The sequence below is a fragment of the Eucalyptus grandis genome, chromosome 11, assembly GCF_016545825.1.
Source record: "Eucalyptus grandis isolate ANBG69807.140 chromosome 11, ASM1654582v1, whole genome shotgun sequence".
NCBI lineage: Eukaryota > Viridiplantae > Streptophyta > Magnoliopsida > Myrtales > Myrtaceae > Eucalyptus > Eucalyptus grandis.
This window is the reverse complement of record NC_052622.1, coordinates 31,438,765-31,506,019: the sequence shown is the minus strand read 5'-3', so window position 1 is coordinate 31,506,019 and position 67,255 is coordinate 31,438,765. Positions and strand designations below refer to the sequence as shown.

The 67,255-nt window shown below is 39.1% G+C and overlaps 2 protein-coding genes and 2 long non-coding RNA genes across 4 annotated transcripts; 3 read left to right on the top strand and 1 right to left on the bottom strand.

The window, feature by feature from the left end:
• The first annotated feature begins 31,020 nt into the window (after positions 1–31,020).
• LOC120289405 lies at positions 31,021–32,507 on the top strand. The gene is made up of 6 exons (XR_005547368.1): positions 31,021–31,196; positions 31,279–31,373; positions 31,572–31,665; positions 32,046–32,199; positions 32,285–32,373; positions 32,471–32,507. It is a non-coding gene; the product is annotated as an uncharacterized LOC120289405 (long non-coding RNA).
• A 1,876-nt stretch (positions 32,508–34,383) lies between these two features.
• LOC108956134 lies at positions 34,384–36,247 on the top strand. The gene is made up of 6 exons (XR_005547364.1): positions 34,384–34,472; positions 35,036–35,167; positions 35,290–35,437; positions 35,541–35,686; positions 35,816–35,930; positions 36,061–36,247. It is a non-coding gene; the product is annotated as an uncharacterized LOC108956134 (long non-coding RNA).
• A 5,505-nt stretch (positions 36,248–41,752) lies between these two features.
• On the top strand, positions 41,753–53,323 carry LOC104427682 (probable glycosyltransferase At5g03795). The gene is given in 6 exon segments (XM_039305267.1): positions 41,753–42,172; positions 43,004–43,019; positions 51,388–51,505; positions 52,181–52,529; positions 52,654–52,797; positions 52,799–53,323. Coding segments are annotated over 6 exon segments (1,572 nt in total).
• A 3,688-nt stretch (positions 53,324–57,011) lies between these two features.
• On the bottom strand, positions 57,012–57,485 carry LOC104425926. The gene has a single exon (XM_039305266.1). It carries the CDS (start codon positions 57,483–57,485, stop codon positions 57,012–57,014), a length of 474 nt encoding a protein of 157 aa, XP_039161200.1.
• Positions 57,486–67,255: the final 9,770 nt, after the last annotated feature.

Below are 67,255 nucleotides of genomic sequence, written 5' to 3'. Positions count from 1 at the left end.
ATAGAGGAATGCAGTCTTAACATCTAACTGCTTCAGATATAAATTCTTAGCTGCAACAATACTCAATATTAACCTGGTAATAGTCAATTTCACAACTGGAAAAAAGATCTTTGTGCAATCAATTTCTTCATTTTGTTGAAAACCTTTTACTATTAGCCTTGTTTTGTACCTATTGTTGCCATCGGGTTCTTTTTTGAACCGATACACCCACTTGTTTTGCAATACTTTCTTCCCATTTGGTAATTGTGTGAACACCTAAGTTATGTTTTTCTCGAGTGAATCTAACTTATCATGCATTGCTAACTCCCACTTAGCTAAATCTTTAACCTACACTGCTTCCAAAAAAATTCTGGTTCTCTAGCGTCAATCAAAAGCAAATAATGCAATGACGGAGAACATCTTTGTACAGGTTTAAGTGTTTTACTAAATTTTCTCAAAGTGGGTTCAAGCGTATGTAATTCATGTTCTGGTATTTTACCAAAGTTGATAGTAACAATTTTAGGAATCTCAACTAAAAAGCTCTTAGAAACCTCTTCTAATCCAATCTTTGTATTCTCCACCGTTTGTTTCTTCACACTAGATTCTGCTATTCATTGATTGTTATACAATATGTTTTCATTGAATGTAAAATCATCAGTTCTTATTATTTTTCTATTTTGTTCATCTCAAAATTGATAACCAAAATAATCAGAACCATATCCAATGAAAAAACATTTTTTAGCTGTTGCATCAAACTTATCTTTATTTTTAGAATCTATGTGAACATACGAAACACAACCAAAACTTTTAGATGCTAGAGATTTACCTTCTTTCCACTCCGTTCTTCTTCTAGTAGCTTAAAATCAAGTGAAACTGAAGGTTCTCTATTAATCAAATATGTTGCTTTGTTAATTGTATCCGCCCAAAACATCTTGGGTAATCCTACATGCGCACTCATTCAGGATTTCTATTCATCCTTTCAGCAACTCCATTTTGCTGCGGTTTATTGGGAACAGTTCTTGTCATTATGATTCCATTATCTGCACAAATTGCTTGAACTCCTTGCTATTGTTAGGGAAATCCCTTATGATGTTTTGAAGATGATAAAATAAATCAAAGGCTACTAATGGGTTTAATGGTTGAGAATAGACTATGTAGATGATAGAATATGTAAAGGATATTATTAAAGTCTATACTTGAAAGAACTAGAAGATAGACTCTATGTTGAAATTGAACTTATTCAGATTATGTCTAGACCTTAAGGCTAAATATATTCAGAAGCAGAATATCTTCAGACTTACATGCAGATTGTAAAGTATATTTCAGATAGAAAACACTCAAACTCTACTTCAGACAGAAGACACTCAAACTTTACTTTAGACAAAACATTCTTAGACTTTCCATCAAGAACGAGACATATGTCCAAAACGTGACAAGGTCCAGAATGAGACACAAGTTCAGAACGTAGCAGATTCAGAACGAAACATGTTTAGAACGAGACAACTTGACAGAACATAACACAGGCCCAAGCATATAACGGCTAGTGATCTGGTTTGGATTCTACATCAAGATAGAATTGATTGACTCAATCTAATTGATTAACAATTGGATATTGAAAACAAGAACTTTCTAAACGAAGAAACTCTACTTATCGAAATCAAGATTCTGTTCGTATGGGCGATCATAATCAACTTGGGATTCTGCTTCTGTCACTCAATAGCCAGTAAATCTTATTGATACATATCTCTCCAATAGGTAGATTGAAAGACAATCTTCTAGATAATATCCAACAGTTAGTTTAGAAGTGGAGGAGTATTTAAGGAGACCAAGGACCGAAGAGCAAGTAAGAGACGGAGCGTAAAATCTATAATTCCAAAGTTTGAGCGAATTTCGATCATACACTTTTGTGAGCTTAAATGTTTGTGATCGTGAGAGAAATACCAAAAGAGTGACTTAGTGAGATCGTGTAATATATCACTAAGTGTTTGCACTCAAAGTTGTAATATCTTGTTAATCATATAATGGAATCCAGCCAGAAGGCTGTTAGTATAAAAGAGTGGATGTAGACTAGATCTAAGCCGAACCACTATAAATTTCGTCTGCAACATTATCTTCTCTTAACTCTTCTTATTTAAGTATGTTGTATACTTATAGGTTATTTCAGATTGTTGTTCCATCGCATAACAGATTTTTAACATCTACTAAAAGTCTGGTAGCTCGTTTAATCATACTCTAATCCTTTTTCAAACTCTGCTCGCAACTTATTTTATTCTGCATTTATTTGTCAAGGTTTATTTTAAACACCTATTCACCCCCTCTAGGTGATAGTAGTAGCATTTTCAATTGATATCAAAGCCAAGTGCTTGTTGTGAGTGCTAGTATGAACAAAATAAAGGAGTTAGGGAAGAGAATAAGAACACAAGATTTATAGTGGTTCGGCTTAATCCAAGCCTACGTCCACTCTCCCACGCTAACAGCCTTCTTGGCTGGATTCCACTATGCAATCAACAAGAGATTACAACTTCGAGTGCAAACACTTAGTAGTAGATCACACTATCTCACTAAGTCACTCTTTTGGTATTTCTCTCACGATTACAAACGTTTAAGCTCTCAAGAGACAAGTATATGATCGAAAGTCGCTCAGACTTTGGAATTATAAATTCTACGCTCCGTCTCTTACTTGCTCATCGGTCCATGATCTCCTTAAATACTCCTCCACTTCCAAACTACCCGTTGGACAGTATCCCGGAGAATCGTCTTCCAATATACCCATTGGACAGCTCTGTATCTAGAAGATTTGGTAGCCGTTGAGTGACAAGGTAAAATCCCAAATTGATTCCGATCGCCCATACAAACGGAATCTTGGTTTCCATAAGTAAAGCTTCTTCGTATAGAAAGATCTTGTCTTCAAGATCCAATTGTCAATCAAATAGATTGAATCAATCAAATCAATCTTGATGTGGAATCCAAACCAGATCACTAGCCGTTATATGATTGGGCTTGAGTTACGATTCATCGAATCTGGATATAAAGTCTGAGAGCAATAGACTTTACAATCTGAGTCTGTAGACTTTACAATCTGGGTCTGAACATATCTGCTTCTGAACAGATTTAGCTTTAAGGTATGTACCCAGTTCAGCTTCAGCATAGAGTCTGTCTTCTGGTTCATCATTCACGTTCAGTCTGGAATTTGTTAGAGTGAGCAGACTTCTGATGTAGAACAGACTTTGACACTAAAATCTGGCAGTCTTCAGACTTTGACACGGCAGTCTTCAGACTTTGACACAGAAGTCTGGAAATCTTCAGAATATACTCTAGACATATGTTACGTTCAATCTTCTGGTCGTCTTCTGACTTTGATAATATCCTTTACATGTTCTATTATCTGCATGGTCTATTACTCAACCATTAAACATGTTAGTAGCCTTTGATTTATTTTGTCATCTTCAAAACATCATAAGGGATTTCCCTAACAATCTCCCCCTTTTTGATGATGGCAAAACAATCTCTAAATATGCAGATTTGTAAACACGCTTTTATTAATTTAAATCAAAGGATATCAGAAGATAACAAATAGATTGAGCATAATAATATATAGAAAATAATCGCAGCTCAATATTATGCAATAAATAATGTCAACCAATCAGCACATATACATATTCATATCTTCTCCCCCTTTTTGTCATAATCAAAAAGCGATAATAATGGAGTCACGTAGAGAATGATAATAAATATGTCTTGCATAATTTCTAAAAATCAGCTTTTATAAAGTAAATCGAATATTGAAGATATGCAATATAGCTCACTTCGATCATATATATCAGCAAATATTCAATAAAAATCACGGATGCATCATGAAATTCACGTGCCCTTTTTGTCATAATAAAATGATAATATCAATAAGAGATTTGTTAATGACAAAAGGTAATAAAAGATACACTAACAGGATTTTTTAGAATAAATTCTGACACATTTACCTTTCCTTCCATCCATAATAAGATCACGATCAATCCAAAAAGATTTTTCCATAATTGATCAAGGCTCCCCCTCAATTTGAGATGATCACGATTATTTCCTTTTTCTTGGATTTGTTTTCTCCCCCTGTGATCATGACAATATTTGCGAATAGAAATAATTGTTGCTTGTGCACGTTGAACGGAATATTTTTCCAGTATTTCCTTTGTAGCAACAACATCTGCAACGATCACTTGCATTTTGAAATTTGAGGCAAAAAATTATTTTCTTCAATCAAGCTCATCTCGAATTCAACCTGCATCAACTTAACAAACTTTTTGCACAAATAAGCTGTAATAATATCCACGTGAAATATAATACCCTTTTCTTCAAATAGATAAATTGAATAGCATATATAAAATTATCAGATATTAAAATTCAGAACTATTCAACCTTCCGTACGACACATAAAGGATTTCCTCAACAATTTGCAAAAATTTTGCATAAGGAATGGAATCTTTGAACCTCCAGAAGATAGAATAGAATCTTCATTGTTTTCTGATCGAGTTTTCCAAAATCCATATGGAAGATTTTATTGATACCTGCAAATTCTTGTATAATAGATAATCATCTTTGCAAAAATGTCACGTAATATTTTCCTTCGATTTGCGGATCAAACTTGCTAGATAGAATATATATTCTAAGAATATAGCAAGAATATCCATAAATATGCAATCATATCTTTCAAGATCAAAGATATTTCCTTGAGCATAAATTTCAGATATGCATTTTGCAAAAGGAAAATAGATATTTCTGTCACGTGCCAAAATTGCAATACATTATATTTATGACAGAAGATATTTGCAATATAATAAACAATCATCCAAAATCATGATAAATGCACGTAGAAATTTGTAAGGCGGGATGAAAAAATTTCTCTTACCCGGGTATATGTTTCAAATATACCATTGATTAAAAAAAATCATTACCAATTGTTGCAGGAGATATTTTCTGATTGCACCAAAATTTGCGTAGAATCGCAATCATCCTTCCCTTAAAGAATTTCCTGCAATCAACTCATTTCCCTTTTTGGTATCCATCAATTTGGATCCTTCCATGACGTTAGAGCAAAATATATAATCTCCAAATATTCTTTCTTAATTCATCATAACAAAGTATTCAAAGAAAGAATATTATGCACAATAATATCTTGCATCATAAATTAATATCACGTAAAACAGATTTTTATTTGGCAAAATATGATAAAATCTGAGAGTATAAAATCAAACCAAATAAATTCATTTGTCTTTAAGCATGATATCAAAAATGATCACACGTATCAAATTAAATTTCGAATCACAAAAACAAATCATGCGATTCTTTCTTCAATAAAACAAAATATGATCATTATAAAATCTGAATCAATCAATGATATATCGAATTTCAAGCATAATGAGAATTATGTGCCCAAAAACATTCCTTACCAACTTCTTCTTTTCTTTTATTTCCTCGATTTCCTCATCGGATTCTGAGTCTGTGTCTAAGTCAGACTCTGATTCTGAGTCTCAGTGTCCAGTCGACTCAGATTCTGAATGTGCCATCAAGCATAAATTTTCTTGCTCATCATCTTCTTTTTTTTGTTCTTTTCTGGCCATTCTGCTTGTATTTTCTTCCATCGAATTTCCTTCCTTTTCTACTCAACTTTTTGAATTTCTTGACCATAAAGGCAAGTTCTTCATCGTCCATGTCATTTTTTGAGTCTGTTTCATCAAAAACAGCATTAGATATTAAAGCAATGGACTTCTTACCTTCGGGATCTTCATCGTTAAGTTGCTCCACTTCATAGGATTGAAGAGTGCCGATCAATTCATCAACAGTGAGTGGCATAATCCTTTGAGTCTCCCGGATTGAGGTCTTGACATGGTTCCAATCTTTTGAGAGACCTCGCAAGAGTTTGTTGACCTTCATTGGGGAAGAAATTGGATGACCTTGATATGCCAAACCGTTTACAATTTCTGTAAAACGATTAAACATATCTCCAATCGACTCTCCTTGCTTCATCTTGAAGAATTCATATTTGCCGAGCAAGAAGTTTACTTTTGTCTATTTTACACGATCGGTCCCTTCATATGTAACATGAAGTCTATCCCAAACTTCTTTTGCTGTTTCACATGAAGAGATTATGTTATATTCAATAAGAGACAAAGTGCAATATAAAGAATAAATAGCTTTTGCATCAAGCGCTTCTCTTTTGGACAACTCCGTCCGAGACATAAGAGCGGGGGGTTTGGTTTCTTTGTCTTTGCCATTCTTATTTGATGTAGACGCAGCAATGGGGTTGATTCCTCTTTCCACAACATCCCATTGTAAGAGATCTCTGGATCTTAGGAATGCTTTCATTTTATTCTTCCATACGTCGTATTCCTTTCCATCAAAATATGGTGGCCTTGTGTTGCTTTTCCCTTCCATAAGTCCTGGTGCCAACATACTAGCCATAAAGAATCTTTAACTCAAAAGTAAAAACACTTTTATAAACCGAGCACTTGGCTCTGATACCAATTGTGAGTGCTAGTATGAACAAAATAAAGGAGTTAGGGAAGAGAATAAGAACACAAGATTTATAGTGGTTCGGCTTAATCCAAGCCTACGTCCACTCTCCCACGCTAATAGCCTTCTTGGCTGGATTCCACTATGCAATCAACAAGAGATTACAACTTCGAGTGCAAACACTTAGTAGTAGATCACACTATCTCACTAAGTCACTCTTTTGGTATTTCTCTCACGATTACAAACGTTTAAGCTCTCAAGAGACAAGTATATGATCGAAAGTCGCTCGACTTTGGAATTATAAATTCTACGCTCCGTCTCTTACTTGCTCATCGGTCCATGATCTCCTTAAATACTCCTCCACTTCCAAACTACCCGTTGGACAGTATCCCGGAGAATCGTCTTCCAATATACCCATTGGACAGCTCTGTATCTAGAAGATTTGGTAGCCGTTGAGTGACAAAGGTAAAATCCCAAATTGATTCCGATCGCCCATACAAACGGAATCTTGGTTTCCATAAGTAAAGCTTCTTCGTATAGAAAGATCTTGTCTTCAAGATCCAATTGTCAATCAAATAGATTGAATCAATCAAATCAATCTTGATGTGGAATCCAAACCAGATCACTAGCCGTTATATGATTGGGCTTGAGTTACGATTCATCGAATCGGATGTAAAGTCTCGAGAGCAATAGACTTTACAATCTGAGTGCAGTAGACTTTACAATGGGTCTGAACATATCTGCTTCTGAACAGATTTAGCTTTAAGGTATGTACCCAGTTCAGCTTCGGCATAGAGTCTGTCTTCTGGTTCATCATTCACGTTCAGTCTGGAATTTGTCAGAGTGAGCAGACTTCTGATGTAGAACAGACTTTGACACTAAAGTCGGCAGTCTTCGAACTTTGACACGGCAGTCTTCAGACTTTGACACGAAGTCTGGAAATCTTCAGAATATACTCTAGACATATGTTACGTTCGGTCTTCCGGTCGTCTTCGACTTTGATAATATCCTTTACATGTTCTATTATCTGCATGGTCTATTACTCAACCATTAAACATGTTAGTAGCCTTTGATTTATTTTGTCATCTTCAAAACATCATAAGGGATTTCCCTAACACTTGTTTTATTAAAGTTTTTCTTCTTTTTAGCTAAAGATCTTCTATGGCTAGTATCTTGACACCATGGCTGGTTGAAGGGCAAAGCAACACCAGGCCACCCAATTTTGATGGAAAGGAATACAACATTTGAAAAAACAAAATGAAGGTATTCCTAAGATCTAGAGATCTCTTGCAATGGGATGTTGTGGAAAATGAAATCAATCCCACAACTACGTCTGCATCAAATAAGAATGGCAAAGACAAAGAAACGAAACCCCCTACTCTTATGCCTCAGAAGGAGATATCCAAAAGAGAAGCTCTTGATGTAAAATCTATTTATTCTTTATATTGTGTCTTGTCTCATACTGAGTATAATAGAATCTCTTCATCTAAAATAGCTAAAAAAGTTTGGGATAGACTTCTTGTTACTTATGAAGGGATTGGTCGTGTAAAAGAGACAAAAGTGAACTTCCCGCTTAGCCAATATGGATCCTGCAAGATGAAGTCAAAAGAGTCAATTGGAGATATGTTCAGCCGTTTTACAGAAATTTGTAAATGGTTTGACGTCTCAAGGTCATCCAATTTCTACCCCAATGAAGGTCAACAAACTTTTGCGAGGTCTCTCAAAAGAGTGGAACCATGTTAAGACCTCAATCCGGGAGACTCAGAGGATTATACCACTTTATGTTGATGACCTCATTAGAACTCTTCAATCCTATGAAGTGGAACAAATTAATGATGGAGATCCCGAAGGTAAGAAGTCAATTGCACTTAAATCTAACGCTAATTCTAATGATACAAACTCGGAAAATGACATGGACGACCAAGAACTTGCTTTTATGATCAAGAAATTCAAAAGGTTGAGTAGAAAAAGAAGGAAATTCAATGGAAGAAGACAATACAAGCAGAATGGGCAGAAAAGAACAATGAAAGAAAATGATGAGTAAGGAAATATATGCTTGATGGCACATTTAGACTCAGACTCAAATTCGGAATCAGAATCAGACTTATAATCAAAATCAGACTTAGACACAAATTGAGAATTTGACAAGGAAATCGAGGTAAATCATTTAGACATTCCTATTAAAGTTTCTAAGTATACAAATGAGTTTTGTTTAAATCTCAAATCTTCTCTTAAAAAGATCTCCAAACTAAAAAGGAAAATTCATGGCTTAGGCAACATGATCTTTCTCGAAAAGAAATGTTTGAAATTTTGCAAAAAGATTTTCTACAAACGAAAGAAAGTTGAGATTTACTTGTCAAAGAAAATGATTCTTTAAAGAAAGAATTTTCAAATATTTCAACAAAATTTTCGAAGGGTTCAAAAATATTAGAGCATATCATTTTTATACAAGTACCTTACTATAACAAGTCGATGTGAAAGCTAGTATGAGCACCTAGAGATGGGTGAATAGGTGTAAAAATAAATTTCTAAAGGTGAAGTGTGCAACTTAAATTGAGTTATGATCAAAATAAAAGAGCGTAGGGAAGAGAATATGAACACATAGTTTATAGTGGTTCGGCTTAATCCAAGCCTACGTCCACTCTTTCACACTAATAGCCCACCGGCTAGATTTCACTATGAACAAAAGAGTTGTTACAATAAAGCTCTTCCTTGATTCTACAGTGTAGAAACTCTACTACACTTCCTCAAGGTCTCTCAAAGATATAGACTCTCTTTTGCGTACAAGATTTCATTCAACAGTTTAATTGACTAAGAACAAGGAGCTTCAGACTTTGGAATTTTTCTATCGCGCACACACTCGAACAACTGGAACGTCTTCCTTATATACTCCTTTATGCCATCACACCCGTTGGCACTTACCAAAGGAATTCTTCCAATCTACCCGTTGGACAGAATCAATTAGGAAGATTTTCGAGCTATTTAAGGAACATGACGATAGCCCATCAATCCTTCTCACCCATACAATCAGGATCTAGGTTTTCATAAGTAGCACATTCCAAGTATACTTCGTCAATCAACGAATCCAAAATCCCTGAATCAATCTTGATTTGAATAATGGATTCCGACATGCTATATCCAGCCAAGAGATTTTCTTTAGACGACAGAATCAAATCCTTAACAAAATACTTCGTTTAGGATAAGCTTTCTTCAACGGTTTAGAAACTGTCAATGAGGATAGACTTTGAGTCTTGGGTCTAGCAGTCCGGAGGTCTTCAGACTTTGATGGAAGAGTCCGCAAGTCTTCAAACTAGACTGATGGAAACGTTTTGTCAACTTCAAAACACTCAAGGAAGTTTTCTCCAACAATCTCCCCATTTTTTATGATGACAAAACTTTCCTGCAGATTTGGATAATTTTGACCTGTAAAACATTACTCAAGCAAATATGCATATCTCACAAAGATAAATGGCTTAGTAAAAATAACACTAGAATATGCATCCACAGAAAGTAGGTTAGTTCTGTAAATGAACAAAGCCATGAGATATCAGTAGTACTTAAGATAAACAAACGTTCAAACAGTCAAATCCAAATCCAAACAGCCAAACACAAAAGTCAAGTCAATCAAACATAATCAATACAAAAGTTCAAAAAGTGAGTTCAAAGTTCAAAGTTCAAAATCAAATTTGCACCACATCTCTCCCCATTTTTGTCATCAATAAAAAGGTAGAGATGAAAATAGAATGGAATTAAGACTGCTTGGGAACACGAACAAGCTGGAAATCTCCCATTGACTGGACAATCCCTTCCAGCTTTTTCAAATCCTCCTTTAGTTGTGCCACATTTTCACCCTTGGCATTTGCTTGAACTTGAAGAGCAAGGACATGGATTTGATCATACAAAGAAACTGAAGAGGTTTGACCTGCATTTTGCAAGTTCTGTACTTCGCATCCTAGAGCATATATTTTACCTCGCATCTCCAAAAGAACATCAAGTATTCTGCGAAAGTCTGCTGAATTATCAGTCTGAGTACCGACTTCTGCACGATCAGACGGTGTATAGGCAGATGATGGCAAATCAGCATGGTCACGCAAATTGGGCGATGAAACATCATGTCCCTCCTCGAGAAATTGAGAGGCATAGATGTCCTCTGGATCTCGGAGAACGACTTACTCCTTCACTTTGGTGGCGAGGAATGAGGACGTTCCTCTTTTCTCAGGATCTCCCTCTATTTCCATACCTTCAGGTGGAAAAAAATGTTCCTCATGCTCTGCTTCCGTTTGATTTCCTCTCCCCTCTTCTTCTTCTTCCTCAATTCTTTCCTCCTCTGCATCTCTCTCCTCTGCTTCCAAATCTTCTCTCTCTCCAGTCCTCTGTTCTGTCTCATCCTTGTCTTTTTCCTGTCTCTCCGTTGTTTCTGGAACAGAATGACTCAAGTTCTTCAATGGCATCGCAAAAATGGTGATATCATCCTCATCCTCTTCATCCTCAGTGATGAGAGCTTTTCTTCTCTTGGATGGAGCAACCATGGGCTCCTTCCCTTTTCACTTTGCCGTCGAAGAGATTGAATGAGTTTGACAGGGGTTTTCACTTTGAACTGCTCCAAAGCTTTGTTAAGTTCCTTCAAACGCATTTTAGAGATCATTTTTAGTCCCACCACCATTTGATCGCATGTTCGAACACAGAGAATTCGGGGAGGCTGAACATTCAAATGTCTGAATAACTTGGTCACAAGAGCTGCATATGGAAGTTGACCCTTGTCCTTCACCATTGTTCTGTACATGTGGAACATAATAGTGTGTGGAAGAGAGAACTTTTTCCCAGCATTGATGGCATAAATCAGCTTTGCCTCCGAGTTTGAAACGTCGGTCTTTGAAATAGATTTTGGTCTAAGGCAATTAATCACAATCTTGTGAAGCAAAATGTTGGATGCATTCATCCTTAAATAGGAAATCTTCCCTTCCGTTGTTCTATCATTAACAAGCTCGATCGTTGCATGAGCAACAAACACACTAATAGGTTGATATCTCCCTCTTTCAACCCCAATCACATCAGCCAATGTATTCATGTCAACCACATAGTCCTGATCTCGAACACTAAAAGAGAATCTATTCGCATCCAAGAAACGAGATTCGAATAGAAATAAGCGATAAGTTCAGCATGAGCTTCGTAGTTTCAAAACAAAACTATTCGAGTTGAAGAAGACTGAATTTTTCCCGCAGATTGACATTCACAGAGTTGAGAAAATCAAAGTCCACACTTCTAAGGTTTATCACCCCACGCTTCAGCAACTTAGAGTACAGTTGCTCGTGTTCCTCCGATCGAAACAAATCCTTCCTTTTGCTTCGGATTTTTGCTGCAACACCCATTCTAGGTTTAAACTGACTGTACATCCTATCATCGTCATTCCCATCTGGTTGACTCAGCCCTCCAACACGTGGATCGCTTGGGATATTTGCCAATGCCTCTTCCGCCGACCCAGTAGGGGCAATTCCCAATCGTTCCATTATGTGTAAAAAGAAAGTTTCAATTCTATACCATTTGTCTTTAAGAATTTCATCAATGAAGTTCAACGGAGTACCACTCCTCTTTAAAGCACGATAAAGCTTATAGGTAAAAGCGGGCTTATGAGTTCTTACAGGTTCTGCGTCTTCAATGATTTCTTCCTTTTCTTGATGTGCAACATCCTGAGGTCTAGATGGAGGAGATGGACACTGTTGAAAATGTTGTGGGCTCTACTGCTGTCTAGGAGATTCTTCTTCCTTGGTGAGATCGAAGTGCGTAGGCCCCTCACGCATTTGTTGTGGTCCCCTGTTCGCGATCCTCGAAGACTTTCTTTGGGACAACATCTTTCACAGTCTTTGAGAGATTCCAAGCTTGTTTCCCAAGAAAGATGAAAAATTTTCAAGGATTAAACAAGAGAAGAAGACAGAAGTGGAAGATCGGTACTCTCTTAGGATTTTTGTGAGTAAAAACGAAGAAGAACCGACGATATATAAGGCAGTCGAAGCGAGGCATACGAAAACGCTGTAAAAAGAAAATATAAAAAATAGGGGTGTGCAACGGAAACCGCCCAAACCGGGGGGCGGACCGGACCGGACCGGACCGGACCGGCCGGTTTTGGGCGGTTCCCATGGTCGGCGGTCCGGTTCCCGGTTCCAAGGTGGGAACCGGACCGGCCGGACTGGACCAATTTTTTATATATATAATTTATATACATATAATATATAAACACATATAATATATGAATATTATATATGAAACTTATTGTAATTACAATTGCAATTGAGGTAACAATCTTCTATGTGGCCAAGAGACCACCAAAGCTTTGTCGTTACTCTTTATTTATAGAGAAAACTTACTTGTTAGTTTCATTTTCTACTTGATGTGAGACAAGGCTCTAGGAGTTCCTCGTGCTCACTCTCTCTCTCTCTTGCTCCCCTCACTTGCAAACAACAAGGCACTTCAAGCCTCAAAGAGTCTGATATCGACTAAACATTCAAAGCATAGAAGAAAGATTGTCTATAAAACCTAAACTAAGCACAACCTTTAATCAAATTGTTCATGGCTTTTATGCTTAAAATTAAGCGTGAAACACACAAACTGTGATTGATATTCACACAAGTGAAGTGTGAATATTTTGCACGTGGCGCATGGAAACATGTGTGAGTAGTATTATTAGAACGCTCGAGAACCGAATTTGATTGATCGGTTCGGAGCATGGTTTTTCTTTAGTGAAAAAGGAAGATGCCGATTTGTTGGACCGGACCGGACCGGACCGGAACCAATGGTCGGTCCGGTTCCCGGACCTAGGACCAAACAGTCCGGTCCACGGTTCCCAAAATTGGGAACCGGTTCTCCCGTCCGGTTCGGTTCCACCTTGGAACCGGACCAAACCGGGAACCGATCACCCCTAATAAAAAAATGCCTTTTAAAAATAATTGCCTTTTCAAAAATTAGATAACTGTCATTTCAAAAATAAATTCTTTTCGAAAAGGAAGGATTGCACTAATCACGAAAAATTGGGATAATAACACCAATTAATTTTGGATAGATGATCGTACCTTTTCAAGATTTGATCCGAGAGATAAGTTTCTAAAATAGAAATAACTTACAATCGTAGATCTTGATTGTCGATTCGGAGTGCCTTTAGACTTTCAGGTCCGAGTCTGAACTTCTTCAGACTTTAAGATATTGAGTTTGGAACGAATAACTTCAAATTGATTTTTCTCCAAAGGCTTTGTAAATATATCCGCCAGATTGATTCTTTGAATCAATAAACTGAATTGAAAATTCTCCATTTTGAACATGATCTTTAATAAAATGATGTTGAATCTCTATATGTTTTGCTCTTGAATGAAGAATCGGATTCTTGGTGAGATTGATTGCGGTGTTGTCACATTTGATTTTAGTGCATGAATCTTCAATTCCAAAGTCTCTTAATTGTTGTTTTATCCACAGAATTTGTGAACAACAACTTCCAAGAGCTACATACTCTGCTTCTGCTGTAGAAAGAGCTACTGTACTTTGCTTCCTTAAAAACCAAGACATTGTCCTGCTTCCAAGTAGTTGACAGGTGCCCGTGGTGCTCTTTCTATCAACTCTGCATCCAGTTAGGTCTGCGTCTGAGTATCCAAGAAGAGTAAAGTCTCCTTCTTTAGGATACCAGAGACCCAAATTTGAAGTTGAGGTAATGTATTTGATGACACGTTTTGCAGCACTTAAATGAGATTCTTTAGGGTCTGATTGAAATCTGACACAAATACAAACACTAAACAAAATGTCAGGTCTAGAAGCAGTTAGATAAAGAAGTGAACTAATGATACTCCTGTATAGCTTCTGGTCAACTTTCTTTCCTCCTTCATCTTTGTCTATCTTCAATGAACTCGACATTGGTATATTAGTCTTTTTTGCAAATTTCAAAATCAAACTTTTTGACAAGTTTTTTGGCATACTTTTCTTGATGAATAAAGATTCCCTCCTTCAGTTGTTTCACTTGAAGCCCGAGAAAGAAGGTTAGTTCACCCATCATACTCATTTCAAACTCATCCTGCATAGACTTAGAGAATTTCTTGCACAGACTTTTATTAAAAGATTCAAAAATAATATCATCAACATAAATTTGAACAAGTATACAATTTTTGCTTTCTCTTTTAATAAACAATGTAGTATCTACTTCACCTTTGACAAAACTGTTCTGAATTAAAAACTTACTTAGTTTGTCATACCAAGCTCGAGGTGCTTGCTTTAAATCATATAAGGCCTTTTTCAGTCTGAATACAGAGTCTGGTTTCCTTGGGTCTTCAAAACCGGGTGGTTGTTCCACATAGACTTCCTCTTGGATAAATCCATTTAGAAAAGCACTTTTGACGTCCATTTGGAATAACCTGAAATTCTTATGACAAGCAAAAGTAAATAATAATCTAATTGCTTCTAACATTGCTACTGGTGCATAAGTCTCATCATAGTCTATCCCTTCTTCTTGCATATATCCCTTGGCCACGAGTCTTGCTTTGTTTCTTACGACCTTTCCTTTCTCGTTCATCTTATTCCTGAAAACCCATTTAGCTCCAATGATAGATTTACCTTTCAGTTTATGAGTCAATTCCCAGACATCATTAATGCTAAATTGCCTGAGTTCTTCTTGCATAGCTTTAATCCAGCTTTCATCAGTTAAAGCTTCTTCTATGCTCTTGGGTTCTATTTCAAAATAAGAGCCACAACGATAGACTCTTCACGCCTTTTGGATCTTGTGCGAATTCCTTCATTAATATCACTAATAATGAGATCTTTGGGATGACTGGACTTATGCTTCCAGTTGCTGGTTGATTTGTCAGACTGTTGATCTTTTTCCTTATTTGAATCTTCGTTGATCATTTGTTGCTCGTCTTCTGAAGGTTGAGCTGCTTCTGGAGATTTAGAATTTGTAGAGTCTAGAGCAAGTTTGGATTCTTCAAGATGAGTATGAATCGACTCATTTTGCATAAAGTCTTGAAATTTGACATTCATTGATTCCTCCACAGATTGAGTCTTCTTGTTGTAAACTCGTAAGCTTTGCTTGTGATAGAATATCCAAGGAAAATACCTTCCTCGATTTTTCTTCAAACTTACCAACTCGATCATTTGCATTTTCAATATAAAACATTTATATCCAAACATATGAAAATATGAAAGAGTGGGCTTCTTTCCTTTGAATAACTTGTAGGGAGTTTTCTCCAGAATAAGCCTTAGAAAGACTCTATTAATAATATAACATGCTGTAGAAAACGCCAGCCCAAAACGTGAAGAGATGTTACTTTCAATTAAAAGAGTTCTAGCAATTTCTTGAAGCAACCTATTCTTTCTTTCCACGACTCCATTTTGCTCTAGAGTATATGGAGAAGAGAACACATGCTGAAAACCAGATTCATCACAGAATTTCGTAAAGTCTTGATTTTCAAATTCACCTCTATGGTCTGTCCGTATAGTTGCAATAACATATCATTTCTCATTATGGACCTTTTTAGCAAACTTTGTAAAATAAGAAACTACTCAGCCCTTTAGTTCAGAGCCTAGAGATACTAAGAGATGCCAGGATGGAAACGTTTCTAACCTATCCAAGCTGCATTTCTTGAAGGATCCTATCAGACTAGAGAAGAAGAGGAATTTAGAAAGCCATGGAGAGGTTTTTCACAAGGCACACACTTTACTTCAGGGGACTCTGCCCAAAACAATACACCCTCTGCAGTACACGATTAGTGGAAACTTGATTTATTGGTTTGAATGAGTTTCTTACCTATTTTCCCAACACGCATGGTGTGCATAGATCCGACTTTTGGTATGACAGATTGGGTAGACCACGAACAAGCTTTTTTTGTCGAAATTTTTGCTATTTGCTTCATGTTGATATGCCTGAGTTTTCTGTGCCATAAGTTTGCTTCTTCTTGAATTGAGATTAGATATTGGGTTTCATTTGGTTTGACATCCAAGAGGTAGATATTTCCATGTCTTTGACCCGTGAAAAATTAAGAGGAGTCTTTACTAGTTCCTGAACATATTCCCTCTTGAAAATTGATTTTGAAACCGATGTCGCACAGCTGACTGATACTTAGCAAATTGTAGTTGAGTCCTTCCACTAAGGAAACATTACTGATCGTGAGGCTTCCAATCTTTATAGTTCCGTATCCCACAATTCTTCCTTTGCTGTTTCCTCCAAATGAAACTTTTCCACCATTAACTTGAACAAGCTTTATGAAGCAATTTGAATCTCCTGTCATATGCATTGAGCATCCATTATCCAGGTACCATTTAATCCTTTTCTTGATAGTGACCTGCATTTAGAAAAGAGACTCAAGCTTTCTTTGGTACCCATATTTCTTGGGTCCATTGGTGTTAGTGTAATATACGGTCTTTGCCCATACCTTCTTAACAGGTTTCCAAACCATAGGACATTCTTTCTCAAAATGATCTGAGCTATTGCACTTAGAACATTTAAGAGCATTGCGATCTATTGGTTTTACAAAAACTTTTTGAAAATGATTTTTGTAAGCATCTCTTGTAGGTCTTTGCTTAATTCTTTCTTTTACTTTAGAAAAATCAATTAGAGGAATGGTTTAAGTAGTCATTCCTAAACCTAATTTGTTGAAGTAAGGTCTTTGTGCTGAAAGAAATTTTTCAAGTTTCTCGATCCTATAGAAAATCTTGTAAAAATATTTGAGATGTCATTTTTCAAGAATGCATTTTCTTTTGAAAGATTGTCTGCATTTTCTTTCAAAGTAGTAACACTTTTGTCTAGACTTTTGACCTTTTCTTTCCAAACATTTTCCTGTTGTTTTAGTGCGGAATTTTCTCTTTTGAGTTCGGAAATCCTTTTGAGAGAAGTTTTGAGACTAAAACACAATTCATCAATGTATCTAGAGACTTTAGTAGGGATATTCAAATTACTTACCTCAAATTCACTGTCTGAATCTGAGTCTGATTGTGCCATGAGACAAATATTGGCATAATCATCATCACTTTCCTCACATTCTGTATCACTCCAAGTTTATGCTTTAAGTGCCTTTCGATATTTCTCAACTTTTCCTTTATTTTTCCTCAGAATGGGACAATTGGGTCTGATGTGTCCATTTTTCTTACATTCAAAGCAGACTACATCTTTATTGGATTCATCATCCTCAACTGTCTTAGATTGTTGCTTTTGAAAACTTTGTTTCTTTGGATTGAATCTTCTCCCCTTTATGTTTAGCTTTATGAATCTTCTTATCATGAGAGCAAGCTCTTCATCATCCATATCATCTTCAGAATCTGTGACATCATAATCATCATTAGATTTTAATGCAATGGATTTCTTACCTTTAGGATCTTCATCTTCGTTGATTCGCTCCACTTCATAAGACTGAAGAGTCCCAACCAATTCATCAACAGAAAGTGGCATAATTCTTTATGTCTCCCTTATTGAGGTCTTTATGTGATTCAAATCCTTGGAGAGTCCATGCAGTAGCTTGTTAACTTTCACAGGATCAGAAATTAGTTGACTTTGATTTTCAAGACCATTCACAATTTCTGTAAAACGACTAAACATGTCAGTGATAGATTCTCCTGATTTCATTTTGAATGCTTCGTATTGACCGAGCAGAATGTTGATTCTGGTTTTTTTTTTTCACTCGATTAGTTCCTTCATAGGTGATGTGTAATCTATCCCAGACTTCTTTAGCTATAACACAAGAAGATATTCTGTTATATTCAGTAGGTGATAATGCACAATATAAATAATAAATTACTTTTGCATCAAGAGCTTGTCTCTTGGTTATCTCTTCTTGAGTCATTTCGCTAGACTTAACGGCTTCTTTTCCTCTTTCTGAGATAGGTGCAGCTTTAGGAATGATTCATTTGTCTACCACATCCCATTCTAGATGATCCTTTGATCTTAGGAATGCCTTCATCTTGTTTTTCCATATGTTGTATTCCTTCCCATCAAAATAAGGCGATCTGGAATTGCTTTGCCCTTCAACCAGTCCTGGAGCCAACTTACTAGCCATGGATCTTTAACTCTGAAGTAAAACACTTCAACTTAAGTGAGTACACAGGCTTTGATACCAATATTGAAAGCTAGTATGAGCACCTAGAGGGGGGTGAATAGGTGTAAAAATAAATTTCCAAAGGTGAAGTATGCAACTTAAATCAGCAATAGATTATGAAAAGGAAATTAGACTCTTGTAAACAAATTGAGTTATGATCAAAATAAAAGAGCGTAGGGAAGAGAATATGAACACAGAGTTTATAGTGGTTCGACTTAATCCAAGCTACGTCCACTCTTCCGCAATGACAGCCCACCGGCTAGATTTCACTATGAACAAAAGAGTTGTTACAGTAAAGCTCTTCCTTGATTCCACAGTGTAGAGACTCTACTACACTTCCTCAAAGTCTCTAAAAAATATAGACTCTCTTTTGCGTACAAGATTTCGCTCAGTAGTTTAATTGACTAAGAACAAAGAGCTTTAGACTTTGAAATTTTTCTATCGCGCACACACTCAAACAATTGGAACGTCTTCCTTATATACTCCTTTATGCCATCACACCCGTTGGCACTTACCAAAAGAATTCTTTCAATCTACCCGTTGGACATAATCAATTAGGAAGATTTTCGAGCTATTTAAGGAACATGACGATAGCCCATCAATCCTGCTCGCCCATACAATCAGGATCTAGGTTTCCATAAGTAGAACCTTCCAAGTATACTTCGTCAATCAACAGATCCAAAATCCCTGAATCAATCTTGATTTGAATAATGGATTCCGATATGCTATATCCAACCAAGAGATCTTCTTTAGACAACAGAATCAAATCATTAACGAAATACTTCATTTTGGATAAGCCTTCTTCAACGGTTTAGAAACTGTCAATGAGGATAGACTTTGAGTCTTGAGTCTGGCAGTCCGGAGGTCTTTAGACTTTGATGGAAGAGTCTGCAAGTCTTCAGACTAGACTGATGGAAACGTTTTGTCAACTTCAAAACACTCAAGGAAGTTTTCTCCAACAGTCAGGACTTGATTTCAATAAGGAAAGTGATTCTCTAATAGATTTTCCTAAAGTGAAGGAGAGACTTAGACAAAGACCTCCTAGACTTGCGACTCTCTTTAACTTGCATATAATAAGCATTTTTAAAGGATCTTTACAAAACCTGTTGATCAAAATGCCCTCAATTGTTTAAATTGTGAAGACTCGAGAATACTTTGAGAAATAATATCCTAAAGTCTAGAGACTTGTTAAGAAAGATTGGGTGAGAATATCCTAAAGTTTGTTGAGGAAACTTCTATCAGGTTTTGAAGTTGACAAAACTTTCTTATTCTTGTTCTTATTCTAAAGAATACTAGACTTCTGTGCTATTATCAAAGTCTATTTTACTTCAGAAGTCTTTCCCACTCTGATGAGATCCAAACTGAAATCAAGTCCAGAACAAAGACTTAGATTATTGATCTTTCGATAAGGATTTAGTACGTACGAGATTCATCCTTAATATATGGCTTTCTAGCGAAGAATCTCACTTACTTTTTATAAATATATTGATGGAATCAATCACGAATTGATGAAATCAATTTTGAAGACAAGTTCCTTTTTGGAAAGTATCTATTTATGGAAACTTATATTCTAATTGTATGGGCGATTTGAATTATCAGATTTTCATCTCAATTTTCAAACGGCTACAAGATTTCCTTAATCGATTTTGTCCAATGGAGTGATTGGAAGAAATTCCTCTGAAGAATACCAACAGTTAGAAAGACATATAGGAGTATTTAAGGAAGTCATTTGGTCCATTTGGGATAGCTCGTGAAAATTGAAATTTCAAAGTTTGAAGCCTTTCCAATCACTTGTTCTTCATCGACAACGCTTACAAATTGTATTCAAGAGAGAAAAACACAAGAAGAATGACTTAGTGAGAGAAAAAAAAATCCTCCATTGAGTGTTCGTACTCAAACCATTGTATTTCTTTGTTGATACCTTAGTAAATTTTGAGTGTTTGAACTATAGCTTCAATTAGTTCACACTATGCACATTACCCATTTCATGTATTCCTTAAACAAGGAGCATGACTCCTAATTGAAGTTATCATTGGAGCGATGAGCAAGCATCTTTTTCTAATGGGGAAAATACCAAAAAATCATCAATCTATTATATAGATATCGATTTAGTCATAAACTTTGTAATTATACTAATTTAATACTAAACCTTTTTAGAATTTGTCAATTGAGATCTACAAGCCAATTTTGGCTAGAAATCATTAACGTAGACTATGGCCGTTTTATGTGGCACAACCAATACTGACGTAAATGATTTTTGCAAATTTATTTTGAATATTGAATTATATTTTATTATTATTTATTTTTCTTTTCTTTTCTTTTCATTTTAGCTAATGAGAGTCACTGGGGACGGGGTGAGGGCATGGCCCTCGCCAAGTCTAGGCATAGGTCCTTGGCTAGTGACTAGTGGGCCATGAGCGAGGGGCCTTTGTAGCCTCGCCGGCTCCGTTGAGGTTGCCCTTACCCAAATCTTGCAGTGGCCTGGGCGAGGCAGCCCTTGACTAAATTTGGCAAGGGCTGCGAATCTTGCTACAAAAAATAAAATAAAAAAAAAAAATAATAATAACAAAGAAAAGAAAAACAAAAAAATTATTAAAAATGTTCAAGTTGGCGATTTTTTACCAAAATTGATAAGATGAAAACGTGAAAATGTAAAGGACTAAATTGGTCGAATCAAAAGTTTGAGATCAAATTGGCACTAATATAATAAATTTAGGACATTTTTGGGTACTTTTCTCCAAAACTCTTGTATATTTTGCATGGACAAATCCCATCACCTACCAAAAAATGAAAAATGAGAAATATTAGGAGCACCCTATACAAGATCAACATCTACCACCACATAAGGGTTTTCAATAAATGAAGAAATTTAGATATGTTAATGTATTGAGTGATGAATTTTTAAATTAATATATTTCGTATGAATTGATCCAGATGATTAAGGTTGAACCGCGGTCATTAACTTTCTCTTCATCAATCCATACGGCAAAGGAAAAAGTAAAAAATTGCTCGGAAAGGAAACCCCAAAAGATGGAAAAGATGGTGAATGGTTTTCTTCTCATCAAGCATGGTGAGAAGATGGCCACATTGGATTAAAATTTTCATCAATGATCCATTTTCATGGGTCTAGCCACACCTAATCTCCGAGCACATGGACAAATAAATGCCCACCGTCCATCACTTTGTGATATTTCTTGCCCAATTCTTACTCTTACAATAATTCAGAGAAAAGAACTTGAAAGTCATGACCCATTTTGACGGGTCTATCCATACCTAATCTCCGAGCACATGGACAAATGCACACCGTCCATCGCTTTGTGATATTTCTTGCCCAATTCTTACTCTTACAATAATTCAAAGAAAAGTACTTGAAAGTCATATGTGGTGTAACCCTTTTATGGTCCACAAGTTTTGATTGACAAATGGAGCTTTGATAAGACTTAACTCATGTAATTTCCTAAGAAAATTCAGCTGAATGACACTATAACCCTCAATTTTTTCCAAGCGAATTCCCACCACATGGCAGTCCTCACCGCGTATGGTTTAATCGTTGACCGTTAAAAGACAGAACTCTTATTGTTTCAAAACAAAAACCAATGCGTGCTAAGCAAGCCACATGTTCTGTATAGGAAAATGCTTGCATTACTGTCGTTGTTTTCCAAGGAGAGTAACGGCCCTTTATGAACGACCATATCGTTTCCAAGGAGAGTAACGGCCCTTTTTTTTAAAAAAATTCTTCTTGTCTCTTCCCTCTGCCAGCTGGCCGGTGAAGGGAAGCCGGCGTCTGGCGAGGGCTGCCCTCATCAGCGTCGGGCGAGGGTCACCCTCGCCGGCCTTGGGCTAGGGCAGCCCTCGCCGGCGTCGGGTGAGGGCCGCCCTCGCCTGCGTCGATCGAGGGTGCCCTCGCCGGATCTGGCAAGGGCCGTCCTCGCCCGACGCCGGCGAGGGCCGCCCGACGCCCGTGTCGGGCGAGGGTGTCCCTGCCTTTGCCGGACACTAGCGAGGCCGCCCTCGCCTACATCGGGTGAGGGTGTCCCTGCCCTCGCCAAATCTAGCGGTCGTCCTCGCCAAACGCCCGAGTAGGGCCGTCCTCGCCGAGCCTGAGTCGGGCGAGGACGGCCCTTGCTGATTTGGCGAGGGGTGCCCTCACCGGCGTTGGGCGAGGGGTGCCCTCACCCGACGCCGGCGAGGGCGACCCTCCCCGGACGCCGGCTCCCCTCTGCCGGCTCCACCATGGCCGGCGGAGGGAAGAAGAAGAAAAAAAGAAAAAACAAAACAAAAAGGAAAAAACAAAACAAAAAGATAAAAATGCCCTTGATGGGGTAAATGTGTCACGGTTTGAAATGTTTGGGGTTTTTCACATCACAAAAAAAAGTTTGGGGTAAATGTGTCACTTTAGGTAAAGTTCAGGGTTTTTCATGGCTTTTTCCCAATTTTCAAAGATGAAAAGACACTTGTTAATGTTGTTTGTGAGACTGATGAATAGATTGTTGTGCATTAGATTTTCAAATAAAGAAAAGATATTGGCTACAATAATGTATTATTAGAGGACAGACTCCTACCGCCAATAGGATATTACCAGCTATTCAGCTGAATTATTCATCTCCCCTTGACCGCTAGCATCATTTCATCAATCAAATAGCCTTCAGTATGAATTCCATCCTTTCGAAAGAGAACGTAAAGAGGGGGCGGGGTGACATTTTTTTACTTAAAAGAATATGTATTGTCAAATTCCACCTAAAATCAATATAGAGTATCAGTTATTTTCTTATTCTCATGAAGCTTACTTGTATTTCAATTTCTAAACCCAATAAAAAGATGTTCCCCCATTTACAACCGGCAATTTGATATAGAGTATCAATTATGCTAACTGGACCCTTTTGCAAATAAGTATGATCTTTCTGAGAGGAAATTTGAATGGTTTTTCCCTTTTTAGCTGACAAGTCATTTATCCATTTAAAAGTAATGTGTAGTTTTCTCGACCGTTTTATAACTTTAATCTTTGAAAGAAATTATGGATGAGAAAAATATTTAAAGTCTTCATATAAATTAACAACAACCCCCCCCAAAAAAAAAAAAAAAAAACAAAACAAAGGGTAGACACTAAAAAGGGTATGTCTCCCTTAAAAGATGATGCAGATACGAATAGAGAAAATTCCATTTTATCGATACATGGGTGGCTCAGCCGAACATGAATAATGTAGTAGATCTACTTAGAGAAGATTGGGTGATGGGCACCCCAGGTAGACTCCACCGTGATAAGCCTGATAAGAACAAAGAGGGAAGAAAATGACTCAATAGCATAATTACATTAACCTTACTCCGTACTTAACTAATGAAATATGTTGCAATATGCCCATATGCAAGAACAATAGAAGACGTGGGTGTCTTCGTCCAGCTCTGCTCTTTTACATTGTTCTCATTTCAAGAAATAACAAAGTGATTGCTTACTAGAAATACCAGAAGAACGCGTCAAATGATAACCACTACTCCACAGCTCGACTCCAGTAGAAACTGTCGCTGCTTCATAAATCAGAAATCAAAGCTCCTTCAACTTCCAAGTTTTTCATTGGGAAAGACGAACAAAAGGAGCATCTCTTAAGTATCAAGCTGAAAAATGCAAGAGAAGAACGAACACCTTAAGCCAGTCAAAGAAATCCAAAAAACATTCATCTGAACAGATAGTACTGAAAACCCGTGTGATTGCCAATGGTTTATTTCTGCATCATCCGTTGTAAAATTTATCCTATTACGGCATATAGGAATCATGTCTTCTCTCGACAATCTTGACAATCTAAGTATACGGTAACCCGGCAACAAAAAAGTTGTATATATATTGATCCCTAGCCAAGCATAACTTGCGCCACGCTAATTGACCCTCGTACTGTTCGGAGTTTTTGGACCTCTGGGCTCAGCCACTCATTTATAGCAAAAGCAAGACTGAAAAGTAATAAACTGAAGTTATTGAAGCAACAGAGTGAGATGGAAAAACATGCAGGAGAGCTCCGGAGGATGGAATTACCACAATCATAAATGAATGAAAGAGAAGCACAAACAATATCAAGTGCAATCTAACATTAGTCCTTTCGGGATGGTCTTCCCGTGCACGAGTTTCAAGTGCAGTCTACATGAGCAGCCCCTTTAGGTCCTACACATATTTATGCGAACATAATGTCCAGAAGATAAATTCAATTATAAATCTTTTCCAAATTTGACTTCACAAAGGCCGGCCACAGAACAGCGGCAGCAACGACAACAACTCAGCCGGCTAAGTAGGATTGGACAAATGAATAATTTTTTACGCCATTGCACTCGATAAGACAAAGAGCAATAAGACTACATACCATTTTATTTCACATGTCAGATGCACAACAAATACCCAATTATTTGCATTCAAGTATCCTCAGCTTATTACTTATTACAAAAAAAATAAAATTAAAAAGGCATCCTCACCTTATGTGAAGATGAAAATTGCAAGAGGAATAGAAATTACGTAAAACACGTTTGGCAGCAATTTTGGCATAACATCCCAGTTCTTGTGAGTCAACTTTGAAGCTCCATGGCTCTGAATAGAAACATTAGCATTAGGGGTAAAACTAGAGATGCAATGAACAGTAATCCCTTAGAATGTATAATCGATGTAAAACAGCACATATTTACTTCATCTCAAACTCAAGTGGTTGCATGCCAAACACGTCTCTGGAAACTCAATATATTGCAATGAAGCAAGTTCGGTAGAATGCATAATCAATTTCGTGCTGAAGTGAAGACTGTGACCCACCATTGAACTTTCCAGTGCCGACATTGACTAAAAACAAATGTAATGCATGAAGCATTCACATGCCCTGCAAACCATATTTTCCGCAAGAAGCATCCACATCTACAAGTGCGGATACGCACAAAAGCGAGACGGGGCAAGACCAGAATCATGTCTTATATAAAACCGTAGACCTCATCTTCGAATTCTGACGAGGCTAAGGACTAGTGTTTCTAAAATCAATTTGATATTATAGGAACTACTTAATGAAGTCAATGGACCAAGATCTATTTTCCCAAAATATAAAAGACTCAAAAGCATATTATAGAACTTCTATTCAGCAACAAATGAGGACTCTCAAGAGGAGAGGAATTGGGCGCACCCGGCATCACCGGAGCTATAAGTGGCAGGCATGGTAGTGCCTCAAAATCAAGTTGTAAATTGTCGTAAATCAAACTTAACAACAGTTTGCTATTTGTTGCATGGAACCGTCGTAAACCTATGCAAGTGGTTGTAATCATGAAATATACGACTTCACAACATGTTGCTGTTCGAGATGATATATCTTCAAAGATATTGGTGTGCATTGCCAATTAAAAAAGAAAATGTAATATACGTTCCTAGCAATGACGGATCGTCATGCGGATTTGTAAATACTAGAACTTACAATATAGATTCACTTTTACGAGATATGACGGGCCATCCTAACCTTTAAAAAACATGGTACTACATTTGAAAAATCCAAATGCCATCTGTTTACCTATGCAAGTTGTAGTAATTAAGAAGTCTAAATTTATGCCTCTTTCATGGCGTAAATATTAAAATAGTTTGTTATCATAAAAAAAAAAAAAAAAAAATCTCTTTGTTAGGAGAAGCCTAATAAAAAAAGATGTTAGTTATGAAAGGAAGTGATTCTTAACATGAAGTGTGGTAATGATTATGGATAAAGTATCTATTTCCAAGAGATGTGTTGATTGATTGTCTGTGAATAGAGACCAATTCACATATTATTTATAATAACCACAACTATTCATAATTGCTTCTTCTTTAGAACTCTCTCTTTTTCTCTTTTCATACATGCAACCTTAACACATTAAAGGAGAAATTCCAAGAGAGATTTGAGTAACTGCTAAACTCGTTTTTCTGCGGCTTTGGTATATATCCTAGAAGTATATTTGTTCTAAATTTGGCAGCAACAATAGTGGATGCAAATAATACATTAAGAACAATTATCGTCATCACACATCAAAGTATCAATGATCTACTATTACATCTCTATTTTCTTCACCAAACAAATTTCCCCAACAATCTTAAGGTATTATTATCATGGAGATGAAGACATCAGCTGCATCAAGTGCTCGCAATCTTGACAGATTGCAAATCAATCCTTATGATGGAACTATTTTCATCCATTGGAAGGATATTATGATTCTTCTTCTATCTGAACTATGCGTGAGGATGATGAAAGGAGGTGCCAAGAAAGGATTCTTAATCCTCTATCAGATCATCTATATGAAACTTTCCGAACTTAACACAAATTCCAGTGACATTTGGAATGCCTTGGAGACCAAATTACAATGCTAACAAACAAGGTGTAGATAGAATTACTGCTTTGAAATATTTTGACTTTGCCATGATCAATGGAAAATCCGTTGCTAAGCAAGTGGATCAACTTTAAATATATGTTGCCAAACTCAAAGACTTTATGATTGAAGTTTATGAGCCTTTTCAAGTTGCTACAATTATTTCTAAATTGCCTTAAACTTGGAATAATTATCGAAATTAACTTCTTCATATGATTGAGAGCCTGATTGTGGATAATATGATAAAATGCATTCAAATTGAGGAAGGTTCTTAGGATCGTGAGGCTAATTATTTGAAAGAAGTTGTAAATAAGGGGCATTTTGTTGAGAATAGCAACATCAGCATAGACAAAGAAAGCACCGAAACAACGGCATGAAGATTTTGATTCGGTGGTTTCACCATATGGATTTAAACATGACAATGCTAATAAGTACATTTACTCAAAAATTACTAAAGAGTATGGAGTTATAATTTGCTTATATGTAGTTGATATTCTGATTGGTGATACAAATATGCTTGGCATAAATGAAATTAAAAAGTATCCATCTTCTTAGTTTAAAATGAAAGATTTAAGAGAAGTGGATACAACTATATGTATCGAAGTGTTCAAACATCGTGGGGTTATGCTTTAAGTCAATGTTACTATGTGAAGAAGATCATTTAAAAAATACTAGTATTTGGAAATTAAAGAGTCAAATGTACTATATGATGTATCAATTAAATTGATGGAATATATTAGGCAACCATTGGCATAGTCAAAATATGCTAGTGCAATTAAAAGTCTGATGTACACTATGAATTGCACTAAACCGGATATAGCATTTATTATTTGTAAATTGTCAAGATTTACGAGTAACCCTAGTACTGTGCATTGGAAGGTTATAAGTAGAATTTTTGCTTATTAAAAAAAATGCCTTATGGTCTTTTTTTATGAAAGATAACCAATAGTACTAAAAGGTATTCATATGCTAGTTGGATAACTAGCACAATTGATAACTGTTGCAACTTAACTCCTCACAAGAGCAGAGCTATTAGATTTAGAGGTATTGTCAACTTCAAGACGAGAGCTTTTCATTTACTCGGGCTTTTGTAAGCCCATACCTCACATGACGTTGAGCTTTGATGTTTTTAATCAATTAAACCTATGTAGATTATAACTAAGTAGTCGCCAGCCCTTTTAGGGTCGGCTAGAAACCTAATAAGATACAGGATAATATCTTATTATTTATGCAACCAGAGATTCGACTTGATTATGTTAACCCTAAGTTTAATGCTCTTTCGGTACCTAACTGATGCCATAGCAGCCTATCTAGAAAAAAGTCTAAGTTTGTCTTAACCAATTCTAGAGTAGAAAAGTAACCTCCAAAATTTTGAAATGCACAATTAATTATAACCATGAAAGAAAGCACACAAGTCCCTATAAATAAAACAACACAACCCAAAACAAGAATCCCTATTGTAAAGCCCTAAAGCTTGTCTAATTTTTGGGTTACAATTTCTTAGAACTTTCTAAATTTTTTAATGGTTTTCGAATTTTTTTTTATATTTTTATTATTTCATATATTTTTTTTAAATTTTATCATTTTCTGAATTTTTATTTTTTAAGAAATTTTTAATTTTTAAAATTTATTATTATATTCGAGGAACGGTCCGGACCGGGTTTACCCAATCCGAGCCATTGACCCGACCCAAAAAGCCGGATCCGGCCCGATCAGATTAAAAACCCGAAAGTTTAAACATTTTTATATCTTGAAAAAAAAACATTTTTATATGATTTTCTTAATTTCTTTTATTCGTTCCCTTTTGTCTTCTTCCTTGTTTTGTCTTTTTCCCCTGCACCTTCTTCTTCAACCTCGCGCCTTCTTCTTCCCCGAATCTCTTTTCCTTCTGCAACTTAACCGAACCAGAATTATTGGCGAATCAACCTCTATACGCGTCGTCGCCGGCATACACGTCGCCACCGAACCAACACCAACCGGTAGTCACCTGCTCCGACCGACGGTCACCAACTCCGGAAGCTTACTCCGGCGATCGCAATAATCAACGGAAAATATCCACACAAGATTAATTTCTTCCATCCTAGCCTTTCTAGCAAGCATATAATCACCAGTGCACTACAAATCAGAGAGACGAACTGACTGGGGTGGCCTTGAACCGCAGGGCACGCCGGCGAGGGGAAGATTTCCGTCGGAGAGGAGGATTTACGGCCAACTCGACGACGAACCATTAGTTTCCACGAAATCGCATAAAAACACAACGAGAGACACAAAAATCAGACTTCCTTTACAATATAAGGACAATAACGCATTAAATTAAACTTCTAACGTCGATCGGATAGCATGGATCTCAGTATATCATTCAGGTATTGTATCAAATATGTGACGTGCAGTACCAAGAACAAGCCTCCGATCCGATTTTGATATGATTTTCGGTCTAAAAATGACATATCACACTCCAAATAACATTGTCTCTCACAAGTATATCTCGGTTTCACAAGATTAGACCACGATCTCATTGATTGAAATTTCTGTTCTTAATTCCCGATCGGCATGAAGAAAAAACAGGACGTCTGGGGGAGCGAGATGCTTAGCTGATCAGTAAGTGGCGTCGCGGCTGCTGCGTGTTCGTCGGCAAAGCTCGAGAAAATGGGCGGCTGGTGCGAGGAGAGCCGGGGAAACGTCGCTCGTGGGGACGAGCACGGGCTTCGAAAGAAAATCCGCTTGGAGCCTTCAAGGTCGAGGACTAAACCCGAGAGAACGCTCTTCGTGGTGGCCGCACTGAGAGTGGTGAGAGACGAGGTGGCTTGGTCAAGTCTGTCTAAGGAGAAGGAGCGGCGCTTCCAGAAAAAGAAAAGCCCCCGCTCTCTTTTTTTCCTGTCGCCTCTCCCCTTCTCCCTCTGAAATCCCTCTTCGTCAAAGCGTTCCTCTCTCTCCCCTCTTGCGATATGGTTTCAGCTAAGAAAGAAAAGATGCCGCTCCCGTTTCTGTGTGAGGACAGCTTCCAAAGAACCCCAAAACTTTTTGATCCAGCCTTCTGCGATTCCCCAAAAAACCAATGAGCCCCCTTTTGCTTTCCTTCAGTGAACGCTCCCTGTATTTCCTTCAAGCTTTCCCTCTTCTGTGAAAGTTCCAGGCGGTGCAAGCAAGAAGAATGTTCTACTCTCACCAGCTTCTCACCCACGAAGCTCTCCTCGGCCAGATATCATCATCCTCTCGTTTGTCTCCGGTTTCTCTCAGCAGCAACCTCTCTCTCTCTCCAATGGCCGAATGAGACATGATTCTGGTCTTGCCCCGTCTTGCTTTTGTGCGTATCTGCACTTGTAGATGTGACAAAATCAAGAGTCCTTGATGTGACGACGCCTCAGAAGTTGATATCAACGCGTGGTCATCGAAAAGAACTATGCGAGCTATTCAAAACCAAGGGCCCAATACATAATCCAAGTCGATTTAGAAGTTGCAGAGAGTCATCTCAAGAATCACGTTTCTAATTGTCTTGTCCTGCCGCACATCCAAAGCTAAGGCGCTTCGATATACGCTTAGTTTGGCGTTATTTCGGGGGATTACATGATTTACGCGGAGAAAACTCGTGTTGCTTCGTCCTTCCCTGTCGGCATGTTTGTGAATGTCTCTTGTAATTCAATAATTTGGAGTCAATTAGGTGCGGTATAGGATCTTAATTGTGGCCTTTAAGTTTTAACTACGTGATTTTAAGTCTCTTATAATTGTTTTTTTTTTTTTTTTTTTGGACAACAAAGGAGTGACTATTACTAGATTAAATAGGAGTCTTACAAACCACCGAAGGTGAGAGATCTGCGCATAAAATATTCCATAAGGAACCAGGGGGAGAAGAGACCCAATTGCGAGGAAGGTCATTTAGTCGATGATGTCGTGCTACCCAATCTGCCGCTGCATTTGTGTGGCGAGGACTATAGGTCACCATAATATTGTTGTCCTGCTGAAGCCCATTTTTGCATCTCTGAACGAGTTCTTTTAGATCCCATGGAGGGTCGGCCCGGCCCATCACCATGTCTACCACTACGGAACAATCGCTTTCAATTAAACACTTTCCTGTCAGGTTGCTTCCGAAGTCCCGCACGTGTTTGGAGTTGAGTTCGTTCATATACGATATCCCGTGTAATATTGCTTGAGTTTCCCCTTCACTTGCGGAGGAAACCCTAGCTGTGGCCCCAAAACCTTCAATCATCCTTCCCTCGGCGTCGCGAACCACTCCGGCGACAGAGCAGAGGAGATCACCGGGTTGCCACGATGCATCGACGTTCATCTTCAGATTTTGCCCTTCCGGAGGCCTCCACGGACCAGGTTTGCTTCGATTGGGAGATCTCTCTCTTCTGTTTGATGTGCTCTTGCTGAACGAGTACTGTTGTTCCTGTGCTGCAAGCAGCAGATCTGCTGGTCGGGGTTCCTGCGCACGAAAGATCCGGTTGTTTCGCGCCTTCCAGATGTTCCACAGAACCAGACTGACCAGCTCTCGCTCGGGTAAGTTCCTGTCTCTTCGAAAGGCACTTGTAAGCCACTGATCCGTGCGTTGGAGGCCATTATTTGGCCTGATCGTTGCAAAAATTGGGTCTTGCCAGATTTTTTTTGTCCACTTGCGGAAGAACAGCAAGTGTTCTTTGTTTCGTACTCGAATAGCATATAGGGCATCGGGGTCACTAACAATTTTCCTTCGAATAGGTTTTCCTTCGTCGGGAGGGCGTTCGGCAAATACTCCGGAGGAAGGAGCGAATTTTTTGGGGGCACATCGAGACTCCACATTTGTGTCCATAAGGTACGTGGGGGTTGGTAAGAGCGGGAGGGTCGATTCGATCAGTATTCTGGTAGCTTTTCGTGCTTCGTTGTAGCCGCTCTTGACCGAATATTGTCCCGAGCTGTTCCCCTTGTCCATATAATCGTGTCTTTACGTGGTGGTGGGTAAGGGGGATGGCGGTGATCTCGTTTGCAATTTTTCTTCATAAAGTTGGTATATGAGTGGCTGGTTCCGGTCATTTGATTACGGATTGATCGGTTCGACACAATTTTAGGCTCGGTTGGTTTACTTGCCCCACCAATTACTCCTTGTGACAGCCATCTATCTTCTTTTATGCGAATAGATGTCCCGTCTCCTACTGACCATTTCATCTTGTTCTTTATTGTGTCGCGGCCGAGTAGGATGCTTTGCCATCCCCATGATGGGCGACTACCCTTGGAAGCATGCCAGATATCTCCGTCGGGAAAATAAAGCCCTTTCAATACTCTGCTCCATAGGGCTTGAGGGGAGGTAGCTAATCGCCAGGCCTGTTTGCCTAGCATGGCTCGATTAAAGGTAATCAGATCCTTAAACCCCATGCCCCCTGCATCTTTTCGAGTCTTTAACAGTTCCCAGCTTTTCCAATGCAGGCCTCTTTTAGCATCACCATTCTGCCACCAGAAAGACGCAATACGTTGTTCTATGGCTCGACAGATCGATAATGGCAGCTTGAAGGTGGACATGGCATAGGTAGGAAGGGATTGCACGACACTTTTGATAAGCACCTCCTTACCTGCCTTTGTAAGCATTTTTTCTTTCCATCCTGCTAACTTAGAGTTTACTCTAGCCATGATCCACGAAAACATCTCTTTCTTGGATTGGCCCCACTCGATCGGTATGCCCGGTATTTTCCTGTTTTCTGTAGGATAGGAACTCTCAATTCCATCGCCAAATTGTGTTTCAAAACTTTTGGACAATGCCTACTGAAAAAAACCCCTGATTTATTCAAATTAATAGCTTGTCCCGTAGCATAGCAGTATTGGTTTAGTATGAGGTGGAGGTTCTGGCACTCTGTAATGGTTCCATCTAGAAAACATATAACGTCATCGGCGAACAGCAAATGTGATAGTTTAGGACAATGTTTGTTTACCTGTATGCCTTTGAGTGTGCCTTCTGCTAATGCTTTCTTCATCATCCAGGTTAAGACATTGGAGATGAGGATGAAGATATAGGGTGATAATGGATCCCCTTGTCTGAGTCCCCTTGAAGGATGGAAGAGAGAGGTTGGTTCGCCATTTATCTTTAAGTTAAAAGAGACTGTTGTTATGCATTGCATGATTAGGGAGACCCATTTAACTTCAAATCCCATATGCAACATTAGATCTCGCACAAAATCCCATTCGATTCGATCGTATGCTTTCTGCATATCAAGCTTCACAATTGCGTGATGTTTTGTCTTCTTTTTGGTTATGCGTGAAACATGCGAACTTCCCGACTATGAAGATATTGTCCTGGATTTGCCTCCCAAACGAAAGCTCCCGCTTTCCGGTTCAATGATAAGTGGCAGCCATTTCTTTAGTCTGTTTGCTAATAGTTTTGATATGACTTTGTAGCTGAAGTTACACAGGCTAATGGGTCTGTATTGGCTGATGGTTTCAGGGTTTTTGACTTTTGGGATCAACACGATATGTGTTTGGTTAAGTCTGTGGTCAAGAACACTAGTCTCGAAAAACTCCTGCACAAGCTTCAACAGGTCAGTCTTAATAGTTTCCCATGACTGTTGATAGAAAACACCATGAAAGCCATCTGGGCCTGGAGCCTTGAGAGCTCCCAGCTGGAAAACTGCTTCCTTTATTTCTTCCCATAGAGGTATAGCTACTAATTCTTCATTGATACTCTCTGTTATCGGTGAGGGACATTGGTCTAGGATCGGTTGATAATGTCGAAGACCATCAGAGCTGTATAGATTCTCATAGAAAGCTTTGATGTGTTGCTGTATCCTTGTTGGTTCTCTCCGCACCAGCTTTGATCTTCTAATTGTAGCATTGTAATTCGATTGTTTTGTCGCCTTTGGATTGTCGTGGCATGAAAGAATCTGGTGTTTTGGTCTCCCCAATGTAGCCATTTGATTCGTGACCTCATTCCCCAGAATTGTTCTTCCTGTTTTCTCAAAGTGGCTATCTGGCTGATAATCTGCTGCACTTCCTGTCTGCTTGTGTGCTGAGTTTTTTGATTCGTGATTGATTGTAAAGCTTGATTAAGCTCTTTGATCTGTATATAGGCGTTTGCAAACTTTTCTTTGCTCCACTTCATTAATTCTTTCGATGCCCTCCCTAACTTCTCTGGAAATAGAGATTGTTGAGATGATTTATCTTCCCAGGCTTGCTTGATGACTTCCTGATATTTTGCATGTTCGGTCCAGAAAGTTTCCAATTTAAACTGTTTTTTCCTTTTCTGTATTTTAGGATGCGCGAAGAATTAGGGGGCCGTGATCTCGATCCGATTGCAGGGAAGGGCTTGTACTTCGCTTCATGAAAGGTGATTCGCCACTCTAGATTACAAAGTACTCGGTCAAGTCGCTTTTAACCAGCTCGGCCCCCTCCCTTTTATTAGTCCATGTGAATGCACATCCATGGCTCTCGACATCCATCGGATAAGTCATTTATCATGTTTCGAAAGCTGTGATTCTTCGATTATCTGCCTCCTTTTTCCCAACTTTCTCCCATATATACAGTATCTCATTGAAATCTCCCATGCAGATCCAGGGAATAGAAGCTGAAGGTTTAAATGTTCCCAGTAGTTGCCATAATGCCATCCTCTCTCCAAAATCAGTGGATGCGTGTACAAAGGTGATCTGCATTTTCTGTTTACTTTCTGGATCGATACACTGTACATCAATGAAGTGTTTAGAGCTGTGTTGCACCTTTAGACTGACTTCCTCTTGCCACATAATTGCCAATCCCCCCGCTATTCCTGTTGGCTCCACTAAGTATCGTTGCTGAAACGGGAACTTTTTGCAGATTCTTTCCACCCTGGTAGCTGTGTTTTTCGTCTCCATAAGAAAAAGTAACTTGGGCCTTTCAAGAGCTATCAAAGCTCGTAATTCCCGAATTGTCAGGGGGGTACCCAGCCCCTGACAATTCCAACTCACTATTTTCATGGCTTTTGTGGTGGCTTATTAGGGCTAGCCACCAAAGCCCAATTTAGTCCTTCCCGTATCGATTCACTGGGGTTTCCATTAGATCGACATCATCTGGGATGAGGGATGATATTTCTGGCATGCATTTCTGTTTTTTTGCTTTCTGAACTTTCATTGTCTTCTTACTACTTTTCCCGATTTTCAATACCAGTGGATTTTGAGTTTCAAGGTTTATAACCTGTTTTCCTCGATCCTTATCTTCTCCTGCTGTAGGATCTTTTGCTGGATGTGTCATCTGTTCTGAACATCTTTCGGGTCGCTTCTTGCTGCATACGACAAGTTGCATATCAGTAGTTGGTTCTTGCTCTGGGGATTTCCCCTCCCCTGGTTCAGATGACGGAACAGGTAGAGTTTCTTCCACTACTAACTCCTCTAGTTTGCCGTAGAATGCATCCCAATAGGGGCTGTGATCACTGGTTTCAGCCTTTAGCCAGGGTCCATGTGACCCTTTCTTGTTCAACGCCCAGGGTGATGTTACGTATGGGAGTTGAAGACAGTCAGTAGCATAGTGTCCGATCCTTCCACAGGAGAAGCAGAAGTGTGGGAGGCGCTCGTATTTAAACTCCACCCAGAGGCATTTGTTTCCAATATCCAGAACAGCTCCTGCTTTCAGCGGTAATGTCAGATCAATTTCAACTCTGACTCGACCTCCTCTATTCTGAACATGAGTTGTTGTGTCCAATTGGACTTCAATAACCTTCCCCAGCCTTTTCCCCAGGTCATTGTAAACTTTTTCTATTCTCCAACCAGGGGGGACTCCTCCAATACGCACCCAGAAGGCTGCCTTAGAGAAGTCATAACAATGCTCTGGGACTTCTGGAAGACATTGCTGTAGCACGAGCAGGTTGGTTGAATATGACCAAGGTGAGTTCCTTAAGATTCGCTGTTTTTCCTCCTCCGTTGGAAATACGAAGGTGAATAGCCCCGGTTCCTTTTGCGAGCAGATGACTCCTTCTGCCTTCCATGCTTTTGTCATTGTATTTATAAATGCAGGATAGTTCACATTTGGTTTGGAAAATAATTTGCCGAAGAGAGTACGCCTGCATTCCTCCTTTTTCTGATGAGGTATTTCATCAAACACTTCAACTACATCTTCCTCAGACCACAGGTACCCTAGGCTTTTACATAATGCTGCCATTCTCAACTTATTTTCTTCCTTACTCTCCATTGTTTCTAACTATCCACTGTTTTCTGTGATGCTCAATCGATCAACATTCACGATTCTACCCGATTTCAAGTTTGACGCTACCTCCGCGGGTTCCTCAACCAGACAAGACAAAGTTCGAAGACTCACGGAATTATGCCGATTCTGCGGAGATCAGGACTGGGAACAGTGGATCGGCGCTTCACCTGAGAGATGCTTTTTATTCCATTCTCTCCTGCGATGGGGTCTCCATGCTTCCACTTCATCGGAGATGGCATCATTCGTTAGTTTTTTTTTTCTTTCTCTTTTAGTGTACGAGGGGGAAGAGATCACCTGGGGGGAATCGGAACTCGCAATCAAGCACAGTTCAAGGGATTAGGGATTGTGAAGAAGGGGGAAACGCTACCATGGGGTAGAGAGAGAGCTCGCAGGTGCGAGAGAAAAACAAGGAGAAAACAAAGGTTTTTCTCTTATAATTGTTTAGGTTTGTCTGTATTTTAGTGAGATGGCTTCTCGAAGTCTGTCTGTAAGAATCGTTTAGTAATTACCTCAATGTTTGAGTGAGTGTATATTTGTTTCAATACATATGTATATTCTTCTATGAGTTTCTGTGGGGATTAAAATACCTTTCAAAAATAACTATGGTCTTTTAGTAAATTGTCCTGATTTTAAATATAGCAACAATCCCCGCGGTGGCTGCGATTTGGCCCTATAAACCGTGGATACTGAAAATAGTGGAGATAAATAAGGGACAAGAAAATTTCACAATTGGTCCTAACTTATTGTACATATGTCAATTCAATTCTAAATTTTTTCAATTTTGCCAATTCAATTTTAAATCTTTGCACAAAGAATTTCAATATAATCATTCCGATCAATTTTTGCTGGAAGTCACTAATGCAGTGGTCTCGTCATCGCCACTTGTCCTACGTGGCATACTCTTTAGGGCAAAAACTGACTAGAAGGTATACTTGGCATTTCGCATAAAGTTTTAGACTAAATTGCAAAATTAAAAAGTTTATGATTGAATTAGTATCCGTATAATAGGTTTATAATTGATTGGATAATTTTTTTAATAAGAGACTTGCGGTGATTTTTTTAATTAAGAACTCCATTTGATATCATCTAAAATCCACTAATAACTACGAGAAGTATGATATGCTAGATCAAAACATTGTTTACAAAATTTAATGATTTGGCTGGTCAGCCTTTGCTTAAGTATCGATCCATCCTAGGTCAAACTTAATGATTTTATGAAACTGGAGGCAAAATTTGATCTTTGTCTTTTGCAGTTTCATGAGTATACCATACGATCTATTATGTCGAGTTGGTATATATTTGATGGCGTGATTCCCATTAAGATGACTAGCTATTCTTAGAGATGGTTAGGTGGTTTTTGTGCCTTCGGTTTCCATAGGGCGTCAAGTTGCTCTCACATCGAAGATCCTATTGCATGGAGGATTCACATAATCTTTTTTAAATTGAGGGAATTATGGCCTATTTTGTTAAGCATTTGCAAGGGGTTTTGGGGGAAAATATAAAGCGTTTGGCAAGTATTTTTTAGAATCCCTTAACCAAATGCTAGCATTCCGAATACTAAAGTCCAATGCAAATAGAGACCTACTTTGAGCTTTTAGCATTTCGGAAATGTTAAGTCTACTATTCATCTGTCATTGTCCATCTTCTTCCCCATTCATCACGGCTGTTCATCTTCCTCGATTTGCCGCCTAAGTCAAGCTTCTTCGGCAACCATCACTGTCGCCTAGGGGTTGCATGTCCCTAATGACCATTGCCAAGGGTGGCGCAACCCGCGACTCAAGTGATGCCACCTGGGTCCACACAACCCTATGTAGCATCGATGCGCTTGAGGTCGTGCAACCTAAAGCAACCTTGCCTGAGGTTTGCGTGACCTCAAGCCATGAGATCTAGCCGTCCGATAGCTTGATTTGGTACTCTAACCATTTGGTGGTTGTTCGGCAGTTAGCGACGACTAACCTTAACTAGAGTTAATTTTCGAACTTGAGAGAGAGAGAGAGAGAGAGAGAGAGAGAGAGAGAGAGAGAGAGAGAGAGAGAGAGAGAGAGAGAGAGAGAGGACTAACCTTAAATATGGGTTTTACCGAATGATATTTATGCGTAAGTTATTTTCCAATGCTATTTGAAATTATAATTTACCAAGCAGTGTAATATTTCGGAAAACCTTTTTACCCCAAATGATATATAAATAATATATAAAATGGTAAGAGTGATTAAACATATGATGTTCTACATGAAGTAAAACCAACTATATAAGTGGCAGCAACTAATATAATGACAAATGTATGCTGAACCAGGGATACAGGTAGGGAAGGTTTCTCTTAGTGAAACATGGGATACAAGTGTAGAGGGGAAAAGTTTCTCTTCTGCAATTGTAAAGGCTACCAAATGATGTTGTACCTTGAAGTGAGAGAGCGAGAGCCATTTTATGAGGTGATTGGCCAAGGATTGTCTTGTTTGCCTTGTTCCGCTACAGTACATTACATATGCTGCTACTTTTCTAACAAAGCATTTGCTTTCAACCATGATTGGTAGGGCAATATATATGTCGATTACCGTGGGCAAACTCTCCACGAGTTGCAATAGAGCTCTTTCGTTGCACTTGGATGAATCTGAGGTGAGCATCCTAAGATGAATTGGACTCAGCATTCGCATGCCTGATTAACCAGCACCGTCATTTTCGCATCGCTATGTGGACGGACTGCAAGGGGTGACGGTCGAAACCCTCAGCTCCTGGTTCCGAAGGGTGAATGTGGCCAATGGGCTTCTGTCCTTTTGTTCAGTGATGTCACGTGCAGAAACATCTTTTCAAAATTGGCAAATGTGGCATTCTTGTAAAGTGCCCCTCGAGGCTCTAACGACGTCATTTGGGGACACTATTACCTAATTTTTTTTCATGTAGTCCAAGGATTAATAAAAAAATTCAAGAACGACATTACACATCAGACTAATCACATTGAAGAAATTTAAAATTCAAGGATCACATTATATGATGGGTTAAAGTTTAATAAGAACGGCATTACACATTGGACTAACCATATTGAAGAAATTTAAAGTTTAGAGACCACGTTATATATTCAACTAAAGTTCAATCACTATTCATGTCATTTATCCTATATATAAAAAGAGAATTAGAGCACTTAGAGAAATATTGTCATTCTCAATGTACTAACTGCTCTTGTAATATGCACAATCAACACTTTGAAAAATAGAATATTTTCATTGACCACGTGTGCTTAACAAGTATCTTGAGATGCTTGTTAGCAAAATCAACATGAGATGTAATTTGATGTTCAATAATATAACCTCAAGATGCAAATTTATTACTTTAGAGAAACAGAGCTTGGGACGTGGGGTTGAGGCGAGAAAAATGAAGAAGTCTTTTGAAGTCTTTCTAAAGAAATGGGTCATCACATCGTAAGGGGACAAAGACGAACAGAACGTGCCGTGAAAAATCATTTGAACTGGGTCTCCGATGAAAGCGTCAATAAAAACGTAAAAAGAAGGAGAATAAGAAATTGTTGGGAGGTGCAACGAGGTTAATACGTAATTATCTGGAGACGATTCCGTCCCGTAGACGGGGGGACATCATGATCAGCGAAGCGGGCGGGGACGGTCGCTCGTAAATTTATCCTCGCTCCGACGGTTTTTGACCGTCACTGCTGTAAATGAGAGGGGCGGTGCGCACGAGAGAGGCAGGCCAGCCAACGGGCTAGATCATCCAAGACCTGCTGCTCCCATGGCGAAATTGCCCTTTGGAGTTCTCTTTGCTTCGTATATATAGGATCTCGTTAAAAAGCGTCATGAGAGCATTTGATGGACTGTTAGAGAAATATTGCAATTTCGAATGTACTGATTATTTTCAATAATTTCTCATGTAGTATGCTTAACGAATGCCCGCAAGATAGTACGTGTATATATATTTCTTAGGCAATCTGAAAAATAGCAATCAAAGGTCTGTATAAATTGCATATAATTGTATAAGCCTAGATAGATTGCTTTAGTTTCATAAAGTAACATCTTACATTGCGAACAAACAGTACCATATCACCGATCAATAGTGTTGTGGCACTTCTTTTGGCAGAAGTTAATCTTTTCTAGACTCCATCTTCCTTTCAGTGACTTTGCTAAAGATTTGGAATTGATGTTTTATGGAACGTGAAAGATGTATCATCTGCTTCCACATTGTTAGATTCGTGCACCCATGCTCTTGGATTGTAAAAAGAATAGTATAACATTTCCTGCTGAAATTTACAAATTACGAACTAAATTTCAGCATCATATAATTGTAATGTGGAGAACTAATACACCTATTTATGCAATTGTTGTTATTACTTGTAAGAGAAACCTTTCTTCTTGAAGAAGCGCAATTTCTTTATAAATGCAATTGTCCAATGAATATACAAGCATCGATTTGACAGGGATTAAAACTGAGTAAATCCTTGGTCTAATTCAATAAATTTCATGCAATGAGTTGAATATTGTAATTGTGTAGTGGCATTTTCAAGTTACAAAAATAACACCCAAAAGAATGACGTCTCCCTAGAAATTGAGTAGGGATTCAGGATAATATAGCGAAAACAGTATACTAGAAGCCTCTTGTATTCTTCACGAAAAAAATAGACAGAAAGGTTTTGAAGGGAAATAATAAAAATATTAAAATATAAAAATTTGTAAAATTTGTTTACATTAGCACCAATTGTGCCATGTACAATGATCGTCTTGGTCAACAATTTCTGGTTAAAATTAATCGGATGAATTCAATTGGTATAAATATAAAATGTTAGGATTGAATTGGTATCAATGTAGTATCAATATAATAAGTTTATGATTTTTTTGATACTTTGTCCAGTTTTGAATAAGTAATGAAAAATTATTCATGAATTTTATTAATTTTATAACGAAAACAAACTAAAATTGTTTCAAAGCTTGAAAGCTTTCAAATTAATGATTCGATAAAATCTGAGACATTGAGAAATGGAAATCGAGCGAATCCATCGTAATAGGTGAAAGATAAAGAATAAATATGCAGTACTCCAATACTCAAGGGATTTTTTTATATTTGTATTTTTCCAAAAATCCTATCTTCCTTTTCTTCTTCTCACTTTTTTTAGACTTTTCTTTGATATTCTGACCGTATAAAAGAGATTCTTGAGATTTCCTTTCGTGTATTAGTTTAATAATGAATAGATTTTTTTTTTTGACAAAAAAGGGACGTTGGACAAGCAGAAGTAAAGCACGGAGGTGTATAAAGTGTTTGATATTGATAGCTCCGCTTACTCCGTTCTAATAAAAAAGTTTATACGAAAAATATTTCTCTATTTCCGACGTTTCTAAAAAAAATTTCTTTCCCCCACTCCGCACTCGACCCTTCATGAGCAATCTAATCTTCATGTGAGGTAGCTGCCAATGCTGTCCAAACCTTTTTCTTTACGTGAAAAAGAGAGCAAAAGATTACACTTTTCTTTTCGGAATGAATCCAGGAAAAGAAGTTTAAGCAAGGGCAGAGCGGGAATAGGAAAAGTTTGCATGCGAAACTCATAGATTGAGGTCCGGGCACGACGACGCTTGGCACGGTTGAGCAAACCATTAATGTCCAAGTGGGTTCTTTCCTTCCTAGTCCCAGTTAGATTCAGAGCCAGAGCAAAACACTTGGCAAGTCCACATTACCAACGTTAGCACGACCATCTTCATCTTTTCCACTTCTTGGCCCCTGCAATATTGCACAGCGAGAGAGAGAGAGAGAGAGAGATGGATTGTGAGAAGAAGCTTCGTGCATGTTGGTTCGTGTCACCGTCGACAAAGCTCCTTCTTCTCATGGTGCCGCTGGTTGCAGTGGCGGGACTCGTTGCGGTCGCCGCTCCGCGGAAGTCACCGGCCGGGGATCTGGTATCCGCGTACTCGTGGTTATGGAGCTCCTCTCGCTCTTACTCCTCTCCCACTCGGACTCCAATCCTGGATGCCGCTTTGCAGATTCCCGTTCTGCATGCAGAGGCCGGTGACGGCGGAAGTGGCCGTGGTGGGTCGGCGGTGGGGCCTCCAGCGCCGGACCCTCCGCTGATGGTGGTCGGAGTTCAGAAAATGGAGAGAGCAGTCTCAGATGATTCTTTGGCCCCTGAGCCCTCTGCTTCTCCGCCACTTGCAGCTGAAAGGCCACCAAATAAAACGAGTGTAATTTCCCTTTTCTTAAATGTAATTTGATATACGGTACACAGAACGCTTATTTTATAGATAAGTCAGTTAATTACTGATGGGATGGCTTGGGTAACAGGCAATTCGCTGTTCACACTTTTTTTTTCCTTTGTTGGGGCCAAGATATTACCTACATAAATAATCCTGAAAATTCTTAGCAGTAGCTCTTCAATTGGTTGCGTGCACGAACGAGACTCATAAAGCTTTCTGTGTTTTAGTTCTTAAATGCCCATCAACTCTTCATAAAGCTTTCTGGATTTTATTTCTTAAATGCCCATCAACTCTTCATAGAGCTCTCTGGGTTTTAGTTCTTACAAGCTTAATTAACCTGTTGGGACTAGTAAAATCATTCCTGGTTGCATCCTGTTTTGTTTCATTGCTCTGTTGAGAAACCTAAGTAGAGTCTATAATTGGTGTCAGTGCCAAACTTCATAAGCCTCTCTGCTATGTGACAGCGTAGACTCCCTCCCTCCCTCTCTCTCTCTCTCTGCAAAATTTGTCTTGATTTATGCTCAGAAATGACCTTCAAGAGTGTCTGCTGAGCACAGGAGGCAACCCAGTGTTGGAACAAGATAATGAAATCTGCCTGAATTTATGTTAGTAACTGATGGCACCTTAGTTTCCACTCCGCTTTGTGATCACCTTACGTAAAGTATTTCCTCATTTAGTGAGAGTTTCATTACTGGTAACTGATAGTGACCGCCACTGCTAGTATGGTTCCTTGTTAGCATTTCTGAAGTGCCCTCCCTCAATTTATTTGCATCCCTCAATTTGGTAATACGAAGCTGATTCATGCCTACATTTATGCAGAGCGCCACAAAGGAAGGTACCTCAGACTTTTCCGTAAATGTCGCCCGCAATAATGTGCCCGCTTTTAATGAGTCTTATGGTTTTGTTGAGAAAGCGTGGCAAAAAAGGGTAGACACTGATTTAGAGAGGCTAGAAGTGTTGTTGTTTCATGAATCATGTATAAGAAATATTAACATAAAGTACGCAGCGGAAACAAATATATATTTGACACATGATTTTCCTTAGGCGTTGTTCGTGCGTTTTAATCAAAAATCTAAACATAAAAAGGGAGTTAAACGAATTACCTCTCGAAGCGTGCTTTGAAACGAGTCGGTTTGGATGTTCTACAATTCGAGTCCCACAAGCGTCGGACCTCTAGTTCAGACACACCAACAACGAACGTCGAACGGAAGAGAGAACCTTCGGATATTCTCCACTTCGATTGTGCTAGCAATCACGTGGAAATGATCCACCGTATCCTCGATGTATTATAGTCACGGCCCGAATGAGAAAACGTTCTTCTTTCTTGCATCTCAAAGACACAAGAACACGCACACAATTTTCTCTCTGTTTTCAGCAAAACTTTTTCTCTCTAAAACACAAAATGCACCCCCTCCTTTTCTCTGTTTTTTCAACAACCTCTTTTCTCTCGTCCCTCGTTCATTTTTATATTAAAAATGACCAGCAACGGTTGCTGATCAATGGACGATCAGCAACCGTTGCTGATCGTCCATAGTGGGACGATCGTGCATGAGCGGTTGCTCATGCACGACCATCGTGCATGAGCAACCGCTCATGCACGACAGTGGCATGATGGTCAGCGGTTGCTGACCATCAATGCTACGTGCATAATGGTCAGCAACCGCTGACCATTACGCTGTGCATGTGCACGAATTCGTGCACATGCATGAAGCTTTATCTTTTTTTTTTTTTTTTTTTTTAATAAACAAGTTAATATAGTGCATAATACTACTAACAATCTCCCACTTGCACTAAAGCTAACTTGTTTGGTATGTTAACATATATCGACTTTGGGCATGCGTGTGCATCATATGCAAGTAGGCTCGTGACTATGATATAAATTAAATTAAATCTCATTTAATTTAATTTCAAATCGACTCAATTCGATTGTAGTAATTGCAAACACATTTGCAAAATATTTCTCTCTTGTTCCACGTCATCCTAGTTGTTTATGGTGTGTGACATCCCTAGGTTCATCACCAAGCTGGTAGTAAGACTTGTACTAACACATTAGTACTTCCAAAAGAATTAATTGTCCCGATTAATCTTTTAGGTCCTACAAGCCACGATTGACATCTAGCAATATGTCATGGCTACCCGATAGTGTGAATGCTTTAAGAACATAATGAACCTGTCGGCTTTGGCTACGGTGTAATTCAATCCTCTGTCTTACTATGTCCCGATCAAACAAAGACCATGGAATATTTGTCAAGTCATTAATTCGATCATATGCACAAATCTAATTGACATGCATTTTATTTGAGACATAAACAATTTATTCTCGGTTACAACCCCGGCCGAGGATTTCAATGCAGTGTCACAATTAGATCGCATAGGACATCATTATCATACCTTGAATATAACAAGGAGACAGATTCCATATTGCGCACACGTGTAACTTCGTATATGAACAAACTATGACCATCAAGTATAAAGACGGATCAACGACCCGGCATTATGTGCACCCGTGAACCATAGTTGTTCGATACATAAGTTAACACTGTGCCTCAGGTCTAAGGATTATTTACACAAGACCAAAACATGAACAATTAGACATTGACCACGCTAAAAGCTTCCATGTCGCTAATCGTTCCATATGCGTCACGTTCAGTGAATTTGTCTAATATAAACACCTGTGTTCTAACTCAGGCATCATAATACCCAATGACATGTGACTCATCATTCCCTTAAGTATCCAATACTTAATGGCGAAGTTAAGAACACACCGGTCTCAACAGGATTATTAATATCCACTTAATAATCCATCGACCGAGAACAATTTAAAGATTCAGTCTAACTATGAACCCGTCACATATATTCTTGACGTCTCAAGAATAGGTCTAGTTGCAACTGATCTTATGGAATCATTCATCAATATAAAATAATTGGACAAATGAATGAATACGTCATTGCCATTAATTAAATAATAATAATGAAAGTACAACTGAAATCCCTAATATGTAACTATTACATAGCAACTTTAGGGCATACATCTAACAATTTCTCACTTGCACTAAAGCCAACTTGTCTGGTACCTCAAACCCATTTTGTCAATATGTCTTTCAAAAGAAGACTGAGGTAAGGCCTTAGTGAAGGGATCGCCACGTTTTCTGCTTTGAGACAATTTTCTGCAAGGCGATATCACCTCTCCCAACAATTTCTCTGATGAGATGGAAGCGTCTCTCAATATGCTTGGACTTCTGTGAGACCTTGGTTCCTTAGCTTGAGCTATCGCCCCATTGTTGTCACAAAACAATGTGATCGGTTGCTCAATTGAAGGAACGACTCCAAGTTCGAAATAAACTTCTTCATCCAAGCGGCTTCCTTTGCTGCTTCAGAAGCAGCTACATACTCTGCCTCAGTGGTGGAATCAGCAGTTATACTTTGTTTGGAACTTTTCCAACTAACTGCACCACCATTGAATGTAAAGACAAACCCAGATGTAGACTTATAATCATTAGGATCTGATTGAAAATCGGAATCGTATAAGCTACAACTTTAAATTCTCCTTCTCCATATATCAAGAATAAATCTTTAGTCCTTCGCAAGTACTTAAGAATATTCTTGATTGCTATCCAATGCTCTTCTCCTGGATTAGACTGATATCTGCTAGTAATACTTACAGCATGTGCAATATCAGGTCTAGTACATAGCATAGCATACATTATGCTTCCAATAGCGGATGCATATGGTATCTTTGCCATCCGCTCTCTTTCTTCAGGAGAGTTGGGACACATCTCCTTAGAAAGACGGATCCCTTGCCTAAAAGGCAATAATCCTCTCTTGGAACATTGCATGTTAAACCGTGTTAACACTTTGTCTATGTACGTAGATTGTGAGAGGCCAATCAATCGTCTCGATCTATCTCTATAGATCTTGATACCTAAAATGTAGGTTGCCTCTCCTAAATCTTTCATGGAGAATTTCTGTGACAAGAATAGTTTTATCGATGATATCATCGGTACATCATTTCCAATCAAAAGTATATCATCGACATATAAAACTAGAAATGCAATTGCACTCCCACTGATCTTCTTGTATACACAAGGTTCATCCGGATTTTTGATGAAGCCAAACGATTTGACTACCTCATCAAAACGAATGTTCCAACTTCTGGAGGCTTGTTTGAGTCCATAAATGGATCTCTTAAGCTTACACACCTTCTGTTTTCACTATTGGATTCAAAACCCCGTGGCTGTTCCATATAGATGTCCTCCTTGAGAAAACCATTTAGAAAAGCTATTTTGACATCCATCTGGAATATCTCATAATCAAGGTGTGCAACTATAGTCAACATGATCCAAATGGATTTTAGCATGGCCACTGGTGAGAGTTTTGTCATAATCAATTCCTTCTTTTGACGATATCCTTTCGCCACCAGCCGTGCTTTATAAATTCCAATTTGACCTTCAACATTCATCTTCCTCTTGAAGATCCATTTACAGCCAATTGGTACAATACCATCAGGCGAGTCGGTCAAGGTCCAAACCTCATTGGAATACATTGAATCCATTTCGGATTTCATGGCTTCTAGCCATTTACCAGAATCGATGTCCAACATCGCCTCCTCATAGGTTTTAGGATCACCGGGTTGATCACTATCATTCACAATGAATAATGGTTCAATATGATCAACCGAGTGTCTATAACGAGCAGTGGGCGAGACGTTCTCGCACTTCTCCTAAGAGGTTGTGTATCGAAGCTCCCACCGAATCGAGATTGGTATCTCGAACTCGGTTGTTTGATACTTCATTATTTTCTTCTTGTAAGACTATTTTCCGCCCAAAGACCACTTTCTTGGACGAACCGATTCTCCAAAAGGAAGCGTGCTTGCATACCAAAATTCTTTGGTCTGAATGAAAATAGAAATAATATCCAAGAGTTTCCTTTGGATATCCAATGAAGCGACCTTGTTCAGATCTTGCCTCCAATTTTTCCATTTTCAGCTTTTTCACAAAAGCTGGACAACCCCAAATCTTAATATGATTAAGACTAGGTTTCCTACTATGCCATATCTCATAGGGCGTAGTTGGAACAGATTTGGACGGCACTCTATTCAGTATATATACAGCTGTCTCAAGGGCATATCCCCAAAGTGATATTGGCAAATCGGTGTAACTCATCATAGATCGTACCATATCTAATAAAGTACGATTTCTTCGTTCGAATACACCATTATGTTCGGAGTTCCGGAGGTGTCCATTGTGATAAATGCCATTCTCTTTAAGAAAGTCCAGAATTCAAGTACTAAGGTATTCACCTCCTCGATCTGATCGAAGAGCCTTAATACATTTTCCTGTTTGTTTCTCAACTTCAGCTTTGAATTCCTTGAACTTTTCAAAGGATTCAGATTTATACTTCATGAGGTATAAATAACCATACCGTGACTGATCATCAGTGAAGGTAATGAAGTAATTATAACCGCCTCTAGCAGATTCATTAATTGGTCCACATACATCTGTATGTATTAATCCTAATATGTCAGCAGCTCGCGCACTTTGTCCCACAAAAGGCGCTTTGGTCATTTTTCCTAGAAGACATGCCTCACAAGTCGAGTATGACTCAAAATTTGAAGGATCAATGTATCCATCAAGTACTCAACTTGTTAATTCTGTCTTCTCCAATATGACCTAATCGGAGATGCCAAACATACTTTTTATTTGGACCGTCTCTAGGGCGTTTATTAGTTATGGCATTTATATCAATTCTATTTTGCTTATTGACATTGGTAATCACATTACCGGACATTGTAATGGTATAAAGATTGTTGGTTAATATGCTAGAACCAACACATATTCTATTATGATAAATAGAACATACATCATCAACAAAAGAAAATTCATAATTCTCTTTACCCAAACGAGGTACAGAGATGATGTTCCTAACAGCATTCTTATAATGCAAACAGTTCTTTAATACCATTACATGTCCAGAAGGCAAACATAAACGAAAAGTCCCTATAGCTAATGCAGCAACTCTTGCTCCATTGGCAAATGTTAGGACAATCTCATTTCGCCCTAGCATCCTGCTTACTTCCAGATTCTGCAAAGACATACAAATATGTGAAGTTGCAGCAGAATCTAGAACCCATGAGCTGGATTCAGCACTAACCATAAGATTGGTTTCAATAAGCATAGACACCATACCTTCATAAGGTCGGTTCTTGGGCTTGACCTTCAAGCTCGCGAGGTACCTCTTACGGTTCCTCCTCCAAAGGTGCCCTTTGACACCACAAGTAATGACATTTCCCTTTATCAATCATGGGTTTTGGTTGCACAACAGGTTTGGCAGGCCTCTTCCATTTATTCTTCTTTAAAACAGTCTTACCCTTTGAAGAAGAAGCCTTAGCCATAGCCACTACATTTGGCCTCGTGTTATGCATTTCCTTCTCATAAACTACCAGCATGCTATGTAACTCAGCAAGAGTTTTCTCCATCTTATGCATGTGGAAGTTTTGGACAAAACCAGAGAAGGAATCGGGTAAAGATTGGAGGATCAAATCCACAGCTAACTCATTGTCCATAACGAGATTCAGCCTAGCCAATTCTTCAATGTGCCGATCATTTTCAAAGCATGATCATTAACAGATGATCCTTCAGCCATCCTCATACGGTACAATGCCTTAGATATCTCATATCTAGAGGTTCGACCATTCTCATCAAAGTATTCCTTTAAGTGCAAAATGATCGACCTAGCATCTTCCATAGATTCATACTTCTTCTGTAATTCATTGTTCATAGAAGCAAGCATATATGACCTAACTTTTAAGTCATCGTCACGCCACTTATCATAAGTGACACGCTCCTCTTGGGTCCCACCCTCAGGAAAGGAGGTTGGCATCTTTTCATCAAGCACATACCCAATTTTTTCTGAATTGAGAACAATTCTCAAATTCCTCACCCAATCAGTGAAATTGGGTCCAGTCAAACAATTCTTGTCAAGTATAGAAGCGAGTGGGTTTGTGGTCACCATTTTTCAGAGTAATAATATATCTGTTGCAGAAAATAAATTGTTAGCCGTTGTACTTTTCATAATAACTATTTCATTTTGGTCTTTAAATGAAATAGATCCTCCCACTAAATTTATATTCGAATCCCATACTCCTTAAGATGGGAAGCGGTGATCTTCGTTGGGTAAAGATTACTAGTGGGGATTGGAGTCTCACTAGCCCAAAGTCCACCTCACCTAACAGTTATTGGTGTCCTATGAACTTAGTGAGTGAACCAGCTTGTTCAACGCATCATATGCGAGTCCCAATCATAACTTCGGCCTCTAGACCATAAAAGCCTCACCTAACAGTTATTGGCATCATGATCATAGTTAAGTCTAGCCCATCATCTCATGCAAGTATTGAAAACACAAATGATTCCCTCACCTGACAGTTATTAGAAATCATTTGGCTCCAACCCCACAGCATCATATGCATAATGAAGTGGTCCAATATTATAAATGGTAATCAACCCCTATGTATCCATAACCGGTTAATTAACCACTATAATATTGGATCAAACCACGACGATGGAAGGCCACGAGTCCGAAACCCGTTTCGACTTAATATTCTTTGTAAGGAGGTTTGGGTCATTATTAACGGTCTCACTTTGCACATTAACCGGTTTAACATGCAAGATACCATAAACACAATAAATAAATAGATATCACATAAACATCTATCCTATGTGGTGATCATGGAATTATGGTTCAATGGGTCTCGAGCCAAAGAGACCCATTTAGCCATTTTAATGTTTTAATAATATGGACCTCCTCTTCACTTTTTCTTCAAGCTTTGAACTCTTCAAAGACCGGGCCCAAAGAGCTCACCGGTTTAATGGCTCCTCCAATGGCTCCTCCTCTCTTGTAGTATTTACATCAATAATTGAAATACTATACTAAAATTACATTTCATAAAAATAAATATAAAAGGAAGGACGCAGCCTCCATTTAATAATTACATCCCCAAAAAGAATACCTGTAATCATCATACATTCATCCATACGATAATCACAACATTTAGGGATTTTTCCATGATCACCACCCTTCCTTATGAGCCATAAATTCAAAATTTAAAGCTCTGGAAGGCATGCATAAAATTCTGCATATCACTTGTAGAATATAAACACAAAGTATAACAAATTACGGATTTTTTGATTCAAAATTGATTTAGTTCTAATTTTTGCTTAGTTGATTAAATTTATCATATAAATTAATCAACTTTTATAGGCCACATAAGAGTAAGAGAACCAATTCTCTTAACAAAATAAATTGCCCATTAGAACGCAAAAAATATTTGAACTATAAATCAATTAAACGCACGAAAACGCCTAAGGTTGGCTCTGATACCACTGTTGTTGTTTCATGAATCATGTATAAGAAATATTAACATAAAGTACGCAGCGGAAACAAATATATATTTGACACATGATTTTCCTTAGGCGTTGTTCGTGCGTTTTAATCAAAAATCTAAACATAAAAAGGAGTTAAACGAATTACCTCTCGAAGCGTGCTTTGAAACGAGTCGGTTTGGATGTTCTACAATTCGAGTCCCACAAGCGTCGGACCTCTAGTTCAGACACACCAACAACGAACGTCGAACGGAAGAGAGAACCTTCGGATATTCTCCACTTCGATTGTGCTAGCAATCACGTGGAAATGATCCACCGTATCCTCGATGTATTATAGTCACGGCCCGAATGAGAAAACGTTCTTCTTTCTTGCGTCTCAAAGACACAAGAACACGTACACAATTTTCTCTCTGTTTTCAGCAAAACATTTTCTCTCTAAAACACAAAATGCACACCCTCCTTTTCTCTGTTTTTCAACAACCTCTTTTCTCTCGTCCCTCGTTCATTTTTATATTAAAAATGACCAGCAACGGTTGCTGATCAATGGACGATCAGCAACCGTTGCTGATCGTCCATAGTGGACGATCGTGCATGAGCGGTTGCTCATGCACGACCATCGTGCATGAGCAACCGCTCATGCACGATTGTGGCATGATGGTCAGCGGTTGCTGACCATCAATGCTACGTGCATAATGGTCAGCAACCGCTGACCATTACGCTTCGTGCATGTGCACGAATTCGTGCACATGCATGAAGCTTTATCTTTTTTTTTTTTTTTTTTTTTTTAATAAACAAGTTAATATAGTGCATAATACTACTAACAAGAAGCGGGGCTAAGAAGAGCCAGATCCGGGATTAGAGAAGCTAAGACTGGGAACCCGATGGAGGACCCAGACTATGTCCCCGTAGGTCCAATGTACAGGAATGCCAATGCCTTTCACAGGTAATGTATTCCCAAGTCTCTAATGAATGAACTTAGCAATGATAATCAGTCGAACTTACAATTAGGACTCATTTAGTTGGGATCTAAGTACGTACAAGGCTTTCGCTTTTTTCTTTGGCGTTGTGCGTTGTTCCCAACCTTTACCTATTGACATGTACTTGGATTAAATTACAAAGTGAGGGATAGAAATTAAGATAAATTGGAGAACGAGGCTGTAACACCGTCATGTTGATGCGGACAAAAAAGTGGTTGTACGTTAACTGAAGAGCGACACTATCAGATCATCCAACATTGACCCAATTAATGGGATGTCTCCGTAGATTTGCACAAGTCATTAAACATCAGTGATCACCAACCACTGGGACGCAATTTATTGCATCTTTAGATAAGAAGCTATGGAAGATCAGTGGGTCTTGATGGAGAAATTAAGAGCATTAACAACTGATCTGGAATAGGCTTTTTTGACTACAATACCCTCGGGTGGAATGTTTGCCTCTTAATTTTAGTTAATATCACGTCAGTGGAAGGACATATATCTTGCTTCTAATATTTCATAGAATTTACAAAAAACAAGAAAAACAGGTAACATAAAAATTTTGTTTGATTCTGTATGGAACACATTGATGGACCCTTTGACATTTCACATCTGATAAAAGACTCGAATTCCAACTGCAGGAGTTACCTAGAAATGGAAAAGCAGTTTAAGATATTTGTTTACAAGGAGGGTGATCCCCCTGTATTCCACAACGGTCCTTGCAAGAGCATATATGCTAAGGAAGGTAATTTCATCCACATGGTCGAAATAAACAAGCGATTCCGCACCGGAGATCCCCGCAAAGCACACGTCTTCTTCCTCCCTTTCAGTGTGGCGATGATGGTCCAGTTCGTGTATGTACGGGATTCGCATGATTTCGGCCCCATAAAGCGAACCGTGATTGACTACATCGATGTTGTGGCGAGCAAGTACCCATATTGGAATCGCAGCTTGGGCGCTGACCATTTTATGCTGGCCTGTCATGACTGGGTAGGTCTTTGATTTATCGTCTAGATTGCTCCACTCGACGCATGCAAGAACAAAAAAATGCATGAGACTTTGAGGACAACATGAGTAACACTTGAGTACCTTGAAAGCTGAGATTCTTTTGCAGGGGCCAGAGGCTTCCTTTGCTGTTCCACATCTTCAAAGGAACTCGATCAGAGTCTTGTGTAATGCAAATACCTCCGAAGGCTTCGACCCGTCCAAGGATGTCTCGTTTCCAGAAGTAAATCTCCACACCGGCGCGATAAGTGGCCCCTAATTGGGGGCCATCGCCGTCGCACCGCTCAATATTGGCATTCTTTGCCGGCGGGCTTCACGGGCCCATCAGGCCTATTCTCCTTCAGCACTGGGAAAACAAGGACGAGGACGTGAAGGTCCATCGGTACCTCCCTCGAGGCGTGTCTTACTACGACATGATGAGAAGGAGCAAGTTCTGCATTTGCCCGAGTGGCTACGAGGTTGCGAGCCCGAGAGTGGTGGAGGCTATCTACACGGGATGTGTGCCGGTGCTGATCTCAGACCACTACGTGGCCCCGTTCAGCGACGTCTTGAACTGGAGGTCGTTCTCGGTCGAGGTTACTGTGAGGGAGATCCCGAATCTGAAGACGATACTCGCTAGCATCTCGTCAAGGCAGTACATAAGGATGCAGAGGAGGGTCGCGCAGGTCCGACGGCATTTCGAGGTTCACTCTCCGCCCAAGAGATATGATGTGTTTCACATGATACTTCATTCCGTGTGGCTTAGGCGACTGAATGTTGGATTGAGCGACAATCAGTGATTTGTGGGTGGAGAGAAATTATTGAATTGAATTGTAAATGCGGGAGTCGGAACAGATTGCATTGGCCACTGGCAAATCCTCTTCCAGTTCTGCACAATTTCAAGAGCTGAAAAGGCTTTTGATGTTATGAATAAGGCGATTTCGTGCAGAACTTGCAGCATTTTCATCTGAAAGATAAGGGAACTGTCACAGAATTGATTTCGTGAAGAACGGTACTGACCAACGGCAAATTCACATTCCGTCCAAAAAGAACAAAGGGCAATATCAATCTTTTAACCTTGGTCGGTGGATTCTTCCTAAGAAGCTTTATCCTTAACTGGTGATCTTAACCTTGGTTGGTGGATTCTTCTTCGGTTATGAATAAGGGTGAGCATGATTCGGTTGGACTAAGCATGATTCGGTTGGATTGGGTTAGTCCAACATTTAACTCAGGATTAACTTGCACAGTATTGATATTCAATTTTTAGGATTGCACAGTATTGATCTTCAATTTTTAGGATCGAGAATTGATCTTAATTGATCTTGTTAAGTTTAGGATCGAGGACCGGACAGATTTTATGTGTCTGCTCCAGTTTCAGGATTAACTTGAAATCAACCAATAATTTTTTTTTTCATTTTTTCTATTATCTAAAAAGACAAATCTGCCATTTGAAATTACAAATCTATCAATAATGCGGCGTTGATTTTGATCAATCAAATTGTAAACATCAATATATATCCAACATCAATCAATTTAAGATTACTAACAGTAGAAATTTCACACTCGCTAAAACTAACAAAGCATAAAAAAAAAAAAAAAATCAAGCTTGCTTATGGAGACAAAGTGTTTCCATCGCCGGTGCGTGTCATAACTCCCTTACTTTTGATTTGTCTTCGAGTCACTATTTTGTTTGAGAAATGGGATGAGATGGGAAGTTTAAGAGAAGATAATTCTGGACTACAATGTAGGTGAAACTTATCAATGAAGTATAATGAAACCATAAGAAGTTCAAATTACTTAATATAAACCATAAATATATAAATTCACATCTTGTTAATTAGGGGCGGGCATGATTTGGGTTGGACTGGTCCCACACGAGGTGAGGGGCAAGTGGTGCAACAAGGGATGAGTGGCAAGCAGCGAGCGGGGAATGTGGCGAGCGTCGAGTGTTGCTCATGAAGAGGATTTATAAATTTCTAATTAGGGTTTTGTTCTTTCTAATTTACTTGACAAAGATAAAAAATGGAGAAGAAAATAGAAAAGAAAAAAGAGGACAAAATAGAATGCTAGAGGAGTTATATTAAGTTAGGATTATAAATTTTAGAATAGATAAAAGAATATTATATATAACATATTAAATATATATTATATCTAATATATAATATCTCCAGAGTTGGTTCGGTTAAACAAACTCTAAACTCTCAAAACCAAGGATCAACTCGTATAATGTAGGGTTTTGAGGTTTCGAGATCAAGTACTGACCCAATTCCCTAAGAACCAAATTAGGATTGGCAGAGTTAGACCGATCTAAGGTCAGTCTAGAGTTGACCCTAGATTGATGCTTGCTCCTTCATGAGCTAAGAAGCTCTATTCTTGATTGGTGATTTTTCTAAGCACTGTTAATAAGTTTTTCCTATCTAGAAGAGACATCTAGCTTGTCCTTTTAAGCCCTGTGGTGAATTTCGTCAATCTCAGTTTTTGCTCGACAGGTGGGGTCTCCTTTAGGTCTTGGGAGTTATCGTAATCTCATACATCACATCATTATCACTCAAACGCACTCGCCACCTCCCACCCACATCAAGCTCCAGTGCCAGCTCTATATAGAACTTGGCTATACGACCTCAAACTCAAGCTAGAATGGAGCTCGCATGGCCGTGAACCCTATTTTGAGCTAGGCCATGTGAGCTTGGAGTGGTGCCGAGCTCAAGCTTTACATAGAACTTGTTTGTAGCAAATTGAGGGTCCAGATTGAGGTCAACTTGATGTCGACCTAGACTGTGACCGGATTTGGTGAGACCCGAGCTTGCTCGAGGCCGGTTGGGAGAGCTAGGGCCTCACCAAATTTAGCGAGCTGCACGGGACCCATGCCTAACTCAAGGTCCCCAAACGTCGGCGAAGCCTTGCCTAGGTGGCTAGATCTAGTGGGCCTCGAGCTTGTTGGCATCGGGCAAGTTCAACCTCGCCACCATGTGGCGACGTTCCAGTTCACTCGTGGTTGGTTGCCAACTGTCACTGTGGCCGGACTAATCAATGAAGAAGAAAAAGAAAAAGAAAGAAACGGAAACAAAAAGAAAAAGAATAAAAATAATTAAAACTCAATTTAAGAAAATAAAAAATAAAATGAAAAGGTATTTGATGAAGGAAAATGAGGTGAAAGAAAAAAATGAAAAATATTTTCCTTTTTCTCATAAGTGGAGAATATTTTCTCTTATCCTAAAAGACTAATTTTTCTTAATAGAGAATGTTTTCTGAAACTAATTTTTTTTTTTCATGAAACGAACGTCGAAAAATTCAAAAAATATTTTTCTCGAATTTATCTTTCGTGAAATGAATGGAACCTTAATATCATCATAAAATTATAAAATTTGACATAGAGACGCAAGGAAGGGGGAGCGAAGCAGAGAAACATGAGCAGAAGAAAGTGGAACTGATCAAAGTGAAGGCAAGTGAATATGAAGAGGAAGAGGCTCGCATGGCGGAGATGGCTAAGGACTTTGAGGTTGCAAGGTGTGATTTCGATAGAGCGGCCGTGTAAATTTGATTTCCACTCTGTATAATGAGAATGATGAAGTGCAAATCAAAACCATCACGATGTGATTTAATAGGGCGAAGGCGGCGAAGCGCAACATCTTCATCCCAGGGGAAATGCGATCGGAGTCATGAAGGAAAAACTTACTCAACCTACGGACGTTGATAGAGAGACTCGGGCGGCACGCGAGCGCGGTGGCGCACGAACGAAAGATCGAAGAGCCCTTACCAGCTGCTCTCGAAGGCTTCGGTGCGGGTTAGAAAAGTGACATCTGAGGACAACTCGGGACATCGATAGAGTCCAGAAAATGAGTTTGTTTCTAAAGCTTTTCGTCGAGTGATTTCATCAAAGCTCCGTTGCAGGAGGAATAGAGATGAGTTTGGGAGAGTCTAAAGTTAATGCCCAAAATCCAAAGTGGAGTGAAGGCGATTTTGTTGTGAGGCCACTTGCAAGTGGTCCACCTTCACTTGGGCCATTTCCTCCCTTTTCCGTTCTTCTTGCGGACCATATATGTAATTTTAATTTTAAAATATCAGACGGTTCAATCACTGATGACAAGTGGCCTATTGCTGTTAGCGCTCGGATTATCTCTTGGTACACTATATTAGTGATTTTATAGAAGTGATGGTTTAGGTCAAGAGATGGCGCTGCTTTACAGGAATATGTCTTGAAGTTGTTCATAATCAAAAGTGACAGAACAAAAGCTGCAATCACTGACCTATGCAAAACAAATTTTGGTCTCAAAAGATACTTCTTTCGGTTTGTCCAAGAAAATCAATTTGGGTCTGTTCTGGCATGCTGCAAAAGCAAATCCAAAATCCCTGTCTTGAGTTGAAGACACTATAAAACGAAAGACGTTACATATACGCGGAATCCAAAGACATAACTGAAGAAGATAAGATGGGATTAGTCGAGGACGTCGACGTAAATCCTAAAAATGTACAATCTCATCAAACTACTCAATCCTCCTGTTGAAACACCTTCAAGTTAGGATCAACTTCGATCCTCGCGACCCCGACCTCGTGAGCCTTGGGCACCTCCACCTCCCCCACCACCAGCCCGGCCACCTCCCCGTCCTCCCCTCTGATCACCTTCTCCTCCGCTTCCTCATCCACGTAGTTCGGATCCTTCTCGTCTATTGCCGGTGGCGTCGGGGCCAGCTCGCTCTCTGCTGGATCCTCCGGTCCCTCCCACGTGTACTTACCGCCGCGACCGGACTTGGGCGGTGGGCGGCCGATGCCGCCAAGGCCATCGGCAGGGTGGCGCTCCATCCGCTGCACGCCCTTGTCCATCAGCTTCCTCTCTAAGTATTTGACGGTGTCCACTTTGTGAGCCTCCACCTCTATCTTCGCCACCCTCTTCTTGCCTTCCTCATCGCGGGTCACGACGGGGAGCGTCGTGGTATCTTTCCTGCGGTCGACACGCTTCATCATCTTGTCGCAGATCGGAAGAAGGAACCAAACTCGAGAAGGGTGGTGTTTTTCGGATAGAAATAGTCGATGTGTCGGCGAAGACTCTTTGATGGTCTAAGCATATTTATATATGTAGGAAAAATCGAGAACTTGGGATACTAGAAGGTGCCGGAGAGTGACGAAGATGGTGCTGGAAATGTCTAGGACTTCAGTTGGAACCTAAAAATAAAAATAAAAATAAAAATAAAGAAAGTTTATGCTAGGCTCCTGATTAAAGACATCGAATATGCATTTTTCTTTTTTGATTATAACCAGTAAACCTTGTCATCGAAACCCATTTCTTGGATAAATATTCCTTGACAAACTCATTTTACTTTTAGGGGTAATATGGTCTTTTGCTATACGCATACGATGTTAAATTTGATTCTTAAATTTTGCTTCTTTTGTTCAGTTTAGTCATTGTGCTGCTTACGTAGATCCAATTTGGTCAGTTTAATTAATCAAGTTGGTAATATTGGTATCTGAAATGTTAATCGATCTCAGTTGTATTGTTTATGTAGCATTCCCAAACACCATACTGCAAGATGTGCAGGAAAATCGAGTGTGATTTTCTAATTACAATGAAATTAAGTTGCACATAAAATTAGTCAAGCAACCTTGCAAAGATATTATGTTTTTTTTCGAACTGCTCAATATTAATTAGATTGGCGTGCTTCACAAACACTTTATACTGGATATTTGTTACTAATTTGGAAAATATTTCATAAACACAAGAAAATAAAGAAAAAACTCCCGTAAAATAATTATGTGCAATTTGATCTAATGAAAATATTTCAAACAGTATACTTGCTTGTTAAGCTTGTGATAAGTCGAGATCCATCTAACTTTGGTGACCTACTCATTACCCATGGGCCTCGCAGTCAATCAACCTAAGAGGTCCACCATCATTATAGGCTTTACCGGAAGAAAAGTCTATTTCCGTCCGTTAGCTCGGTAAGGTTGGGCTCAAACCTGTCGTATAATAAAAAAAACTAATTAAAACTGAGTTCTAATAAATTAGTCTAACACATAACAAATCAATTAGTCAAATAAAACTAATTAATTTGTTAGTTACTGACAGAATAGAATAGTAACCAAATGTTTGCGTGTCTTATGCATTTGTCAAGTGTGTGCGGTGTGTACCTCACATGGTTGTGCCTATTAATGATAAGAAAATTTAGGGTAACGTTGGGATGGCCAGTTTTTGACTTTTGGTTTTTTATTTTTCGCTTTTATTGTTATTGAAATATATAAAATATGAGACGCAAAAACGTTTAAAATCTTTATAAAATTTGAGCGTTTAGAATAACTCTTCACGTGATTCAAAAGTGGGAAGACTCGTTTTTATTTTGCTCCTCACCATGAACGGTCTTCCTTTTCGTTGTTTCTGTTTGGCCACAAGCATCCCTATTGGGCTGTCGCGAACAAGAAATCCCAATCCCACTGGCCCCGATGTCGCAACTCCATCGTACTTCTCCTCCTCGTGATGACACGATCGGGTCGAAAATGGAACAACGCTCTATTTCGTATCGAACTTTGACCTTTCGGATTCGAGAAAAGCCGGAGGGCAAAACAAAGGTCGCCCCAACAAAAATAAGGAGCTCAAGATCCGCCCAAGCTTTTCCTTCTTGGGGTCACCGTTGCTCCCTATGGTTTCCAAATTAACAAGTGCGAAGTTACCGCATATTCCTCTCATCATTGAGCAACAATAGAAGAACAAAATCTCATAGCAAACATCAAGAGTCCTTGATGTGACGCCACAAAACTTGATAACAACGCGTGCTCATCGAAAAAAGAACTATGCGAGATACTCAAAACCAGGGCCCAATACATAATCCAAGTCGATTTAGAAGTTGCAACGAGTCATCTCAAGAATCACGTTTCTAATTGTCTTGTCCTGCCGCACATCCAAAGCTAAGGCGCTTCGATACATGCTTAGTTTGGCGTTGTTTCAGGGGATTACATGATTACGTGGAGAAAATTCGCGTTGCTTCGTCCTTCCCTGCCGGCATGTTTGTGAATGTCTCTGGTAATTCAATAATTTGGAGTCAATTAGGTGCGGTATAGGATCTTAGGTCCGTTCATTTCGCGGAAAATAATTTCTGGGAAAACATTTCCGGATTTTCTGGCGTTCATTTTACGGAAAATGAATTCCTTAAGGAAAATATTTTTCATCAAAGGAAAAAAATTCTTCTAAAGTAGGGGAAAATGTTTTCCACTTTTGAAAAGTGGAAAATATTTTCCTCATTTGATCTCTTATCTCACACCCCTACAAATCCCGACTTCCTCCTTCCCTTTCTTTTACTTCTTTTCTTTTTCATTCGAATTATTTTTTAATTTTCTTTTTATTTTTTAATTCGAATTATTTTTAATTTTAATTATTTTTTTGTTTCCTATCTTTTTCTTTCTTGGCTAGTACCAAGTGAACTTCAAGCTTGTTGATCTCAAATTTGCGCTCGTCGATCTAGCGAACCTCGAGCTTGATGCTCAGCGTTCGCCAATTTGGTGAGCGGAAAATATTTTCCTTACCGAACACCGGAAAATATTTTTCAAAACATTTTCAGGTTTTAGCCGAACACTAGAAAATATTGTCATTTTCCTGGAAAATAACTTCTGGGAAAATATTTTCCGGAAATTGCTCATTTTCCGCGAAACGAACGGACCCTAATTGTGGCCTTTAAGTTTTAACTACGTGATTTTAAGTCTCTCATAATTGTTTAGGTTTGTGTTTATTTTAGTAAGATGGCTTCTCGAAGTCTGTCAGTAAGAATCGTTTAGTACCAATTACCTCAATGTTTGAGTGGGTGTATATTTGTTTCAATACATATGTATATTCTTCTTTGAGTTTCTGTGGGGATTGAAATACTTTTAAAAAATAACTATGGTCTTTTAGTAAATTGGCCTGACTTTAAATGTAGCAACAACCCCCCTCGGTGGCTGCGATTTGGCCCTATAAACTGTGGATACTGAGAATAGTGGAGATAAATAAGGGATAAGAAAATTACACAATCGGTCTTAAACTTTTTAATTTTGCTAATTCAGTTTATAATCTTTGCATAGAGAATTTCAATATAATCATCCCGATCGATTTTAGCTGGAAGTCGTTAATGTGGTGGTCTCGTCATCACCGCTTGTCCTATGTGGCATACTCCTTGGGGCAAAAATTGACAAGAAGGTATACTTGGCATTTCGCATAAAGTTTTAGACTAAATTGCAAAATTAAAAAAAGTTTATGATTGAATTGGTGTCCATATAATAGGTTTATGATTGATTGGACAATTTTTTTAATAAGAGACTTGCGGTGATTTTTTAATTAAGAACTTCATTTGATATCATCTAAAATCCACTAATAACTACGAGAAGTATGATATGCTTGATCAAAACATTGTTTTAAATTTAAATTTTATAATGAATGTCATCCATTTCCTTAGATAAGAACAATCCATAGACGTTCCCACAATTGACGATCACTCGATGCTACATTTGTCCAACCTTGAAATCTTTTTCATGGGCAACGGTTCCAAAGAACTATAACTAGAAATCTGCCTACCTTTTAGGCTCTTGGAACCACCGTCAATCTGGAATTGCCAGTTCTATAGATTCCATAGTTATGGCAATGCCACATAACATCTAGAATAATACATGAAAAGATATGTGCTTTATATCAGCAATTACATAGTCGTAAACATAAAAACATTGAGAAATAAAAAAAAATACAAAAATAAATCTTACTCCTATTATAATTGCATATTTATGAGCATGAGAGGAGAGCAGCTTCGTTGGAGGAGAGCCAGCCAGGTAGAGGCCAACTGTAAAATGGAGTTGGAGATGATGACCCATACCCAAGAAATATAGAGGGATGGCATCTCGATAGGACATGGATGAGGCTAAGCACATGTCCCCTATCTCACATCACTTAGGAGAGAGTCCTAGACTGACTTATAAAGTTTTAGGTTCTTTAACTATATATATATACGTGTCTTTTTGAGATAGTATAAGATGCTTTGAGAAGAACAAAATTGTGATGACTTAATGTTCAAAGTGGACACTATGTATATCGTGGCAGACCCATGTTACACTAAAGATGACCTTTGCTTGTCTTAACAAGTGAATCGATGTTGATGAATTCAACATTTGGTTGAGAGAGAAAAAGATTCCAAAAAGACCATTCAATTAACATACTTTATCTAGACTTAATTTTTCATGTAAATTGCGTCCACACTCATAACTCATCAATAAAAAACTTGTTTAAGGAAACTCAGACAGGGAAAAACACCACTTCTACAAAACCTATTCGAGGGACATATCTGCATTCTGATCGCATAAAATTAGAGCCCTATTGATGGAGGTTTTCGACACCGGCACCGTACCATTGTGGATCACCTAACAAAATGTAAGGTGCAAATAACAGATCGTAACATCAAGTGAAGCAAATTGCAATGTGAGTGAAAGCTTTATTTATTTAAAGGGCTTAAGGCCCTGTTCGCCCAAGCTGGGCCCAGAAAGCCCGGCCCATGGGAATACAGCCCGTGGAAAGAAGGGGGTATAAAAGGGAGGAGAGAGAGAAAAAACTACCGTTGGTTAATTGTACGTACGCTGTTTTTCTCTCAACGCTCTCTCCCTCTCCCGTTTTTCTCCAAAAGCGAAACAAGAAGCAATTGAAGGAGTTTGCCTCCTCGGATCGAACAAGGCTCGATTTCTCTTCCTCTCCGACGGCGTCGGTGTCTAATCTGTGGCAATCAAGGTACGCTCGAATCCGTGGTGTGCTTTACGATCGGTGATATGTGTCGTTTTTCTTGGGCTTCGCTTCCGCATTGATTTAGGGGTTCGATTTAGTGTCGAATCATGATTTTCGGGATCGAGTCATTCCCAACATTGGTATCGAGCCCTAGTTCACGTTTTCCCGATCAATTTGATGTGTTTTTGTTTGAAATTTCGCGAAGAAACTCTCGGCTGTACGGATCGGACAAAAATCCCAACACCCGAGCGTTCTTCGGCTTTTTTACTGAGTTTTCGTATGTCGAAACTGTTTTCGATTGCATAGGAAGAAGCGCGACGTCGAGACGAGTCCGGCGATGTGTCGATCGCTATGCCGGGGCGCCGCCGCACGCGCCCACACACGCGCGCGCCTTCGCGTGCGGCGCACGCGCCCGGGCGCTGGCATTGGTTACGCGTGCGGCGCACGCGCTCAGCGGGCCAACCGCGTGCGCCGGCCGGGCGGGCGACCGACACGCGCCGGTCCGCGGACCGACGCGTGCCGACGCCACGTGATGACGTCACCGTGACGCCATCCAACGGTCGGTAAACCGTTCGGATGACATCACCGATGACGTCATCGATGACGTCGTTTCGCCGACGGTCACCGCCGGCGACCCGACCCACCAGAGACCAAGGCACGTGGCAGGCATGTGCGGATGACGTCTGCGTGACGTCATCCCCCGCACGCGCGTGGCACGTGCGTCGGTTCGCGCGAGCCGGGCCCACCGGCCCGACCGGCTCGGCCGGTCCGACCGGTCCGGCCGGTCCGACGACCGACGAGCGTTGACCGGCGACGACCGTTGACCGTTGACTTGACCGTTGACCGTTGACTTTGACCGTTGACCGTTGACCCCAAAAAAAAGGGAAAAGAATGTGTTTCTTTTTCAATTAAGTCTATGTGGATTATATGTGACCCTTTATTTGTTCTGCATTTGTTGCAGGAACAATGCCTCCCCGAGGTTGCGCACACCTATTCGCGCGTGTGACCGATGAACAAAAGGAAAGGCCATCTAAGTTGATAGCCGAGCCGAATGATCATCGATGGGAGAGTGGTGACTTAATTGATCACGTCCTGAAGTCAACGGGAAAATTCAACAGGTCATATGGAATGGTCGTCCTATGTCACAAGCGAGAGATGGTGCGATTTTTCATAAACACTCTTCCACCCGAATGGCAAGATGTGTTGAATCGCATATGGGATGTCAACTAAGCCGTTCTATAAGAAAATTGTGATAGATTTTGTAAATGAATATTATTGTATTGTTACAAGGGAAAAGATCAAGAAATTGAACAAAAAGGATCTTTCCGGTTCGTGTGCTTGTATGTGTTAGTTGTATTGGCTGATGTATGTTAAGTGTGCTTTGTGGACATATTATGTACTGTTTGACTACCTGATAGTTGTTGATGTAGCAACCAATGTATTGATTGTATTATAAGATGAAAGCATTGTTGTGTTATTTGATATCTATTATCTTGCTTTCTATTCACGGGTTGGTCAGGTAATTAGTCAGGGGTAGTTTTAGAAGTTTTTTTGTAGCTTCATAGAATTGATTTTGCATAAGACAATTATATTGATGATAATTTTAAGTTAGGATTTTGGAGGATGATTGGAAACATAGTGACCTTTTGATTCTAAAACCTTACTTAAAATTATTTATTAATATGATGGGTCTATGTAAATAGGGATGCATAAATAATAGGCATTAATAATTCGTGTATATTTGTTTGATTTGTTCGTATCAATGGCTTCAAATACAAAGAGCATAGTTGCCGAAATGAACAAAGGTGAAAAGCTCAATGGTGACAACTATGAAATTTGGCAAATGAAAATCCAAGATGTGCTTTGGAAGAGCAAGAAGCACTTGAGGCTCTTGTCATGACCATGGTAGAACCTCGAAGAGGGAACCACTGCACAAAGACAAAAGAGACAAAGAAGCTTTTCGTGGAAAAGAATGAACTCTCTAGCTCGCATCACGTTGCTGAGCAAAGCATGGAAAATGACGTCATGCGAGAGTTTGGCGTTTGACAATGCCAAGGAAATGTGGGAGGCATTGGCGCTAGATTTGGTCATACTTCGGTGACTAGGCCGAGGCACTCACTATCGCTTTGACTCTTATAAGAAGCCTCATGGTCGACCATGAAGCAACATCTTAGAAAGATGTCAAACATGATAACCGAGCCGAGAGATGCTGGCCATGTCCTCACGGATGATCGGCAGTGCAAGCAAAGTGATTCGTTCCTTGCCTCGAGTTAGGAGCACATGAAGGTGCACCTGACTCACAATGAAAATATCAAAACCTTTGAGGATGCAATGTGTCATCTTGAGCTGGAAGAGGACCGCCTATTGGCGGCTAAGCCGGATGCTGAACTATATCATGCTAGTTCTAGCTCAAATGGAGCTTCGAGCTCCAAACGCAAGCGCCCTAACTGGTTTGATAAGGGGAAAGGCAAGGAAGAAGCGGGTCCTTCAGGGAAGAAACCCAAATTTAACCAACATGGAAGAGGGAAGCGTCCTCACATGAAAAAGCTTGCAAGGGTGAAATGCTACAACTGTGACAAGAAGGGTCACTATGCTCGCGACTGTCGTGAGCCAAAGAAGGTATACACCCCTTGTACTTTTCAGAACTTTACTTTTGTGTCGAGTTCTGTATTCTTAACCGAGTCTAATCCTTTGTGGACTGTGGATTCGGGAGCGACGGACCATGTAGCGAAGGATAGAGGATCCTTCGTGGAATTCCGACAGTACCAACTGGAACTAAGTGGATCTATGTGGGAAACAACTCCGAGCTGAAGTGAAAGGAATTGGCACATGCCAACCGAATATGCGTGGTGGACGACTTTGTTCCTTCATGATGTGCTGTATGCTCCGAGATTCGTCGGAATTTAGTGTCTCGTATTAGTGTTGGTTAAATTAGGTTTTAATATGAACTTCGTAATAGAGGTGTGAATTTGTTTTTTGGATACAAATTACTATGGTTGTGGTTATTTTCTGAATGGTTTTATTGTATTAGATATTGATTATGTTAATACTAATGTTTGTTATTCCCTTCTCACGTCTCCTAATAAATATGATAATGATGTGAATGTGTGGCATGCTAGACTTGGTCACATTGGCCAACAAATGTATGAATAGACTAGCCAAAGAGGGCTTGTTGGGCAATATTGAAAAAGTCGATTTGCCCATATGCAAGCATTGCCTAGAAGGGAAAACGACAAGGAAACCATTTGGAAAAGGAAAAAGAGTTGAATTTCCTCTGCATTTAATCCATACTGATATCTGTGGTCCAATGAATGTGAAAGGAAGGCATGGGGCTGTTTATTTCATCACTTTTATAGATGATTACACTCGATTTGGATATGTCTATTTGATTTCTCATAAATCTGAAGCAATAAGTTGTTTCAAAAGGTTTATGAACCTGGTAGAGAATCAATTAGACAAGAAAATAAAGGCATTGAGATCCGATCGAGGTCGAGAATATTTATCTGATGAGTTCAGAAAATTATGTGATGAAAAAGGAATAGAAAGACAACAGTTGTCTATTCCATATACTCCTCAACAAAATGGTGTTGCGGAGAGAAGAAACGAACCCCACCGGAAATGGTTAGGTCCATGATGGCGCATGCTAACTTACCCATTACCTTTTGGAGTGATGCTTTGTTAATCTGCTGCCTTTATACTTAACCGTGTGCCTTCCAAATCAGTTACTTCCACTCCATATGAGTTATGGACAGGTAGAAAACCGGACTTAAGTTTTCTTAAGCCATGGGGTTGTGCTGCCTACACACATGAGTCCTCTCACAAATTTGGGAAATTGGGTCCTAGAGGAAAGAAGAGTATTTTCATAAGATACTCAGAACACTCAAAAGGGTATGTGTTCATAGGTGAGCAGGAAAGTGGGAGTATAACTGAGTTTGAATCACGAGATGTCACATTTTAGAGGATGAATTTCCTAAGAAGGGCGAAATAGGGAAGATTGTTCCCTATTTGAGACCTTGGATCAGGATAATGATATTAGTGGAGTTCATCCAAGTGGGAGTAATATGAGAAGTGATGAATTAACTTCAACTCATTCTCAATTGCAACCACTTGATGAGACGACATCATTACCTAATCCAAGTGGGAGCATAATGGGAAATGATGTGCAAAGTGTACAATCTCCCATTAGGCGAACAAGTCGCCAAAGTATTCCCCATCGACGTTTTGACATTGAAGGGAAACTTTTATGGTTGCTCCACAAGATGAGGATGAGCCAAGAAATATTAATGAGGCTCAATTGCCCTAGTAAGAAAAAATGGATTAATGCAATGGAAGAGGAAATGGAGTCAATGAAATCAAACCAAGTCTCGGGAACCGGTTGATTCGCAAAAGGACGCAGCTATTGGGAACAAATGGGTTCTCAAAATAAAGCGAAAGGCTGATGGCTTGATAGAAAAGCATAAAAGGCTCGCCTTGTGGCGAAGGGTATAATCAACGGGAAGGAATTGATTATGAAGATACGTTTTCTCCGTAGTGAGATTTACCTCAATTCGCATTATTCGGCAATAGTGGCTAGTCTGGATCTTGAATTACATCAAATGGATGTAAAGACGCTTTCCTCAATGGAGAATTAGAGGAAGAAATATATATGGAACAACTTTGTTGGTTTCATAGTGAAAGGCCAAGAAGAAAAAGTATGTCGACTTTTTGAGGTCGATATATGGTCTTAAGCAGTCACTAAGACAATGGTATATACGTTTTCATAATGCCATAATGGCATATGATTTTACGATGATTGATGAGGATCATTGTGTATATATCAAAAGATCCAAGGATCAATTTGTGATCATATCATTATATGTTGATGATATACTAATTGCCGGAAGCAATATGGAGTTTGTCAAGACTGTCAAGAGTTGGTTGTCTTCCAACTTTGAGATGAAGGATATGGGTGAGGCTGCATACATTCTTGGAGTTAAGATTTCAAGAGATCGTTCGAAGAGATCGTTGTCTCTTC

Excerpts from the sequence above, each read along its gene's own strand:
- LOC104425926 (XM_039305266.1), bottom strand. The coding sequence starts at position 57,485 with ATGATGAAGCGTGTCGACCGCAGGAAAGATACCACGACGCTCCCCGTC.